Below are 72,089 nucleotides of genomic sequence, written 5' to 3' on the forward strand. Positions count from 1 at the left end.
CTTCCTCATTTTTCCATGAGAATTTTATATTTCCTTTAAGAGGGTTCTGTCCGCTTTCTTAAAATTCTTACCCGTCCGTCAATCGTGATCAACTTTTCATCTCCTTTGCTGTCATAGAGTAAAACGTTCGAACTTAAGTCAGCCTCGTTAAACAATCTAACTAACCTACGGGCGTTTCGCGCAGGTCAAGGCCAGGATGAGAAAACCATACCTGAATGTGTGGCCACATCATGAGCAGTTTATTCTCTTAAAGTGATCTCAAGGAATTAAATGTAAGAAATTTATACATAAAAAAAAACGTCTAGATGCGGGCATGGAAATTTTATTTCACTTTAGCGGAAGAAAATTGACTAAGAGTCTGAGAACAAAGTGCTGAAGAGAATATTTGAGCCCAAGGAACGGGAGGTAATGCGAAGGTGCAGACGGTTGCATAACTCGGATCTCTGCAGTTTGTACGGCTCGCGGAAGATAATATTATTGTCATGACTAAAAAAAGTTGTATGGGCTGAATGTGCAGAACATGTCGGGAGATGAAAATGTGTACAAAATGTTGGTTGCAGAAGCTGAAAGGAAAAAAGACTCTTCTAGAGACACGAGCTAGGAGGACAATGGTTGAAATGACTCTGAGACTAATTGTGCCTCGTGGACTTTGTTGAAGTGATTTGGGATCAGGCATAATGACGGGCTCTGTGGAAAACGCAGTGTAATTTTGGGTGTCATAAAAGCAATGGATGTCTCGGAGATGTACTTTTCAATGAAGATCCCGCGCCATGGTGTTAGTTAAGTCATTCTGGTTTACCTGACAAGTGTGCTACTGGGTTCCTCATCCCAGCTTCAACGGAAATACGAAAGAATGGAAAATGTAGTACATTTAGTTCTTTTGTGGTTCGTGATATGTATAGTGTAATGCTCCGTGACGCGTACTGATAATACAGGACGCTTCTAAATTATTGTAGGGGTTTTAGTTTAGAGGTCACGGAAATCCCGACAGTAATTTAGAATCACACTTTATTTTGCAGCGTGTAGAGCCTTTACTACTTAAAGACCGCGAGATAAACAAATACACCAGAGCCGTTTCTAGCCAACGGATCAGTAAACAAGTTCCCGCGGCAACGGATACGCATGCAATAACAGAGGAACTGTTGGACACGGTGTTTTCTATTCTGTCCGTCTACTGAAGACAGAGAAGTCTTTATGTGTGCTGCAGTTACAGTGATGTTTAGAGCGTGTGGTTCAGTGAGACTCTCAGAATTACTGTGTGAAGATCAGTTACGAGGAAACGTCTACTGAAGACAGAGAAGTCTTTATGTGTGCTGCAGTTACAGTGATGTTTAGAGCGTGTGGTTCAGTGAGACTCTCAGAATTACTGTGTGAAGATCAGTTACGAGGAAACGTCTACTGAAGACAGAGAAGTCTTTATGTGTGCTGCAGTTACAGTGATGTTTAGAGCGTGTGGTTCAGTGAGACTCTCAGAATTACTGTGTGAAGATCAGTTACGAGGAAACGTCTACTGAAGACAGAGAAGTCTTTATGTGTGCTGCAGTTACAGTGATGTTTAGAGCGTGTGGTTCAGTGAGACTCTCAGAATTACTGTGTGAAGATCAGTTACGAGGAAACGTCTACTGAAGACAGAGAAGTCTTTATGTGTGCTGCAGTTACAGTGATATTTAGAGCGTGTGTTTCAGGGAAATTGTTATAGCTCCTTGTGGTGGCCATCAGTAAGTGGTCCAAAAATCCGATATTCAATTCGAAACCCCATCTAGAGACAATCTAACACATGGCAGTATTTTAAATACCTCTGCATGTGGGAAACATTTAAAGAAATGTTTCTGAGTTATTAGTGCGACATTTGCAAAATGATTTACAACAAAAATCTTGTTAAGATTATCTTCAGTAAATTAACATCAAGGACAAAGATGTGAGGAAACAAAAAGGCACATTTGGTAAACCGGTATACTTCAATGGAGTACATATATAATGTCTTCAAAATTCTGCTATGTTCATTGTGATCACACACGAAAAGTGATTCACAAGTAATAATGTCACATACAGGGCATATAGCTTAAGGAAATAATGGATATTACTAACCCCGTGTGGAGGCGCGGTTTAATACCTCCACCGTAACGTTGCGAATCGTAGGAGGCGACAAAAAGGGAAGCCTCGAATCTGAAATAGTAAAATATGGTCGTGAGTCCTACGGGACTCGGACCAAGAATGACTGCGCTGGCGAGGAGCAGCAGCAATTGTAAACGACAGACCCGTCCTCTAGTCAGAGAGAGTGCCCCACATCAAGAAGCCCACAACTCTCTGACAGTAATAGAACTCTGGTCGTAAGCCCTAGATGGGTGTTTTATTCCAAGACAGTCTGGCCAACTAACTGACCGTCGGTCGTAACATAAGATTCGACTTGACCAGTTCATGCCTGCGCGTCAACGAATAAGAACGCAAAAAGTGGAGGCACTGCCGGGGGCGGTGTTTTGAATTTTTTTCCGCCTCGAATTTATGCGTCAAGCCATAGCAGACTGGCTCTCCAGGACGTGGAGGCGGTTTCGAATTCCCTCAACTGTAGCCCTGCAATCGCAAAAGGTGTATAACTGGGCTACCTTGTTCCTGGAGAATATAAATACGGGGACCTGGTCTCCAGTTTGGGGTGGTCTCGAATCTGAGAGAGTAAAATGTGGCCCTGAGTCCTGCGAGATTCGGACATGAGATTAATTGCGCTGGTGAGGGCCAGCAAAAATTGTAAACGACAGAGGATGTGCACATAAGGACTATGACCGCAGGTGTTCGATTGAAAAATAATCTGGCCGTGAGTCTCAAAGGTGTTGGCGCCAAGACGAATTGATTGGCGATAAACCGCGAGTCGTAAAATTGCTCTGACTCTGAAGACGTAAGTAATGGCCAAAGGGGTGAGGAAACTGAGCGTAATGGTAGAAGGGATTGTCATGCGCATGCGTGATTTTTTGCTGACTCGCAACACTGCCGTGTGCGACTGTGGCTGCCAGATAGCGAAGTGGTGTAACACGTGTTCGTCGCTTTCTCGTTTCGCCCAAAATGACAGAACGCTTGGAGCAGCGATACTGCATTAAGTCTCGTCAGAAACATGGGGATACCCAAGCGGAAAGAGTCCGCAAAATTCTATAGGCAATTGGAAGGAAGCCGCAATTCAGATGGCACTAACAAGTCCGGAAGTAGGGAAATAGCTATTGTTATAAGCCGTTACCAGTTAACTCCTAGTGAAGACATTGCGGGGTGGAAAAGACAGCTTGTTTTTGCAAAGTGTGGAAATAGCGGTAGTGTTGTAGTTATTTGTAGTTACGACTTGTAAGTGGTCAGCAAATCCAAAATCCAATTCAAAACTCCGTCGAGAGTCGCTCTGACACGTGACAATACGAACATAATGCAGCTCTAAGTTTTGTTTCCACTCCATGAAGAATATGAACATCCGCTGGAGAAAATCTGTCACAGGCATGTATTTTGCTGATTAGAATGTCACATTCTAACGACACCTTAAAATTATTATGTCCGTCTTAAGTAAGAACATCATTATAATTATGAAATGAATGAACGTTTTCTAAGTATTGTTGAAAACAAAGGAACGTGTTGACAAGTTTTAATCACATGACGTCGCAAGAAAGGAAAATGTGGAGCGAAGTGGAATTCTGTGATAAGCCTCTTCTGGTAACGAGAAAACAAATGAAACTTCAAAAGATACAGTTGTGGACTGCAGCTCCTTGCATGGCTCTTCCTTTTGCTGCTGCGGCCGACAGTTGCTGTCTTTATCAGCTACGGCCTCCTTACAAATGTAAGACCAGGTTTACCCTTAACATTTATTTTGTTTTCACGAGAGGGAGAATGAAGAAGTGAACATCTAGACCTAGGAGAGAACTTAAGAAAATTATGTAATTTACAATCTTCCTTTAATATTTTCGTGCCTATCAAGCGCGTCCGCTGTACCAGCCGCGAATGTACTCGTTTCTAGTTGGTTTTATCTTTTCTTCACACTTACGTTAAACATACCCGTGCTACACGTCTCTCAACTCTTGTGTTTCCGCGTCTGCTAAAAGAATATAAGTGGAAACGGTAGTAACAATTTACAGAAATTTCTAGAGAAGAGAAAGGGAAGTAGTAAAAACTGAATTGCTGATAAGAATATATAATGTGAAAGGTATGTAAATTCTCGAAATATATGGCAGAAGAAGGTATTTTTTTATTGCAGTGGGGTGGGACTAAGTCCCTTCTACTGCGGCCACTCCTGGCCTATTGTACCAGCCCCAGATGATAGGTGAGGGTGAGTGTGGAGCAATTGGTGGAATGAAGATTGGCAGGGGAAACCGAAGTACTCGGAGAAAACCTGCCCCAGCGCCACTCTGTCCACCACAAATCCCACTTGACCAGACCCGGGATCGAACCCGGGCTACCGCGGTGTGAAGCCAGCGACTAACCGCTTGAGCTATGGCACGGCCCAAGAAGAAGGTAACTGTTAGAGGAGTTAAGTATTTTATTTATTCCAATAATATATCTTGTTTAGAAAATAATTATTATTTGTTGAAGATACACTGTATTCAATATTTGACTGCAAAGAGACCTCTGCAGCCATATTCATCGCCATTAGTTGAAACAGTGAAATGAAACTCATCACGGAAAGAGTTTATTCGAGGAGGAGGATGAGGTCCTTGTACTACTCAAGAGGGGACATATTCTCGTTGGCCACCAATAAGCTTACGGACGCAAGCTGAACTTAAATTGAATCCTCGGTGCAAGAGAATATGTGTATTTGAGTTTTATGTAACTTTCTTGTGAGATAAGATACGTCATGTGAGATTTGAGATATTCACAGCGGTGATTATGAAGAATACCGTCTTCTGGCTTGTGGTCCCTTGTAGTTCTTGTGTGAACTGATGGTTCGGAGGAATTCATCGCCTCCAACTTCAGGGTAGAGAAATCCGCGAAAGAGGAACCATCATTAGAAGGCGGCTGCAGACAAAACAACCAGTCAAAAACACAGTCACCTGCTGAAGCCGGTTCATCGCTCGCGGAACTTTCTACCCTGAAGATTGAGGCGATACCTTCCTCCGCAAAATCGGTTTACACAAGATCTACACGGCGCCACACCCCAGAAGACGGCATTCTTCAAGACACGTCATCTTGATATAGGAATATAGACTGATGGTACTACAGAACTAAATGCTGAGATGTTGCTGGTCCCAGGAGAGTTTATAAAGACAGAGGCCAAGGATATTTATATTGCTATTGTTAAAATAATGTATATATATATATATATACTTAATTACACTATCTGCTAGTAATCGGTGATGAAATACGGGAAAAAGTCATGGATATGAGATGGGAGATAAAACAAAAAACCGTAAATATGGGCTGTATATAATATAATTTAAATGAATAAACACTGACACTTTAGATGTAGTCGAAAATGTTGCTAGGTCTAGGAATGAGAATTGCAAATATTAAATAGATTGAATAAACGAAGTAAGGTGGCCGAGGATAGAATGGATTCATAAAAATGTAATGTGGATTATCCAGTTATCGTTAAGAAGCAACTCTCTTTATAATTCCGAATATTTTCTTATCAAGTTTTACAAGGGATTTCTTCTGTAGTAGATTCCCTCGTGTGCTATTAGCTCTGATTTGATATAAAGAGACGTCGGAAGACACGCAAGTGTAATTCAGCTCACTCTATCACCCTGAGTATTATTTATGGCCCTTCTGCGTGGCATGATGGTAGATGAACAGTACCCTTTGCGTGTGTGAGAAAGGTACAAGCAGCAGTAAATTCTTGAGGTGCAAGTTATAGTTGCACGATTCAAGAGAGGAGAACACTGTTGAAGCGCTTAACAAATGTAAGCAGCTTTGTCTAATCACAATGCTACGTGTATAGGGAACGTTAATTAACGCTGGCTTTTCTTTCTATGCATTGTTTGCACAGACTGCTTGAAGTGAACAGATAATGAAGACCGAGCCCTTCATCTCTAAGACTGTTTAATGGCATTATGTGATGCGTGTTGACTCCCTGATATAGTTTTTATTTATGTTTTATGTAAACTTGCTTCGCACGAAGATCTAATTCAAATTATTCTTTTAATTAAAAGGACTTATCTAAAAACCGCATCTGGAATAAAACTTTCAAAGTAAAAGATAAAGTTGTCCCTGTGCGTAAATATTTGCCAAAAACCGCATCTGGAATAAAACTTTCAAAGTAAAAGATAAAGTTGTCCCTGTGCGTAAATATTTAAGCACTATGCCATGAAGGCATATGGGGGAGTGGATATATAAATCCACATTTTTTGACCTCGGCACTAGTTGGAGGTGATTGATCAGCTTCACGCCCCGCCTCTGTACCCCCGGAGAAACAGCCTCCGGCCCCCATTGGATAGAAGGTTGGGTGGATCCCAGAACCGGTTTGGAGGACTTGGAGAAAAGAAAATTCTTGACCCTCCCGGGACTTGAATTCCGACCCCTCGGTCGTCCAGCCCATACTGACTACGCTATAAACACTTTAAGTTTTATTTTAAATAATTTTAATTACGATTTTATTTTGAATTATTGTAAAGAAAATTTAAGCCTGTGATTTATATTGAAATTTGATACAGTGGACATGTATTTGGAATAAATAAAAATAAAGTAAAAAACAATTACAAGGCAGCAGAACACTCCCGTTTTCTTATTTTTAATAGTCTACTCTGCTTTCGTCATCTTTCATGAAGAGAAAGATTTGGAACGTATGTAACCAACGAAGTTTATGACGCACTGACAATTCAGGCTGATGATAATTGTATGAACATGTGGACCATTTCAGAAGATGCGAGAGAGGGTTCTGATGGCATTATCCGTAACTGGTGTCGAAATCCTCAAACAGATAAGTACGTACGTTACTGTAGCCAGAAGACTGGAAAAAACTAGTGAAATTTCGTCTGATTGAGTACTGGAGCTACTCGTATTATTATTATTATTATTATTGGAGGGGGTGGGTTCCCCCATGCACCGCGACCAGTGGTCTATTGTACGTTCCCCTGTGATATTCTACCAGTCTCAGCCAGCGAGTTCGGCCTCTACTGGCTCAGCGCTATCTAGATGCTTCCCCCATCTACCAGAGGCGTTAGAGACTACTGTTGGGCGGGAAATGTCCTGAATTTGGCTCAGAGATCCCCTTGGGACATGAGGTTCTTTTACGTGCCGTAAAGCTACGACACGGGACCCAATGCTTAAAGTCCCTCCCGGATGACTTGTTCCCTGAATTTTTCCGCCCTTAAAAATTCCACGACCTCCGCCGGGTTTGAACTCGCGTACCTTGAGTCATGTGGTGGGAACGTTACCCTTAGACTACGGAGGCCGCTGAAGCAACTCACAGATACAGGGGATTCAAGAATATTTTAATGTGTAATGGAAATATTTTTATTGTGAAGAAGTAAGGAGATGTGGGTGTTGTTGGATCAGATGCATTGGACAGCAGGATCGTCCCACTGAACAATATGCCAACCTAGTGAGTTTCTGTTTTGTCAAAACTTCTAAGAAAACATCCGTTAGTTTCTTACTCATTTTCATGCCCACGTACATATTTCTCTGATGAGGAAATGTAGAGACAAGGTACACCTAATTGATTATAAACGTTACGCAATATATCGTTTTCTTGATATAATTAATACAACTATTTTGCAGGGAAATATCCTTCAGTTTAGTATGGCATTTCTTCCTCTATTGATATAGATATTATGAAGGATGGAGTGTATATTTACAGCAAACAAATTGTAAAGTTTTGTTCTAATCGTAACGAGCGAGGTGTAGGCTGCATCAGGCTTAATGTCAGTAGTTCGACTTTACGTTTACATTGAATTAGCGTAAGCGAATCCAAGGAATCAACAAAAATAACGGCGTAGGGATATAAAGACCTTAAAGTATGAAAACGAAAGTAAGGTGCTGATTATTCTCGAACTCATTTTCGAAATTTGGATTTTTCTAATCTCTTTTCCAGGCGTCCAAGAAGGGTGTCAAATCTGGACAAGTTCATATTCATTCCAAAATTACCTTCGGAAAATCTTTAGAACGTTGAAATGTATGGGAAGCTAATTTGGAATGGTTAGTAGAAGAAATGTAGAAAAAAAGGAGGCTGTGGTCTATTTTGAGGTATTGCCTCAGTTTTCGCATTGAGGAGCCGAAGAAAGAAACGGAAAATATGAGTCGGACTAGTGAGTAGCCCATTATTGATTCGAACCTAGTACCTTCCATAAAAATGCATACTGCGTTACCTCATGGGTCTAGCAGCTCATTGACACGACATGTGTGTCACCGTGTCGAAAATCATTTATAATTCCGAGAGTTCTTCTCGAACATTCTTACACATTTTCTCATTTTCTTGAAAGGTTTGGCTCAGACAAATAATGTTCATTGAAATTTCTGTGATATGCGTAAAATATTGTTAGATGGATTTAACTCAGTTGAAATATCAGCTCTAATTTACTGAATCCTAAAATCTGCTTCCGAGCTAGGAGTTTACTATCCCATGGGAAACACTTATTCTATTATCACCATGCGAAAAAACAATGTGAAAATATACTTCAATTGAAGACACGTACGTTTGAATAAACTCAGGTCTCCGACACAAATCTTCTTCTCTCCTTGCTTCCTGTCATCATATTACGATCCATTGACTTAACTGTTTCAGTTGTCAGGAGCAAGTTTCTGTCGATATTCTGATAACACTGATTAAAGTCGATAGAGATTCATGTTCATCGTTATAATGGAGCACATTGTTTTGTGGCAGTGTTACTTTAAACGACAAATTAAAGTTGGAATAATTTTTTGTCATCATTCTTGTTAGTGACTCAGAAGTTTAGAGTTTTGACATGTCTGAACTATTCAGGAACTTGATGGAAACTGCGAGTATTTTGAATGTCTGCGCAGGACATCCTAATTTGAATATCTCCTTTTACAGAATACAACTTCTGAATTAAAGATCCGCCTTTTCTTATATACCCACCTAACCGATCTGATGGAAGTTCTGTGAAGTCGTCTGCCTGTATTTTGTGGCGGGGCACGAGACATTTCTGAGTTTCTGTTAATCACTTAGTGAGCGCATTCGGAGCGTCGCAAAAATTAAACTGTACTCAGGTTACGCACGATGAGTACAGTCATGAAGGCATGTAGTAGTTCGAAGACGAATTGCGTTCTGAAGTTATATTAATTATTTCAAGAAACTAGAATAATGCCAATAATTTGTCTTTAGAGTTTTACGGCTTTTCTTCGGCAATTCTCTTCTTAGAGCACTCTCTAGTAAGCCATGTACACATGGTAATTAATGGTTCTCTCTGAACAGCATATATTGTCACGTTTTTGAGTGGCTGTAGACAGGGTTTGGATTGGTAATTGGATTTATTGAACTCTTACAAATTCGTGAGAAGTAATTATAACTGTTTCACTAATTCACACACTTCACTGTTCACTGAGCACACAATTAAATCTTGTCAGCCTGCTGTATTCACCAGCCATTGCCTAGTAGCGGCCTTCAACTGCGGATTATCCCCCTTCTCTGTGTTCCCGAATTGTCACCGGTCTCAGCTATCAGCTTCTGACAGCAACAGCTCACAAAACAACCCCAGTGGTTATCTAACTAACTGAGGCACTCACCAACCGACTCCACTCCACTCCACTGTCTGACTGACTCTTCATTGACTGTCCTGCTTAAATATCTCAGCATGGACCGCGTAAATAACACCGTTACTCTGTTGCAGTCCGATTGTTGCTTACCGGTGGCATGACGTATTCCATTGTTGCGTGCGCAACAGTCTGCACGGACTGCGCATAAAGAACACTATTCCTTTTTTTGTTGTTTACGGCCAGCTGTTGTGACTCCACAATTTTTGCTTGGAGCGGATATGGCACAATATATACATTACAGCTACAGTCAAGGTTTTCGGAGAATTATCCTTCTGAACAATATTAGAGAGCTGAAATGGTCTACTTGTTCGCCTCTCTCTCTCTCTGTCTCTGGGCAGGTATCGATGTTATAAACTCTAACGGGAATGAATTTCATGACATCCTCTATGACTATTATGGTATTGGAAACCGCCCCACTTTAATATTTCAATTCCCTATCATTAATGCCAGCGTGGTCGTTGTGTGATATTTTGAGTTGCACACAAATTGGTGGAATTCATACAAGGCTTACAAATTCTTCATAGCGCTAACCCACTAAACTGTAGTCAGCTTTCTAGGGAAATATTTTAGAAAAAGTGGAACTTACGACATAGCAAGAGCGTGAAATATTTTGCTGTGTCGATTACAGTTGATAAATCATTGTACTTACATTGGCACTTCTCATGTATTTCGAGACGTTCTGCAGACATATTTGCTACTAGTACTAGCGTTTGTGAAACCCAGGTTCAGTCCCGCGGAATTGTAAAGTACACCACCTGAACTGCAAATGATATTAATAGCTGATACATAATTAAGAACTGATGTGTAGGAAGGTAAATACAAAGCAGTACAGATTTTACCAGAAATAAATACAAAATAAATTCTGAATTTTCAGTAACAACATTGCACTTTCATCTTACCCCACCTCTTTTCCGATAAAAGTTTTCCGCATGCCCTATTTATAGTTTACGTTGAGTCCCTACTCGGGATTCTGCTACGTACAGTACATCAGTGCAAAGCCTAACAGTGCCTCTGCTGAATTTGGAACAAGGGCGAGCAATTATTTTCGCTCGCGGACCAAATTATCCCTTTTGAAGTGAATAGGGTAAATGTAATTGGCAAAGGATTATTTCCAGTGGCGATCATAGGTATTAGCCGTTGTACTACCAGAAAGTTAGTAGCAAGAAATCTGGAGAAACCCCCCCTCCCTATCGGTCTGTCAAAGTTAGCTGAAACAGAAGTGCTTGGGTATGTTCGTTAACAATTCACAGCGCAAGATGGTGGCGCATCACGTCCTGGCTGCGTCTGATGGGAATCGTGACCTAAGGCAGACAGAGGATCCTTATTGCCTTATTTGCATTTTAGGGATAAACTAATTTGTCTCTGATCCAGTTTATTTTCAACTACTTTCTTCTGAGTGAATGTTGCAATTGAGTGGTTAGAATTCCCTCTTAGAAATCGAGAGTCCTTTAGTTCGATTCTCTATCCGGAGGGTGGGTATCGTGACTGAATATTTTCACAACTTTTCTCAGCCACTCAATGAAAACTGTGGGCTAATACTTTATAACAGGAAATGTTCTCTTTCTTCCGCAGTTCGCATATTATTCGGTATTATCTGTCATGCTCATTAAATAGACGTAATGGAGAAAATACATGTATTGTTACGAGCATTAATCGCAAAGGAATTCAAAATTGGTTGGATAATTTGGGACAAATTTTAGAAATTGAAAGAAAATTGCCATAAAAATGCTTGGATTAGTGTACGGTATATTGTTGAGCAAGAGCTGATAACAACTGGAAACGAAGAATACGCTTCCGAAGCAATGAAATTCATTACTCTTAGTCCAGATTGACTCATGTACTCTAAGGCACAAAAAATAACTCCGTAGCCTGTAGTCCGCAAGCGAATTATACCTCTTGTTGGCGAAGTTAGTGCCGACTTTAGCGGATAGAGAGTGTTGCATGGGCAACGCAACGAATCTCCACGGCCGTTAATTTTTGTTTTCTAGACCGGAGCCGCTATTTCCTTGAAATACCGCCTTAGTTATCCTCACAAGGTTGAGTGGACCCCGTTCCAGACCCACCACTTCTCAGAAAAATTGGTAGCGCCTGGAATCGAACCCGGACCTCTGGATCTGTAGCCAGGAGCTCTGACCACTAGATCACAGAGGCGGTTACTATAAGGCACCCAGGTTTTGAAGAATCTGGATTTCTGAACTTTGCCTCAGATAAACTAAGAAAGAATGAATGTCTCTGACCTTGTTTATATTTGTCGGTAGGTGTAGGTAAAACATTTCATTCACTTCCCGATTCAGCCAGGTACATTTCATTTTACTTCTATCCTTCTGCTTATACTGTTTACAGCACCGTGTATAACTGGTGGAGCGAGCTTAGATTTCATAATTTTACATTGAGTTTTACATAAAGCGTGGTTTAAAATATTAGAGAAACATTGTACACGTTTATGCGTTACTGAATTGCAGTTTTAATAACGCTATTATCAGAACGTGTTTTATCTTCAAGCCACATGTCATTTCATGTTCAAATTACTGTATATCTGCAATAGAGTCGCTGTGTACTGACTGCAGGATAAAAAATTTACAGTTTTGGGGGGGAAGGGGGGAAGAGATAAAATTGAGGACAAGAGAATTCGATCTCCTGGGATGTTACGCTATGTAGTTTTGTAGATTGGTACCACGTTTTCGGAGGAACTTGTTACCTTCATCTTCAGAGTTGACTGTATCTGAATGAATGGACGTTGCGCAGCACCTCACATTCAGGCTCAAGAGCTGGATGGTCTTCCCGTTAAGTCTGGTCCACCCAAAACACTAATGTTCACTTCATGCAAGCGCTATCTTTATAACGTGCTGTATATAACAGTGTTTAGTATTCACAGTAGGATTCTCCGAAATGTTACTACTTATCTACCAAACCGCACGGCGTCACATTCCAGAAAACATAAATCTTAATACCTATTTATCACTGCGAAAACCTCAGTCTGAAGGTTGAGCACGTATTGTGGCTTCCATATATACACTTCCCTAGATATAAGATATGTGATGTGAACATTGAATAATCAGAATTTTGCCGGCGTTGCATGTGTCTGTATAAATGATGAGTACATAAAATAAACCCTTCGTCTGTTGGAATATTATCATTCATTCATCCATCAATGGCTCTATAGCCCTTTGTTGGGCCCTGGCCTCTTCTTCAGTTTCGTAATCTTACTTACACAGACGGTAGGACTCCTTGGACGGGGGATCAGCCCGTCGAAAGGCCGCTACCTACATACGGGACAATAAAAACACAAAATGATGCCACAACCAGGCATCCATGCCTTGAGTGGGATTCGAACCCACGATCCAGCGTTCGAGCGAGGGAAAATAGTTCACGTCTCAGAACGCGCGGCCACTGTGATCGGGGGAGTATTATCTTGATGCCGTAAACTAATGTCGATAGGCCAGAAATTGCTCTCATTTATGAGAAACCGTTGGGTAGGTTGGCTTCAGTTGTCTTGCCAAACGCCAAGTACATTCACAGCGAAAGGACCAACAAAAGAAGCATTGCGGAAATAGTATTGCAAAAGTTAAATGTTATTGAACTCAGTGCATTCATTATTTGTCTTACAAAGACACTAATAAGAAATACAGCGTTAAGGAACTGAAGGGTTGGAAGATTCAGTCAAATTAGTATGTCGTCAGATCAGTCATTCAAGGTGAAGGAGTTCCCGGCGACAGAAACATACTCAGGCTTAGATAATACTAAAGCATTATACAAAATGATAAGACTATCGATGGTATGAAGGAAAATTTTATAAATGAATCAACCCTTATATTTCTAATTATTTCTAAAATATGTCACTGGCATGACTGCGGAAGTTAAGCTTACAGCCTAACAGGACTCCATGACCTTTAATGAACTGTGAGTGGGTTAGTAGTTCATTAAATAATTTTTAATTACTTGTAATATCAGTGTCGTTTTAGACGTAAGGGAATTACCAAGCCACCCTTCTGAATATTGTCTATATCACACTGCAGAAGCTAGAGTCCTCAACATTGCTGATATCACGATACATGTTAAGATCAGTCAGAAGGAAGAGGTAGCGAATGGTTGCGAAAATATTATCAATAAAACCATTACACATCAAAAGTCCTGATTTGGTTCCTTGCGGGACACCAGATCTGAAAGAAGAAGAAGAGAGGATGAAACAGAAAGCAACATAGGTGTGTTTATTGGTAGAGTAGTTATGCAACAAACTAACATAATTAGTGGAAAGTCCAGAACTGATGAATTTGCACTGTAGAGAAGAATGTGGAAGTAAGTCAGAAGACTGGCCGCGCCATAGCTCAAGCGGTTAGTCGCTGGCTGCCCACCGCGGCGGCCCGGGTTCGATCCCTGCTCTGGTCAAGTGAGATTTGTTGTGGACAAAGTGGCGATGGGGCAGGTTTTCTCCGAGTATTTCGGTTTCCCTTGCCAATCTTCATTACACCAATTGCTCCACAGTCACCCTCACCTATCATCTGGGGCTGGTACAATAGGCCAGAAGTGGCCGTAGTACAAGGGACTTAGTCCCACCCCACTAGCATTAAAAAAAGTCAGAAGCCTTACTTAAATGAAAATAAACTGAATCAGTTTGACCTTGATACTGAGTGTAAAAAGGATTTTAACTTAGGTGACCGAATTGTTCGAAGTGAACAACATTTACGGAAACAACGCTGAAAATATTAAACATATGCTCGAGGAAATAAGGTAGCCGATCAGGAATGATAAATTAAAAAATTTTGGAAAGATTTTTGAGTACAGAGGTCGACCCGTAGTTTGTAATCACAGTGCTGTTATCTTTCTAGAAAACTGGAACAACAACAATCTACTTCCACAAGATTTACTAATGTGTGACTAGTTCCTCTGAGAACAAAAATGTAAGTTAGCCATCGAATAAAAACATGAGAGCGTCCCCTAATTATAAAAATGGAATTCTGTCAGCGTCAGCACAACTGGGAGGCTTCAAACGCTTTATAGCCTGTGCAGCAACTGGGGTGGATAATCACTCAAGCGGTAGAATGAGAAGAAATGATAGTAAAAGAATTTATGGAATTAAAGCGATCGGCAAAAGGATACATATTGCTTTCGGAGCAGAAAACAACAAGATCGCCGACTTTAAATTGACTAACTCTATAATAATAATAATAATAATAATAATAATAATAATAATAATAATAATAATAATAAATTACGTTATTTTAAAATAACGACGATATTAAGGCTTATTTTATGTCGCTGTCATTATCTGAACTCTATAATGTAGGGTGGTTGACGAATGATGGATGTGGATGGAAATAGCCGTAGCTATTGAGGCACTACCCATTATTTTATTTAATGGGCTGAGGGAAATCAAGAAAAAATAATCACGGTAGCCAGTGTCCCGGTCGATATTCGAACCGAGCGCCTTCAGTATACAATTAAAATTTTCACCGTTACACCAAGGTAATAATAATAATAATGACGATGCTGATGATAATGATGATATCATTATTACTACTGCTATTACTACTACTACTACTACTACTACTACTACTACTAATAATAATAATAATAATACATGTTTTTGAACGCCCAACAAAGACACTAAATATCGGCGAGCCTCCGCAAGAGAGACGACCCCCAGTACTTCACTTCTGAACAAGATGGAAGGATATTAAAGAAGCACTGACGAGAGAGAAAATAGGAACCAGGAAATAGTGTAAGAAAGTTTGAGAAAGTCAGGCGATGTGTGAACGGAAAGATAAGAGTTCAGATGATGACAATAGTTATAACAATTTTATAAGCCGGCGCTGCCACGCCTCTCGGAGAATGCCTCAACCTCACTCATAGATATATGTGCAGCAGGAGATACCTGAGTCGCACCCCATTTAATGCATTAATTGTGGTTCATTGTTATCTTGCGCAGGCTGCTTCACAAACAATGAAAAGGGAAAGACCTGTAACATATTTCTGTATGCTGTAAGTGTTAAGCTATAGATTATGAACACCGGGAATTTCCCAACAGCTCACCTCAATTTTCTATCTTTCAAAACACCGAAGATGACACTGATGTTGGTAGCACATAATACTTACAGTGCTACGCAACGTCATGATATATCCTTTTCAAGAGATTTTCTCTGCTCTCCTTGCTGCCTTCTTCACGTTGGTTACTTGCATAGTTTATTCTTCCACCCAGAAGATGGGGTCGACTTTTCCTCCGAAACATCGGCTGACCTTTAACGAAGCACACAGCGTTATAGGCCAGAATATAGAACACCTCATAACCAACCACAAATCGCACATAGATGTTAAAGAGGTCTTTGAAATTCTGTTCATTTTGTTTGCGTAGCCATTCAGTGAAAACCTATATTTTTCGCATCCCGCCAATTTCTGTATCAGCAAGCAGGATGTAGTTGGATGTGAATTTAGCGTTCCTTGTTTATAAAGGAAGAGCTCATCATAGTGAAACGTACAGATTAACATGTTGTTTGCAAATCCTTCTTCTTTAAGCGCATGTTAATTGTACACTTATAGTTTCACAAACTTGTTTACAGATCTAGAGAAATTGTTTACAATTCTCTGCGTGTTTTTTAAATAACAATTCCCTACAACTCAAAGAAGAATATTGTACCATTGAAATTTCAGCCCAGCGGCTGCTTCCGCTTGCATTATTATGAAATATTTGATCTAGAGTCCGGATGAACCAGATATTTCAGAAACTTCAGCGTAGACACGATAGAGAAAGCGCCTCTACCTTGTGAAGCAACCTTTCTATATCAGATATACAGTAGACTGTTTTATAAACATAACGTTAAAATGGAATATCAATTATGAACCATATTGAATTTTTGAACGCCCAACTCGATATCTGTACAATCCAAAATAACAGCTTTATATCTAATTTTGCAACAAGCACTCAAAATAATTACTATGACAGATATTATTAGATTCCCCATCACCTACATTGCTTTTCAATAAAGTGACTGCATTATTGATTGGAGTAAATGGATTCTCGGTTTCACTGCCATTATTTGTATTGTGCATACCTTGGTACAAACTGATGCAACACGTGTAATATATTATGTGGCTTTAAAAATACAACGTGATTCTAAATTATTGTCGGGGTTTCCGTGGCCTATAACTGTCGAAGTGAAAATATTAAAACTGCTTGTGTGATTTGAAAGTGTAACTCAAAATGTTTTGTTTGGCAAAGCTGTATCCTCGGGATTGGTATCTTGGAGGAAATATGATGTCATATCAGAAAATGAAGACTTTTGAAGAGAAAGCAATGTGTGTTAAGGAATTGTTCGCAAGAACCATGTGACCTCCCTCAACGAACTGAAGCTCCGAATAGTTGCTGCGATCGAAACAGTTAACACCGCAAATGCTGGAGAACATTTGGAAGGAAACTGAATAAGATTTTAACATCTTACATGTCACGAAAGCTAGCATGTTGGAGTTGTTTAATAATCTGCAGTATTTATTCTACAAAAGATAAAACTTTAAAGTTACATTTTCGTATTCCTTAAATAGTTTTATTTTATTTTATAGACCACGGAAATCCCGACAGTAATTTAGAATCACTCTTTATTATTCATTTTTGTTTGGCTGATATTTTGACTAAGTCAACTGAAGGAGTTGTAAACAATTTCTTGTAATTTACAAAAAAAATTTGTTGTAAATAATCTGTAAATAAATATTAGCATGGTAGCAACAAAATTAACAAAACCGACTGGTGCACTTGAGCAGAAAAATAAGGAATAATTGAATACTGAATATCAGAAAAGCGGAACACATTTATCCCAGAAGATATTCTTGTGCCTAACTAAGGGCCACGCCATGAATACATATGAAACAGTGGATATACAATTCCAGGCATTCTTATACTAAGTAATAGATGCAGATGAGTGGCCAGCATCACTCCCTCTCTATCTATCGCCAATCTCAAATCCCCAGAGGCGGTATGGATACGCTAGTGGAGAGAAAATCCTCTGCCTCCTTCGGGTATCAAACCTAGATTCTCCGGTCATCCAGTTCGTAGCCTGTTTACTGGACTATACTGGTTGAACCATATCGGCTGTTGAAGGTAAATTTGTCTCTGTGCTTAGCTAAACACTGCACCAAGAGAACGTACGGGACAGTGGAATTATTATTCGAGTGAATCAGTCGGTTTATAGGCTCATAAATATCTGCGGCTACAAGCGGCTGGTAGCATCTCAGAATATCTTATACGTTCGTATGTACCATATTCATTCGAATTTAAGACGCATCCTGTTTTTGAATGTGGGGGTCAAGAAAAAAATTAGAAAGTTACACATTCATGAAATTTAAGACGCACCACAATTTTTCAATAGGGCGAAAAAATGTGTAAAATGTGCATCTTATATTCGAAGTACTACGGTACTATTTAGAGCGAGGTCTATTAATTTATTACCCAACTCTTCCAGAATGATAACAAAAATTGTCACATTATAATGTCGCGGAAATAGACTGACTTACCCGTTTTGAAAGAAGGACTGTTGGCAGCTGAATAACCACGCATTGTTTTAAGAATTTGTCTAGAGTCAATATTTCAATAAATCATTTGTTTACTTTGTCCTCAAAATAAATGCAACGCCGCGTTGTTCTTCGCTCATGTTGTTAAAAGTGTTTCATTCCTTTTTTTGTTGATAAGACAGTTCAAAGAAATCTTGTTAATGTACCACAAACACTGTTGTTGACTGTTGTTTCGCCCCCTCAGTTAAAGTATGACTTATTCATGGACTGCAGTCTGCAAGACAATTAAAGTAACAAATCCTCTGAGGGTGAGTTCAGGCGTGCCGTAGACTATAACTTATAATAATTGCGTTCTGAGCATCGAGTGTTGATCTAATTATCACACGGAGCCCATATACACTAGGTAAGTTTGTCTAGAAAATGGTGCACTGAATTTATGAAGCGGTAAGAAATGTAAATAAATTAATAAATTAATTGCGGTCTGTTGATGGATGGGGTACATGTATCGCCCCACAGGTATTCCGCAAGGGGGTTAAAGGCTGCTGCTGCACCGCGTGACGTCATCGCTGCGGAAGCTTTTTATTATGAGGCAGTGCGTGTAGCTAACGCGGTTGGGAAAGAATATTCTGCTCGCTACCTCATGTCTTTAACACCGATGTTGAGACTACTTAGGTATCGGTTGCATGCAGGGCCACATTTGCGTCCTACTTGATCACAAGTTCTACAACTTTGTATATTTTATTTGCTCATATATCATTCATTTAGTGACGTTGTCAAGCACTCGGGGCGCACACACTGTCAGATTGCGGCGTGGTTCATGAATTGATGAATCTGAGAGGGTGTGGAAGGAAGCAGTTGTGGCATATTGAAAAGTAATATCATCTCAATCCTCCGAAGGGACTGTGCAAAACCACGACAAATCGAAGGATAACCGGTGTCCTGGTGGGCATTCGAATAGGACCTCTCCCCCAAAATACAGGCCAGAATCGTTACCACCTGACCAGTTTGGTCCTCTGGGTGTAAACATTTTTAACATTCTGTTAACTTATGAAACATTTTTTGTACTCTTGGCTGAGGAAATTATAGAGTTATATTAACGCTTATCAGGGTTTTCAACACAAAGGTAGAAATTCACAATCTTAGTAATTCCTACAGGAGCTAAACATAGGTGGGAAATGTTAGAATAGAAGTTAAACAAATGCCGATCACATGGCTGTGGGGCCTAATAGGCACGTAGCAGTTTGACAAATCGATCACTGAAAACGTGGGTATAAAACAAACTTGAGGTATTCATATATTTTTACGTTTATATGTAGGGAGAGAGCCGGTCACTGTAGCCGCGCGGTCTGAGGTAAGAACTGTCTTCGCTCGCTCGAACGCTGAGATCATGGGTTCGAATCCCACTAAAGGCATAGATGTCTGGGTGTGGGTGCATTTTGTATTTATATTTGCTCTGTGTTTAGGTAGCGGCCTTGCGACGGGCTGATCCGCCGTTCAAGGAGTCCTACCATCTGTTAAATATGATTACGGAACTGAATAAGAGGCCAGGACCCTGAATGGGCTGGAAGAGCCATTGAAAAAAGAAATTTGGAGAGAGATTCTCTGACGAAACGATAGTCTGGATGCCCTGACTAGTGTTTAACTGGCTCGTTGTTTCGGCATTAATTTTGAAAAGATATATATAGGCCAGTTTTTGTGAAATCACCTTGAAATTTTTAAAATGAGTATATGGTACCACGACTTTTCTGACTCGATGAAAAGTAAGTATGTCCCTACTTGAAGAGTATATTTTGGGAAGGGGTCTCCATCCCCTACCGAGGATGTTCCCGAATCCGCGGAGGGCTGTAGTGTCTATTGTTGCATGACGGTGCGAGAATTGTCTTGCCTGCGTTCATGTAACGCTGTAATTCAGGCACATAGACTATAACACATCAGTCGTCACTCATTCATGTCCATTATGAGACTTGTGTCTTGAAAGCATTTCTGACCAGTATTTATACTCTATGGACACCTTTATCTCTCCGATGAATGATGGTATAAATTTCAGCACCACGTAGATTCGCATGCAAAACTGACCCCTCTAATGCAAATACAGTAGAACTTGGTTATAACGTCATCAAAGGGACCTAAAAATAGTGTCGTTATAAACGAATGTCGTTGTAACCGAAATGGGCACTTCCACAGTAGCCTTATGTTAGTCACGTAAAAATCTACCAAAAACCGAGTTAAAATGTTGCATTTTTTAGTGAAATACGTAGTTAAGTACAGACTAACGTAACATTAACGTGGAATTGCCCAAATGTGTAATATCAAAGACATATTACAGCGCTTTTCACTGACAATACACACCGCACTAATACTGTATATTAAAGGTAGGCCTACTCACCAAATTACAGTAGATTACATCAATTGTTGTGCCTTACTGTACCTAGATACGAGTACATTAATCAGTTATCTTCATCTGTTTCCTGTTACTTGCCCAATACACACTTTCTAAATTACGTTCAATGTCCATATCAGAGAAATTTAGGAATGAAAATGACGTTACATACGAGGTTGATGTATTTGTGCATGTCGTACTAAGCAAGGTATAAAAACAGTTGCTTTATGAGGAATTAGTTGTACCATTGAATATTTGACGCAATAGACAAGGTGTCGCAGAAACCGATGTTGCAATAACCAAGTTTTACTGTATATGCTTTCCTGATTCGTGGACAACACACGTGGCACTCAGTTTAACGAGGTATTCTTACATTACCTGGATCCAGTACATTACTGCGACGTCAGGAAGGGAAGTTGCGACTGTGAAGACGTGAATTGTCTTCACCGGACTCTGGATAGGGTCCTTCATAGGTTTCATGATTATGGTTTAGGGTCTTTGTGTTCAGTAACATTATGACATCATTAGTGATGAATGAAGTCGGTGTTAAGTGGTTAGTTAATAAAGCGTTATGACAACTTGTAAATCAATTTTGTTTAAATACCAACCTCATAATATTTCAGCATTCGAAGTAATCATTCGGACTGATGTTATCTGATGTTTTATGTGGATAATAGATATCTTTCTACATAGATTAGCTTGTGGTAACGTTGTCTCATGTATACGCTACTTGTGTATATCTGTCTATGGCTCTACAGTCCTTTTGTTGGACCTTGGTCGCTTTTTCAGTTTCTTCATCCCGTACAGAGGCGGCAAGCCACTACCTACAAACAGAAGAACAGAAACACAGAACAAAGGCACACAGACATCCATGCCTCGAGTGAAATTCCAGCCCACGGTCCCAACGTTCGAGCAGCCTAACCGCGCGGTCACTGTGATCTGCTTACTTAAGCGTATACAGAAACAATATTTATTCGGCTCAATTGATTTGTTACACAGAGATATATTTAAAATTTTTAATATTAAAAGTGCGGATTTTATTTATAATTCAAAACACATATCTTAATCGGAATTGTTGTTAAATTTTTACCTCGTTTTCTTCGATTAGGATCTGAAACCTTCTTTTCCTTTAATCCATAGTTGATTGGAAGTTATCTTGAGATAAGAGAGGCCACATGTTTAAAGCTCTTATTATACGTAGTAATCAGATGAGCTGAAACGGATGTGTCTGGCTTTTGTGCACTGGCTCTTCGTTCTAAGCGACTTGCATCTCGAGAATCTGATGCACTTTCTGACTGACTGACAAACTGACTACAGCGTCATCCGGCACTTCCGAACAGCGGGTAATATGACTGTATCAGTGTTTAATCTTAACATTGAATTGGGGACTATTCACATTTACGCATAGGTCTAATGAGGCACGCGGTAGCGTAGTTGGCTCAGGCATTATGCTACAAATCGGAATGTCGCGGCTTCGATTCCCGATGAGGTCATTGGGCTCTTCAATTGACCTAGCTCTTCCAGCAGCACGATGGCCCTGGGAACGACTCAACCTCTAACAGAAATGAATACCAGGAATCTTCCTGGGGGATAAAGCGCGGCCAGCGCGTAAGTCTGACAATTTCACCGCCATTTGTGAGCTGACTGTCTAGAAAATGTGGGAACCTCGACCTCTCACAATCCTATGTGCCTCCACTGTCTATTACAAGGATAGTTTTACCACTTTTATTAAGGGTAAAAAAAAAGAGATAAATCTGTTCCTGTAACAGGCCGTGAAGGCCCATAGGGTTGTGAGAGGTCGAGGCTCCCACATTTCCTAGACAGTCGGCTTACAGTTGCTGGTGAGATTGTCAGCCTTACGCGCTGGCCGCGCTTTACCCCCATGACCATTCCTGGTACAAATATCTGTTAGAGGCTGAGTGGACCCCAGAGCCATAGTGCGGCTGGAAGACCCTTTATGTTATGTCTAATAATTCAACTGAAACGAATAAATCATTTTTTACACAATGTCCTGTTAAAGTATGTTCTAGAGAAATGAGTTCCTTTCAAAATCGGAGAGCTGCTAATTTTTACTGTTTTGTAAGAGACGTCATTTCTTTGCTCCACCCAGTACATTCGCTAATACATTTGTCAGACTAATACGTAGCAATCTCCTGCTGACCCATAGAACAGGCATCGAAAATAATCGCCTTTGGAACTGCATATTTTAGGATCGGAAAATATTGTAAATGGTAGTTTTTAACGTTCTGATAAAACGGGTTTGTAACTTTGCAGTATATGAATTTAACACGTCAGGTTACAATTGTTTAATCCGTTAGCGTCTGCAGTTGAGATTATTTTCCGTATGTAGAACAATATTTTAAATGTAACTTGAAAAGCAACAGACGTTCCCAGATTTATGAACTGTAGAACCTAAGGCCTTGCCGTGACGTTCTTGATTTAATCACCCTAATAATATTAGAAGAATCCAACGTATGAAAACGTTCCTGTGGTGTTTCTTCCTTTTCAGTGCGGAATAATTATTTATTCGCAGGCCAATTCTAAATTAAGCTTCAACAGTAGAACACATATTTCTCAGCCATAAAGGAAAACTCATTTTAGAGCTCCGAAATGTCGGAAAGACTTTGTCAAGCCATTAAGGTTGTTTTATTGTCAATACATACTTAAAATCTTAAGCTTTGTGCACTATATCAACACGGCTTATTAATGGAATATTTGACATTTAAATGTCGAAAACTTGGGCAGCGTTGACTGTGTGTACCAGACTTTAGGATGGTATGGATGTGGGTTGAGGTGGCGTATTGTTGCCTGTCGTTGGCAGACTGCACCCCAGGTTTGTGGTCGACATGCACCCCCAATGCTGAAGCATGTTTTCTCGTCACCTGCCTACCTGCACCCTGTGGTTCCCTGACCTCATACAGGTTAACTGCTCGCAAAGGGCACCAAATTTGTTGACATACTAACTGCATGATGCTGAAACATCAAAAGCAAAACGTATTAAGGACAGATTACATTTAAGCTAGTAACTGCAACAAAATATGATAGAATACATTTATGATGTTCAGTTTAAAACTAAATACTAAAAGTGGAAATGTTGGCGAAATTTGAACAGTCATCAAACTGGAGGGTAAAGAAAAACTTCTGGATAAAAGCAACTATTTAAGAAGCTGTTAATAATACCTAAAGAGGACCGGCTGTGACACAAGGGAAAAACTGCAGATACTCCTACATGAGCTGAACACAAACATTAAAGGATTCCTATATAATTGAAGAAAATACTGTTTCCTACAAGGAGAAACATTAACACAGAACTACAGGGTGTCCGGATGAAAAGTATCCAGATTATTTAGTATACACCGTCACAGAGGGAAAGTTTCAGTTTTTTTCTTGAGTATATAAATTTCTCAGTAAATTTCAGTGTGGGCCCCCTTGATGTTATGACATCTCCAGCCTATATTCTGCTCGTTCCACGTTGCTTGAAGTATGTTTGGTGTTACCGTAGCCACAGCGCCCCCTACGTGGGCTTTAAGGTGATGAAGTAGCATGAATTGATTTGCGCTGACTTTGCTGGAATGCCTCTCTAATGCGATTGACATCTTCAGTGGTCCAGGAGATTTTACACGCAACAGACTATCTGTAGTCATCAGTCTGTTGTCCCAGAACGGAATGCTTTTCCGTGTAGGAGGCTGACTTCCATATTGCATTCTATAGAACGACGCTGAACAGCGGTAAGAGATTGCAACTGCTAGCCACAACAGGCATTGTACCTGTTCCTGTAGTGTTGACACCGTTACTCAGCTCGCCCTAAGTCACCAGTTGGCGCATGCGCGTAAGCCAGGCATGAAAAAAAGAAACTTCCAGAGTTTTCCTTTCCGATGACATAAACCGGATATGTTTATGTCAGTTAGTTTCCGAAATAAATTTTTTATTTTGGATACCTTTCATCCAGACATTCTGTATATGTACTTTACAGATATACGGGATTTGAGATGCTGACGGCGGTGAGTGTTAAGATCACGGTCTTCTGGGATGTGACGCCGTGTAATATTTTAGATGTGTGCTAACATTTTGGAAGAACCTGCTGTATCCATCTTCGGGTTGGAAGACATGATCTGGAGATGACGTCAGCATATCCCTCCGAAACGTCGGTACCCATCTGCAGGTGTACAATGCGTCAATACCAGAACATAACAATCTTAGGAGAGAGATTTAATAAAATATAAAAAAGTAATAAAAAAAGTAAAGATATCCCTGTAACAGGCCGTGAAGGTTCATAGGGTTGTGAAACGTTGAGAGTCCCACATTATCTAGACAATCGGCTCAAAGATGGCGGTAAGGTTGTCAGCCCTACGCGCCGGCCGCGCTTTACTCCCCACGAAAATTATTTCATTAATTCCTGGTACTCATTTCTGTTAGGGGCTGAGTCAACCCCAGGGCCATAGTGCGCCTGGTAGGATTGGGTCAATTGAAAAAATCCAATTACTTCATCATGACTTGAACCCGCGTCTTTCCGGCTTGTAGCACAAAAAGAATTAAATAATTGAACTAACTAGCGAGCTTATTCACTAACTACCTAACGAACTAACTAGCTAATACGTACATGGTATGTGCATGCGGAAAATGAGATATTCGTTTAAAAATCTGGTTGTATAACCTAAAGAGGGAAGTCATTTTGAAGGCCTGGGCGTAAGTGGCAAGATACGATCAGAACTTTCTTTGAGAATGTAGAATGTAGAATGTAATATCGTGGATTATCTTGCACTGAGCGGTGACCGGATCGAATGTTGTGCTGCTCTGAACACGGCGATGAATATTGTGGTCTCATAAAAACAAATAGTTTCTTGACCACCTGGAAAGGAGTTTTCAAGATGGATTCTCTACCATAGATTTTAATAATTCAGTTACAGACACAGCACACTGTAGGTAATTACAGTGTAGTAATTACATTATGGACAAATACAGCATAAAGTCAAAGTCTTAATTACAGGCAAACACTGAAGGAAAAACACATTAATACAGAAAGTAAACAGACAAACAAACAAATGAAGACAAGAAGTGGTAACAAAAACATGATAACTAAGAACTACATAACACAGAACATAAGGAGTATGAACAAATATTATTAACAGTTTTAGGTCAATGAGTGTAAATGTGACTGAAAGACTAATAATAATGATAATGTCGATGATGAAGATAATAATAATAATAATAATAATAATAATAATAATAATAATACACTGAAACCGCAGTAAATCGGACATGACTAATTCGGAATTCGCAATAACCCGGATTTTTTTTTCGCAGTACAAGCTTGACGATCACATTGTTGCGATCAGCGGTCGCAAACTTCCGCGTGTAGCGCCAGCATAGGTGCCGGTAGATACACTTAGGCCTCTCGTCAAACATTCAGGCCATTTTATAAGGGATTTAAAGCACGTAGGCTACCTAGAATGTTCTTATGACTTATGTCAAAACTTAACATTTTTACATTTTAAGACAAATACATTAATTTCGCTCCCAATTAGTCAAAATTAGTGAGGTCTTACTGTAAATCAGTTCAGTTCGTACATATTTGCGTGCAAACTTAACAGCCCAAGGGCCAATTACAAAGAGACGACGAGTAAATAAATGGGAATGAAACACACACAAACGAAATTCAAAACAAAATTAATTTACTTACTTACTTATGGAGCTGAGCCCTTCTAGAAGAGCCTCCAATTCTACATCTACTCAAGAATTTCCCAGCATTTTATGGAACCCGAAGGTTCATCACCGTGTTCACAAGAGCCCTCCACTGGTCCCCATCCTGAGCCAGATCTATCCAATCCATACCATCCCATCATATCTCTCTAAGACCCATTTTAATGTTGTCCACCCACATACGCCTTGTTCTTCCCAGTGGTCTCTTACCATCTGGCTTTCCCAACAATAACATATATGCATTCCTCTTCCCCATTCATGCTACATGTCCTGCCAACCTCATCCTCCTTGACTCGATCATTCTAATTTTGCTTGGAAAAGAGTACAAGTTATGAAGCTTCTCATTATGCAGTTTTCTTCAACCTATCACTTCAACTCTCTTTGGTCAAAATATTCACCTCAACACCCTGTTCTCAAACTCCCTTAGTCTGTGTTCCTCCCTTAATGTCAGAGACCAAGTTTCACTGTCATACAGAACCATGGCCAAAATTATACTTTTGTATATTCTAATTTTTACGTTTTTGGACAGCAGACGAGAAGACAAAAGCTTCTGGACTGAATGGTAGCAAGCATTACCCGAGTTCAGTCGCCTCTTAATTTCCTCCTGAATCAGGTTTCNAGGTAGATAAAAATTATTGTGCAGTTCATCTCGGGTGAGTTACTCTTCCTGTACTATTGCACTATGAAGGCTTCAGAATATTTAAAGCTCACGGTCTCTTCATGGGTTTCGAAGAATATTAAAATAAGTTACAAAGTCCGGGAATTGATGAAAATAGACACGATTTTCATACATATAACAGCTACTTTCGTATGACACGACCTCTCGCCCTCCTTTCGTCATATGTATATCCAGGGTACGTGACGTGCCTATAATCCATTATGTAGTACATCACGATGCCCGAGAGCTCTCAAAGTTCAGACGAGTTACAAAGAGGAGCGTGAGAGAAGAGGGAAAGACGGATGGACAAAGAGAGGAAAATTTCCGGCACACTTCACAAGATAAGTATACAGGCATAGGCTCTCAGTGGGGTGGTAACCATGGTTGATTAGTGCTTAACTTAGGATACAAATATTTTATTGAAGAAAATAATATTGGGAGAAGTGTACATAAATTTATATCAGCNCATTCAGATTTTTTAAGAAAAATCTTCAAGAAACGATTGTTTCAAAGAATGAGGATGAAGGAAACGTATTAACAGTGTAAGTGTTGTGACATGACGCCTGAAAGCTGCTATGTGCCCCGCTGCTGGGATGGACTTCGCTGAGCACGTTCCCGCGGCAACACGGAAGGTGCCACTGTTGGACGACGAATCGTTGGAACACGTTTTCGAAGCAACGAGTACTGCTGAAGAAGCAGTGCATTGCATACAGAGTCACGTCGATTCCTAGCAAACGTATACAGGAACGTTTTCCGTTCACATGGAAAAGAAGCTCCAAACCAAAGTAACGGCTAGGAACGCGATAACTCTACTGTTGAAGGAGGAGATCTCCATACGATTCGACCAGAAGCTACCTCAGGGAGAGAACTGACCAGTAGAAGACAGAAGAAAACAGAACACAGAAGACGTCGGAGGAAAAAATCGGAAGTCTGAAGTTAAGCTTTCATTTTATATTGTGTTCACAGTAACCTTTGGAGTGTTATCTGTAACCGCACCACGCAGGAACCTCAGCTATATTGTTGATTTAAATTCTTAATTATAATGTACTACAAGTGAACAACTGTATTACCAATTAACAAAAGATGAAACACAATTGACCCCAGCACCAGCAGACGCCAAGGACGACATCTGGTCTTTCTGAGGGACAAGCAAGCTGCAGGTCACTGGAAAACCCAGAACGGAGCAAGAAGTATCCCGCAAGCGTTTTCTGGGAATTTCAATGCTTACCTTCGGCTGTACGAGTCTTTGAAAATTTGAGACTTGACACATAGGAGTTGCAGTAATTTTCGGAGGGGCGTACCGAGCGATCGTTAGCGTACCTTCATTTATTTGAGAGCTTTCAGAGGGACCGTCTTGTACTTAGGACCAAATTTACATGGATCTTGTTAGGGATTGGCTGAATGTAAATGAGAGTAATACCCAAATTTTAGGTTCAGCCAATCAGAAAAATTTCAGAGCAGAGTAAACCGGGAGTTCCCGGAACCATCAAGATTTCTGCCTCTCCGGAGGAGTGAGTCATCTTAGTGAGTAACAGGGGTCAGTCATCTAAAGGGAGTAACTGGAGTCAGTCGTCTTAGGGAGTAACAGGAGTAACCTCTTGGACGTTAAATCGGTGTCGGTCAAGTAAAGTTTCCCAAATGGGCAGGCGACGGACATCAGCGAAAATACTTTGCTGGGGTAAGGGAAAATTTGCGGGGCCGGTTTTATTATAATGCTGTGAATCAGAAAACACAATGCGAGAGTGAATGGGAGAATTTGGAAGGAAACGGTACCGGCCTTTCTGAGAGCACATCCTTTCATTCATTAGAGATTTTGATGAAACCTAAGAAAGCTCGCATATTTGTTAGAAATTTGTGTGCTTTTTGTTTTACTGTATGTAATTCAAGTACCGTACATCACATACCTTCTTATTTAATCACACTATAGTCACATAATGTGCACTTTCAAAATATAACTTTATTTACTTGTATATCTCTGCATGTTTTTAAATCTAATATTACTTTTGGAATATTGTTCTCAAACCCTTTCAGTCAGCATTATCTCCTTAGAATGCTAGGTGCATATAAAGCTACGCATAAAACTCAAGTTTTAGTTATTTTAGATTCACATTACAAGATAGGATGAAGTGAAGGACTGACAACCTCAACGCCATCTTTGAGCTGATTTTCTAGAAAAATCTGGGAGCCTCGACTTCTCACAGCATCATGGACCTCCATGGCCTCCTGGAGGCATAGTTTTTTTTTTTGTTTTACATTTCTACTCTCTTCTGCATCAGTTCTCTGCGTTAGGTCTTGGATTTGGTTTGATGGATTCATTTTCGACTTCCTTCTTTGTCTTAATTTGTCTTAATTTCCAGAGTATATAAATTATCTTATTATCTGCCTATAAAATATATATATGTATAGGTTCAAGTAACTGACTTAAGCTGGCCGGGGATTGAGATAGCTCTTTCCAATCGATTCAGAAAAATACATATGTAAGTATTTAAAAGCACGAATTTTGATTTCGATGTGTGAGTAATTACTGAGATTAATTCGTTAAGGGCGAGAAGATAAAGTGTATATTTAACTTAAAACAAAATTTGCTTTAGAAATTCTGCCATGAGAATAGCACTCATTTTACAGTTACTAGTAAAGCGTTATTAAAATAACAAGAGATTCATCTGAGGGCGAAAGCAGAAGTAGTTTATAAAACTTCTTTCAGAATACTAGAGATGGATAAAGTCCAAGAACACATTAATTCCAAATTCCATGAGGTATAAATACAGCAGTCAGTGATAGAGGAGATGCATGAATTGGGACCTCGTAATCTCGGTAATTACTAAGATTAATGCGTCAAGGACAAAAATAAGCATGCCTTTAATTCTTAAGGAAAGGTTTTGATTTAGGCTTTCCATTTTGAACAAGACACTTCTTTCAAATTAAACCTTTGCTGATGTGCCCTGTTCGTGCTGCTCAACTGTCTCAGCTTTTAACCACATCTATTTATAAGTACAGCACCTTCTTAAGCACGCAAGTAATGCTTGTAGTCTAAACAAATGTATGTTGAATTGCACAGATGAATGATTAGATTCGTCAAGGCTTGCATTTCATGCATCCTTCAATATGTTATGAACGTAATTATACTTTCTGCATTCAGATTAAATTACAAAACTTTGTATCGATAATTTCTTCGTCATTTTGTTTACACCAACTAACTTACGTCTGTTTGAATCTCTCTTGAGAGACATAATTGTTGCTAGAGTAACAAGACCATCAGTCTGCAATCTCCGTTCCTCATATTTCTAACCCGGTTTCCTATGCGTCGCACTTTGAAGAAATATTCGGTACATGAAACAAATTCTCTAGCAGTCTAGACCTCAGAGCAAGAGGTGATTGAGTGGTCAACGTGACACTTGGCTCCTTTAGCCTCGAGGAAGGAATCACCTGAACTTGCTAGCAGAACGTTGGGAAGAACCAATCGCTGTTGTGGACATGGAGAGAATTGCATTAAGGGAAGAGTCGCAAACAGTGGGGCGCAGGGCAAGTGTGCGTGTCATTCTGTATGTATGTAAGGAGGTTGTTCATGGATTTCTGTCAAATTTAATTTCAATCCTTTCAGAAATTTATTACATAATTTATATTTGCCTCAAACACACAGTGTAGTTCTTAGTTAGGATTTTTCTTGTTACAGCATGTGAAGTCCTCCTGAATGTGAGGCAACCAGACCAGCATTAATCTCTTAGGCTTGATGTGCCACCCAATATTACCATTTTTTCTATCATTTTATTATTTGACTATGAATGATTTCATTACATCGGCGATAACTACAGTACTCTTATCACGCAAGTGGGAGCCAGGATGATAAAAAGTGCATATTATATTGGATAAGTGTGATCATACTTTACTACGCATGTCTCAGTTGGAAGCAGATTAACCACTTGTATTTGAAGACAGAGCCTCTACATTTTATGGCAGAGGGAGGACAGTCATCTAGTTCTGCTAGGCCACTGAATCCTTCGCCTTCATACTTCCACGGATTAGGCACTCTGGTCTGTTCTCGTTCAGAATTTCCATCTGAAACTTAGATGCTGCTTGCAGAGATAATCAGTTCAAGGAGGTGGACTGCACGTGCGAGACAGCTAAATTTAAAGTTGTAAACTAAAAGATGAAGTACACATGCTAATTAGGCATCACGTTTTAAAGAAGTATGGGGAAGTGAAGGTATTCTTGGCTTCGGCTCTAGGTCGGGGTCAGTGGTAACATTCACGCCCCGGCCGGTTTTTCCCCATGGATAGAGCCTCCTGTATCCAACGGATGGGAGGCTGTGTGGGTCCCTAAGCCGATCTCTGTCGTCCAGCCCCTGTTAACTGAAATACTGGTTGAGGTAGTGGCCTGTGCACACATAATATAGGTGGAAGGATCCCCTGGAGAACTGACGCATGAAAGACCGAAGGAGAGATGGAAGAATAACTTTCAGATGGATACTCAGTTCGTAGATTGAGAGGACTGCGTGGATTTGTGTACGTGGCTGTCATATCTGATTACATTTCGTCTACTGATAAGTTGATTAATGAGTGATGAATCTGGAAAGGTTTGCATGGAATTGTACAAGGATTAGCCGCCTAGTTATCCCGGAATTTTCTTGGAGGGACTGAGGAACCACGAAAGGTCTCAGACAGGAAAGTCGGTGCCCCGGTCGAGATTCGAAGCGGACAGTTGCTAAATACGAATCTTGAGAATTGCCCCTACTCCAGTCCTCTCGGTCACTACCCGAATGGATCTCGAATCGGCGATTGTAGTTTTCAGGCTAGCCACTGTCTTAGCTCATGCAGTCGCCCTCAGCAGCAGCGTGGTTCCGAATTGTGCTTTCGTCTCAGTTATTGAAGTAGGGAGGGTAAGCGTCATAACATAGGAGGTTAAGTAGATAACGTAAGGACTCAATTGTTTATTCCATTGAGAATTGTGATTATAGCTCACAAATATGTGTTTATTTAATACATATTTGTCAATTATAACACTATACTTTTTACTTACTTAATCCGTTCTTCTTATACCTTACGGTGTCGATATTTTTTTTTTCATTTTGAGGCACTATTCTACAAGCCGGAAGGTCGCGGGATCGAATCCCGTTTACGTCATTGGATTTTTTTTTCAATTTACCTAATCCTTCCAGCCGCACTATGGCCATGGGGTCGACTCAGCCTCTAATAGAAATGAGTACCTGGAATATTCTTGGGAGTAAAAGGCGGCCGGCGCGTAGGGCTGACCACCCTACCGCCATCTATGAGTAGATTGTCCAGGAAATGTAGGAACCTCAACATCTCACAACCCTATGGGCCTACACGGCTTATTACAGGGATACCTTTACTCTTTTACTTACTCATTTTTAGTAGACGGTAGGACTTCTTGGACGAGTGACCAGTTCGTCGCAGACCTTTACCTAAACAAAGGACAAAACAAACACAGAATAAACACATACACATACCAAATATCCGTGCCTTGTCTGGGATTCGAACCCATGATCCCAGCTTCCATGCGAGCGAAGACAGGACGTGCCTTAGATCACTCGGCTACCGTGACCTGCTATAACACTATACAGCAGACACTATTGGTACTCCGTGAGATCTGAAATTCCCACTGCCCTGAATGTAGAGATTCTTGTCCTTCGAAATGTGACATCATACCGACGTTTCGAAGGAACATATTGCCTTTCTATTGAGTGTAGAAGAATGCTATCCTGAAGAGAACGTTCCTCCGAAACATCAGTAAAGATTTGTCAGACTTCGCGACGTCACATTTCAGAGGACAATACTCTGCACACTAACACTTCTGCAACAGAACTAGTCGGAACATCACCGCAGCTCGACACTGCACAGTTCAGTCCGGTTCATACCCTCACAATTCTTCCTTCTTCCTCCAATTCATGTAAACAGTCATTTTCGAAGAGGTTTCGCCTTTAAATTATTAATGCTCCTGGCTTACTCTGCCTAGTCAATCCCTGTTTAGTTTACGTAAATATGCGACATGTCCTGCATAAATTACGCCTTTCCTCTATATGAAAGGTAATTCACTTCCCGTATTCTCCGTCTCCCTTGGAGCGTTATTTCTGAAGAAGTTCCTCTTAAGGTAAGAGAGCAGTTTTAATCCATAAAAACTCAAGTGAAATTTTAGTACCGTTTAGTGTTTCAAAACGTAGACGTGTGTTACTAATTTCTAGACAGCGATGAAAGAACCCCCCGTATTTATCTTGCCTTATTATGTCTATGCTCATTAATATTTCCAGTTAATGTGGACATCATGACATTTTTGGTTACGCTTGATGCGGCTTCACTGAAGCTGACAGACTCTCAACTATGAAAACAAAGCTGTATTATAGGTGTACCTGTTTATGTTCCAACGTGTTTAAGGCCGGAAATGTGGCGAGATTTGCTAAGGAAGTGACGCTGAGCCAAGACAAAAGAACTGGGCAAAATGTCTTGCTTCTGGGTGCCCTTGCTGGACCAGAGAACTACTTTTGCGCATCCTGTTGAGTACAAACTGGCTTTAGAGCCAAGGAACACGAAGAAGTGAACGTGGTGATGGGACAGAAGGGAAGAAAATAAGAAGGGAAAAAGTTAAGAAAAGTCGAGCGAAACGCAAACTGTTTGGCCTTTGGGGCGCTGGAAGGGTTGAGTAGAGGGGCGGCTACGTCGGCGTGTCGCGGGTTGCATAGTAATGTGACGGCTGAGTGTAAGAAGGACGGGAAGAGCGTGCAGATCGATGAAGACACAGCCGTTGTCCAGACTTTCGGACAGCACTGCAGGCAGAGACACACAGACACTTGGCTGAATATCAGCAGTTTACTCATATTTCTGTAAGTAACACGATTTACGCAGAATCTGCAACACGGACAATTTCAACTGTACAACAAATGAGGTTTTCACGGCGGTGACTATGTAGAATGCCGTCTTCTGGGATGTGGCGCCGTGTAAACTCTGTGTGAACCGATGTTTCGGAGGAATATATCACCCACCTCTTCAGGGCAGAAAAATCTGCCTGAGCAGCCACCTGCAGTTTCTCACACTGTGTAAGAACATGTCACACAGCAAGATGTTGAGTAAGTTATTTGCACATAGCGAAGAAGTAACGAGAGATTGACGAAAATTACGTAATTGGGAGTTTCACAATTTGCATTCCTTGCCATTTATTATTAGGATGTCCAAGTCAAGAAGGATTGGATGGGTTCTTTTTTAAACTAGTTTTATTATTATTATTGCTAAAAGTTCGTGAATTAAAGATCAACTTTTGGTTACACTTTCACTTGTTTGTGAGGTCTCACTCTTCTACCGCGTTCTCTGATGCTGCTGGATCTGTTACGATCCTTGTCGTGATGGGAACTGATGTGTCTTGCTTGTTCGGTTGGTTCTTGTAGGGTATTAGTGGTGGGGGAGGGGCTGCGGGATACAAAGAACAAATTAGGGAAATAAAAACGAATGGGCAGAAATCAAAATTCGCCCAACATATACTGGACAGAACGCACAATTACCATACCATAGACAAAGCAATGGAAACACTACACTTAGAAAAGGAAAGAAAGATATTGAACACACTAGAAAGCTTCCACGTATAGGAATTAACTAAGCAAAATCTACAAATGAACGAAGCTTTAACTGATAGCTATAACCCAATTTATGATATCCTAATAAAAACAAAATCAGACGCAAGAAATATAATATATCCCAGAATCACCTACCCACAGAACACCACCCCTACCCGCAGCCCCCCCCTCCCACCACTAATACCCTACAGTAACCAACCGAACAAGCAAGACACATCAGTACCCATCACGACAACGATCATAACAGATCCAGCAACATCAGAGAACGCGGAAGAACAGTGAGACCTCACAAACAAGTGGAAGTGTAACCAATAACATAAGTTGATCTTTAATTCACGAACTTTTTTCAATTCAATTCAATTCAATTCTTTATTATTAATGTGCCGAGTCAACAGCCGCAAGGCCAATTACAGACACAGCACAGTGCAGAAGAATGAATTACATTATACACAATCTTATTAAAAGTCAAATACAAATTACAGGTTAACACTTGGAAGAAATAATAATGAATAAAGTAAAAGTAAACAAACAAATAGCTGATAATTATGACAGTAATAATAATTTCATTATCATTAAACTAAGTGTTATTACGAATTCAGGAATGAAACATAAATATTTAATTAAGAAATGAATAATATAGAATTACAGAGGATAATAATAATATACGTAATTCATTTTGTTTTACTGGACATGCAAATAATAAAATATTAACAGTTATACTATATTTAAAATTTGTTTGGGTAGAANATTGTAGTGAACTTTAGGAAAGAAACGTTTAAAACAAAGGGCCGCAAACCTCTGCTGGATGCGTTCCAGCTTGTTGGCATCAGTTGACGTAATCGAATTCCAGACTACGGACGCATATTCAACTTTAGACTTAACTAACGTAGTGTACAAACTGAACATACAGTCTAGCGAAGAGAAATTGTAGGTAATGTTACGAACTAGACCCAATAGTTTCGCACATTGAGAGAAAATGTAATTGACCTGGTCATGGAAATATAGCTTAGCAATAATAATAATAAAACTAGTTTAAAAAGAACTAGATACAGTAGTGAGCGTAAGTAAAATGAGACTGGAAAACAAGTGAAAGTGTAACCAGTGACATGAATTGAACTTCGATTCACGAACTTTTAACTTATAACAATTAAATTAGAATAATAATTTTAACCTGTGTTTTATAAAAGAACTCGATATATTAGTGAGCGTAAACCTTGATAAGATACAGGGTCGAATGAGTGAAAAGTGAATGTGACCGCGTGTAATTATACAGCCGTGTTCATACACCTGAAGATGACCTCTTAAGGTCGAAACATGTAGTGATAATAAAAACGTGTTGTGTAGTCGGTAAATTCACTCTACTATTAGTTTAGTTAAGTTGAAGAGTATTTGTAAAGATAGCAACCTGTAAATTCTCGTTTACCGAGCGTTGCGTACTGGCGGATGGAGTGAGGGTATGTGACGTCACTGGAGGAAAGGCAGAGTTCACGTGACCCCCACTTCCCGTTGCGCCATCCACGTCACACTACTTTAGAAGGATAAATCTAAAGAAAACCTAGACTTAGATGGTTTAATTTAGAAGCTTCTGAACCTTCGATCAGGCTTCAAAGTACCCAATCCTGACTGAGGCAAAGGCAGACGAAGAAGAGATGTAATAGGCAGTATTAAGTTCCATCATCACATTTTTCACAACGGTAGTGGGGGGTGGAGTCCAACTGGGTCCAGTCGGCACGACGGCCACTGATTGGCCCATTGTAGCCTGCCCCGGGTGATTATGATGATGGAGAATTTGGTGGAATGAAGATTGGCAGGGGAAACCCAAGTTCTCGGAGAAAACCCGCCCCAGCGCCATTTTGTCCACCACAAATCCCACTTGACCAGACCCAGGATCGAACCAGGGACGCCGCGGTGGGAAGCCATCGACTAACCGCTTGATCTATGGCGCGGCCATTCACAGCAGTCAGTTGCATAAATTAAATTTTGTCTCATTATCAGACTTTTGATTCTAACTTCTATCGGATTCTGACTCAATAAACTCACTGGAGGCATGAAGTGTTTTTCTCTGTTCTTTCTTAAGTATAAACGGAGTATTGAATGAAGTTTAAAATAAAAGTGTAGATCTTAATGGAATCATGGGCTTTGTGTAATGAAAGAATGGAATACACATCCATCCTTCTCGAACTCGAGCACTTTGTGATGAAGCCATTTAGAAGTGCTTTTTCTAGAGGTGTAGTGTTTTTGACCTTTGTATGTATTGGAACTGGCTGGTCATGTGTTGCTTTCAACCTGCGAATACACACTAAATATCCGAATATATTTCTCTTACCTAAAAGTGGTCTGGATATTTTTTAAATATTCCAGTAACATGTACATTCAATTACGATCAAATTAAAAAATCCACAGCTGCTGGACATATTTTATTGATCCGTGTGGTCTCTTCGATCTGAAAACCATGCTCGTTCGAAATTGCCTTACGTTTTTGCTATGCGCTTCAGTCACTTGAGGGAACAGACACAGATTTAACAAAGTTTCTCTCTTATTGTATTTCTTGCGTTTCTGATTCGGACTGTAATTTATTACACAGAAAGAAAAGAAGACAATGTGTAAGACCATTCGTTCGGAACATGAATTCTGTCTTGTAACGAGGCACGTTGAAATAAGGGAGGTATAAAGCAGAATGGCAGAGGCAGAGGCAGAGGGAGCTGTTTTTATTCTGAAATAATAACATGTGGAGTTATTATGGCTGTCTCAAAATTTAGAAATGGGTTACTGACGGAAAACAACACTACCCACAATTCTGTTATCAAAACGCTTGGTTCGAACTCGAGAGATACTTACTAGATGACAAAGTAGACAACTAGTTCTGTGGAACAGAGTCCTTTAGAATCATACGGTTTTTTAACTAGTCTAGAAATTACCTGGTTTTTATGAAACTAAAAGATTCAGTACCACATTACAGTAGCCCACCACTAGATATTAAGTCAGATGAATCCAATCCTCACACTCACTCCATTTCTTAGGATCCACTTTAATAATATCCCCCAAAGTATGCTTAGGCCCCACAAAGTTTCCTCTATGTATTACAACTAAAATTTTATATCACATCTGAGTTACTGGTTATGCTAGCAGATTTTGGTGGTTTCTCTCAGTGTACCCATAGAAACGTCGGAATGTACCTTAGCGGGGGCTTTGTTTATCTCCTTGTAAATCGTTAGCTGTTTACTATGTTTCTCTTTTCTTCGGCCTAATAAGAGTCCTTCTGTTAAAACAGTTTCGTTAATAACCGAAGATTAAATCAACGCATTTGCCTAGGATGTCTGTTTTGACCAGAGAATTCGCGGTTTTCGTCTGTCACATCAGGCAGATGCTGGTAAGGTAGGACGCAACCATTTCCTTCCGTTTTCCAAATACAGACGTTCAAGATTAGACCTGACATTCAGCATTGGGGTCTGCATTGAACAGTAACAAACAAACAAAGAAACAAACAAAAACAAACTGAGTGGTTTCAGTCCTCAAGCGAACTATACCGACCGAGCGACCGCCTCTTGTCGGCGAAGTTAGTGCCAACTTTTGCAGATAGAAGGTGTCACCTGGTCAGCCCAACGGATCCCCACGTCCGTTAATCTCGGGTTTCTAGACCGGAGCCGCAATTTCCTTGAAATATCTCCTCAATTATCCTCACGAGGCTGAGTGAACACAGTTTCAGACCCACTACTTCTCAGAAAATCTGGCAGCGCCGGAAATCGAACCCGGACCTCTGGATTTGTAGCCAGGAACTCTGACCACTAGACTACAGAAGCGGTCGAACAATAATAGAGGAGACAGATCTTTCTAAATACACCTTTGTAACAAGGTCATTAGTTCTAGTTACTTACTTACCTTTGGTTTCTCATGTTTTATTAACCACTTACAAGTGCATACTGCAAGTGGATTTTCTAAGTGCGAGTATTAATACTTCTAGGTTATATTGAGTTCTGGATAGAAAAGTACACTTTAGTGCACAAATAATTAAAGAGGGTGTGGAGCAGTCATGGCTGACTATCCAACTCTGCATGTGGACTCGATCCGACGAGACATTCCAGAGCTGTTTCCTCTAGCAGACAACAAACGCCTTGGGGCGCATGTAATAACATTTTCAACATAGCTGAGAAAGTTTAAAACACAACAAAGATAGTATAAGCGCTCTATAGGGGAAGTTCCTATGTGATTCATTTCAGTGAGTGCTGTAATATTGTTCTTAGGGATTCGATCATCTCTTTTTTTCTCAGATGTGACAGTTGACGTTCATATTCGAGAAGCGCTTTTGCAGAAAAAATGGGTAGAAATAGATATAGTAAGGAAGGAAGAAAGTTACTACCCATCTTCCTCTCGACCCATGGTGACTCAAGTGTTTCTCTTCCATTAACTGGGGCACTCTCTTCTCACGTATAATACGGGATATAACAAGGTGCAACGATAAGGCATGAGTCTAATATTGATATCCGTTACTTTGTGCCCCTAGCTGGCTCTGCTGCAGCAACAACAGACCAAGACTGTATCGATTTAGAATGATAATATTTCGCGGGCTTACAAGCCAATATAGTAATATCAATTCATATAACCGATACCCAGAATGCTGCAAGCAAGATGCTGTGCCATGTAGCAAGCCTCTGTTAATATTATTGCAAAGCTGACGAACGGCTTGCCTGAACATGTTATTCATTATATTGTATTGCCAAATTTCCTGCATAAAGCGACTGGTAGCTGATAAATTCGTCAGATGGGATTTAAAGAATTCGGAGCATTTTATATTTAAAGTGACATGAATCTTGAAATCAATTTTTGTACATTGTTCCCACGTTAAACATAACTACAGTCTCTTTCGTTTTTTAGTTTGGTGTTTCATACGGCCACAAATAGCCATTTAAACTGATGCACCTATAACAACTCCCTCCAACCACACAAAATAAATCTACAACATTACATGAATGCTAAGTGACATATGGATTTTTAATCACGAAACATTCTTTTTATTTCATATCAGTTTTATGCTTCAGTAGATGCATAGTTTTACTCATTCATGTTAATCAGTAATTCTCCTTTAAACTAATTTATGCACCTGACAATGACTTTCAGAAATCGAAACATATAGAACGCAATAAATATAATACAACAAGGACATTTTTGACAATATATATTATTATAAATGCAATTGACGGTAATACTGATTTAACTTGAATTATAAGTCCTTATCTCTTGATGTGTCTACACTACTAAATAACGTGAAAAATAGTGATTTGTACCGACACGCCTAGGCGTAATATTTTTAAGATGCTGAATTGAAAATATCTTTGATGGAGATGGTATATGGATAGGGTAGGAGAGACTAGTAATATATACAGAATTCTTACGGAAAGAAATTCTTGTAAAAATTGAACTTTGAGGGCCGAGAAATAGATGTGATAATATCATTGCGAAGGATGTTAAGGAAGTAAGTTCTGAGGATGTTAACTAGATCAGGATCGCATCCAGTGACAGATTTTTCTATTGGCGGCGTTGAACCTTCGAGTTGTGCCACTACGGTGTTATGTAGCGTTGAGTGGTTAGACGGATGCAAATGAAAAATACGGCGGGGTGTGAGGAGGATCAATTACGACTTATTGAAGCAACTGACCAAACCACCGGAACCTCCAGAATAAGAGTACAGTGCTGCCAGTGACACGACGCGAGAAGAAACGAGAACAGCACGAAGAAAGGTCGTGATGGTGATGTGAGGGTATTTCAGAGGAAGCTAATGATTTTTGCTTCTGCAGGGCCTCGCCAGTCGTTGCATTGACAACCGATACATTTGACAAGATAACGCTTCCTAATTTCCTCATCACCACAGTGTCCGTGACGTCAAGACTCGAAGGAGCGACTGGCTACCAATATTAGAGGGTACCAGAAAGTCAAGATAGGTTCCAGTACGGGAAGCATTACGCACGAAATGAAACATGAACACTCGAGTTAACTTCTTATTAGATCCTAGTCTGTCATTAATGCTCTCGTTGTTTTGAACTGTCACCATTTCACCTAACTGAACATGTCTTGAAATGTAGATGTAGACAGAATATAGATCTATTTAGGCTTGAAATTTCTGAAAGAATTTGTTAATATTGAGAGGCAAGTTATGTAGTGAAATTATGATAAAGAGCATCTGTAAAGATATGTTCCGAAAACTATAACTGGAGAACAAGTAATTTTGATTCTTGTATATGGGAAATCTAATGCCTGCTTTCCTGCAAGTTGTTCAGTTTACATGATGGGACTAGTTAAAGCTAGAATTACTAATTATATAATATGGCCGCTCCATAGCTAAAGAGGTTTATCGCTGGCTTCCCACCGCGGCGGCCCGGGTTCGATCCCGGGTCTGGTCGATTGGGATTTGTGGTGGACAAAGTGGCGCCGGGGCAGGTTTTCTCCGAGTACTTCGGTTTCCCCTGCCAATCTTGATTCCACCAATTGCTCCACAATCACCCTCACCTATCATCTGGGGCTGGTACAATAGGCCAGAAGTGGCCGCAGTACAAGGGACTTAGTCCCACCCTACTACCAATAAAAAAATTACATAATATACTGATCCACGTGTATAACATTATATATTCGCAACCAAGTCACATTAATAGTTATTAAATTATAAAATATTCCATACTGAATTTGTTGGTCTATTTATAATTTATCTCCAAACAAAAATTCGTATTTCTAGCTTAAATTAATTATTAGTTATTGCCATTACGTCAGAAGTTAAGTAGAGACCTCGCATAATATTCAGCGAAACTTGCTTTAACACAAGTTGCATATATTTCTAAGATTTTCGCTAAGCGAAAATTTGGCTCTTATATTAATGTCGTGAATCTCACTATCACCTCAGAAGTTTTCCTGACCGCCATGTACTCGTATGTATTATATATAATGCAAAATTATGTGTTATAGAGAAACTGGGCTCGAGATACATAAAGTTCGCTGTACATTTCATGACCCTAAATCAGTTTAAAAATTACTGATCAGAAAGACACACGGGCTGTGTCAGCTGCAACGACCATGAAGGTCTAATTGCGATATTATTCTTCCTTCATCCCTAAGAAAAACAACTCAGCCCTGGAGTGCTACTTCAGGTTCTTGAGCTCTTTGTGTTCCAGTCCAGGAACTTTTCGACACTTGAGAGACAGAAACAGGCAGCTTTATGGTTGTCAGAAAGTGCTTTTAGATTTCTCGTCGATATGTGAAATTCTCCAACAACACACTTATACAGTATACTGAACCGAAGAGCTACATACAGGTATATTCAGTCCATTCCAGTTCCTTACATTTCTGTCACTACTAAAAATACACATCACTGCCTTCATACTCATGAGGACTTCGAAAATTATGCCGAGTCCAACTCGTCAAACGGAAATTTCATGCACCATCACAAAGTGTTTGATTGCCAGAAAGTTTGCGGAAAGAATGGAATATATTGTTATTGACACTCATCAATCAAGACATAAACACCTATACACACTGTCCTTGGAAAGCCTGCAAAGTCACGTCTTCACAAAAGATAGTAAGAACAGAATGTCTAAATTTAAATAGCGTCAGTAACAGGTTTTTCTCTAAGTACACATGAAGCAATTGTACTGTACCTTCCCTCATATCATCTCTGCAATCGGTGTAAGAGAAAGTAATCCCAGAGGCACTGCCAACATGTAAATATGAATTTAAAGACAGAACATTCTATAATCTGTAAAGGAGTGTGTTTTTAATATAATTTACTCTTTTGGACATCAGCTTGCAAGCTCACAAAATGAATTCATCTCAAGCGAAATGGCGTATTTTTCAAACCCTCATCATAATCATATACCGTCATGAAGTTTGGACTCCATACATTCGTTTGTGAACTTGAAGAAGCACACACACAGCGATTTGCATAATAAAGTGCAGGACAGTTACTGATCATTTCATTTCCAAGAAGAATACAACTTCTTACAAGAGATTACTGAACCCAGAAATGTAAAACTAAGTACATGAGAATACTTGTGTGGTTTTCTTCGTACAATATTTCTGATCTTGCTCAAGATTGTACATTTTTATATTCCTTCATGAGTCTTTATATCTAGATGCTTTATCCTGTTCTGTGTCCGTTCGTCTATTTTGTTTAGTTTTGTAGCACTGTATTTTCAGTTTGTTTCGAATACATTCTTACTTAATATGGTCTAGTTTAGTAAAGTCGTTAAAAGCTATCCCTGTAACAGGCCGTGAAGGCCCATAGGGTTGTGAGACGTGGAGGCTCCAACATTTTCTATAGACAGTCGGCTCAGAGATGGCGGTAAGGTTGCCAGCCTTACGCGCATACCGCCCTTTATCCCCCGCCAGGAAGATTCGTGGTACTCGTTTCCTTTAGACGCTGTGTCGCCTCCAGGGCCGAAGTGCGGCTGGAAGGATTAGGCAAATTGAAAAATTCACCTCATTGGGACTCGAACCCGCGATCTTCCGGCTTGTAGCATAGTGCCCCAAGGTCCAGTTTAGTGCAACTTCTAACTGTTTTTCATCTGTATCTACTGGATGCTACGTGTATATATGTCTCTAGCTACAATGGTCACATATTCACATTCATACAGCAAAGTTCGTCTAATGTACACACTCTGCTACTTCCTGTAAGTGTTCTCTGTCGGGACACCGGCTGTTCTGATTGAGGGTGTTCTTAGACCATCCAGGCAAATTCCTTGAGAGTGCCAGGATAGCTCATTCGGTATAGTGACTGGCTACGGGCTGGACATCCAATAGGTCGGAGTTCGAGTCCCGGTAGGGTCCAGACCGGTTCTGGAGTCCACCCAACCTCCTGTCCAATGGGCACCGGGGGTAAAGCAGCCGGGACGTGAAGCTGACTACTCACCTCAAACTAATGTCGAGGTGAAGAAAATGTGGATATATACACCCATCCCCCATACGCCTTCATGGCTCTTCACCTCAAAGTAGCCATGACTACTTCCTTCTACACCAATTCCAATTCGTTATTCATTATCCAGGATTTATAATCTGCGTTATTCACATCATGTTGAATATTCCATGAATAAATAAATATGTACCCTCCGTCCATTATTGCGAGGACAATTCATTTAACTAGTATGAGATATGCAAGATATGCAGTGGGAAATGACATAGACAGACAAAAATTTGGGTGGAAAAACCCAATGGAAGAACTCACTTAGGAGAAGCGATTGTACATTGGAGGAGAATGTCATTATATAGTGACATAACTTTAAGTATTAAGGGAGTGAGGTTGGAGTGTAAAGTTCATTTAACTCAAAATAAGATCCTTTGTGAACAAGATGGCGAAACTTAATAGCCCCCAATTGCTAGAGATTTCTTGAGTAACTACAGGACGATTCATTCGAAGGAGGAATAGAGTCATTATAATCACGTAATAATTTACCGACGAAAACAAAACTTGGCAGGCACGTACGTACCTTGGTAGGTATGGAGACAGTATGGTTACAGAGGATATGGAGACCGGTTTCTTTCCTCTAGGAGACATACCGGTAGCCTTCTGCCATGCCGACTAAAATATCCTTCAAGTAAAAACGTCGAATTGCTCTGTTTCCAGGAGCAGGAAAACCAATTGTCTTCTCTACCAGTATTCTCCATATTAGCGAGGTATATATTCGTCAATTTTCGGTTTCATCTGTAAATTGCATGGTTTACGGCTGTTTGTTCGGCCCCTTCTCAAAGTGCAACATCGTGTACGGACTTCACAGACTTTAGTTTGATAAGTTATTACGATGCATGAAGAGTGTAGAATTCATCTTTCCAAATGCAATTTGCTATTTAAATCATTTAGTGACATAGCGATTCTTGAACACAGAACTATTAATAATGTGACATGACGGCTGAAGGCCGGAATAGCGGAAAGAGAAAAAACGTCTATTGCTAAGTAACGTGACTGTAAACACGTTTCCTTGGAAACGGATATGCAAAATGAAATAATAGAAGACATGTTAGAAGCAATATTTTCTGTGAGGTCCGCCCCGTGGCTGCATATCGGGACCTGAAAAGGAACTGCGCTCCGTTCATTAGAAACATCAGGGGTCTGCATATCAATTGGAAACACTGAAATGTTGCTTTGAGTTGTTTATAAATCCCTGAAAATACTGTGGCGTGACAGAGATATTAGGGAGCTCTTAGGTGTTAGAAATAAATCTATCCCGGCAGGTGAACTGAATGCAAAGCATCTTGTTTGTAATAGTCAAGTTTCCAATACCTCAGGCTTGGAACTCGTGGAATTGTTAGTTATAACTTCGAAATCTGAACTCCACAATGCTCTACTTATTACACAGGCGATGCAGAGGTGACGTTCTCTTCGCTGCGGCACATCAGAACATCCGACGAGCAGATATCATTGTCAATGACATCTTGGACTCAGAATAAATACCAAAATCTTTAGCATTCTGGACTTCGTCAGAACGAAGGAAACTTTGGATCCAGTTAAAAAACTGACAGACTGGGAGCTGTTTAAAGGCCTCGCACCTGAACTCACATCTCCAAATATCCAAATTCACTCTTCTAATGAAGCTGAGAAAGTATCACGTGACTTTGCAGTGACTTGAACTCCGTGACAGCGCGAATATGCGCATTCTGAAACTATGGTGCAACACACGTATCCCCTAAACAGAAAGACAGACCGGTCCCTCCTTTGTCGAAGAGGAGGCCCCATTACCAATCACGTACACATCTAGAGAGGACATAAATCTTGGTCATGGATCGCGAGGAGACTGAAGCCAGGAATGACTGTGCTGGCAAAGGACAGCAACAACCTAACCGACGGACCGACTGACTGTGCCCAATGGAGCGATTAGCAGTGGAGATTGTGAGTGACTCTGCAGGCAGTCAGTACTAACCATTGGCGGACAGACACGGCTAGGAGGCGGAAAATGGCCAAGGGTTGCGGCAGTGAATATTTAATGTGTGATGACGGCCACCAGCGAGGACTAAGGACGGAAGCTGAGAAATCTGTACCTTGGGAATCTTTGCCAGGCAACGTCTAGTGAAACCGTAGCAGACTAAAAATTTTAGTGTTTGCTGTAGTGAATTGTGAGGAGTGTGAATTAGCGAGAACGCCATCACTCCTAGTAGCTACGGTTTGTAAGATTCCAATAAATCCAATTAACAATCCAAACCCGAGTCTTGTCACTGAACACGTGACAATATTTTTACCTAATATGAAGTAAATTATTACTTTTGATACACTATTTCCCAAATTTTTACCATTGAATATTTTCTTTAAAGAATATATTAAAGCGAATATTAATCTGAAATTTTACTACTAACAAGAATATCTTCTTTCCTTATTGTCTTCTCTTCCATCTGCCACCACTTTGGCTCATTCCTGGAAGCACTGGTGTTGCTATAATTGCTTGTCTTCTCTCGTTACCGACATTGGATTTTGAAATGAACTTTTACAACTTATTTTGTCGATATAACAGAAGGGAAATTGAACGACTGCCGGAACCGATGTCGGTGATACTGGTTGTGACTCGTTTTCTGTTGATGCAGACTCGTCTGTATTTGTGTGAATGCAGCCAGCGTGATGAAAACACTTCCCTGTGCAGCATACGGTTCCTATGCAAGGGGAAAAATTCACTGAAACAACCAACATCTGTAAAATAAAAGGCCTCATATTGGTTTTTTGTTTGCTCCTGGGACTTACAGAGAGGAATGATGGGTAACTCATTGTCCATTGTTGTTTTACTGCGCTCTACCACCCTCTGGTATAGAGGAGAGAGAGAGAGAGAGAGAGCGAGAGAGAGCGAGAGAGAGCGAGAGAAGGAATGAGATTCGCTAACGAAATTAAAGCAATTTTCTCTCTGAAATAGACAGTCAATGGCCGTTGGAAATCAATTGTCGAAGCTAGCCGCTAGACTAGCTTTCTGATACAGCAAGGTGGCAAACAAGTGATCATCCCATTGACACGGCACAGGGCAGGAAAGCCCAGCTAACACAGGAAATCCTAGGAGGTTAGAACCTTCAACACGAAAACAAATTCATGAATATGTTCTTCTTTCAAAAGTTTATATATTATTCAGTTAATATACTGCCCACCTCTATAGAAAGCAAGTATTCATAACAGCTAGTAGGAAAGTTCCACTACGACAACAGTGTGTGTCAGTTGAATGCAGACTACGTCTCCTTATGATACTTTTCTAAAATACACCGTGTACGATACAAAATGATTGAAGAAACTGCACCAAGTGACGACCATAGGGCTTCATTTCCAGTCTCTTGCAACACCGTCCTCACAGTCATGTCGACATCCCGAACTCACGACTCACATGGGGCACAGATTACTTCGGACTGCGACGAAAGTACTGTCTCACTCGATCCACACTTTCTTCTGACACACGCGGACGTCCTGCACTTTTCCCCTTACAACGGCACACCGTTATCTGAAACTGATGATACCAACTTAAATTGTCGCCAGAAGGCCCGATGAATGGAAACTACTGATTCATGCTTCGCAAACTGCAACACGCAGAACGCTTTCTCCTCCGGAGTCGCCATTTTCTCTTTCTCACTGACCGAGAGGGAGATGGGGGAGGGGGGGGGTTGCGCATGCGATCAAAACTTGAATACCCGCTGTTTGGTTCTATGTGGGAAACATACTCCTGCGTGCATTTCCAAAGCCTTTATGGTCGCTTGAAACCGCTCCAATCATTTTGTACACACTGTATTGTATATGTTAACACTAGTCGTACCGTTCCACCTATGCACGTGTTTTACTTATAATCTCTTATCTTGATGTTTTATACAGCGATTTAGTAATCATTTCTCATCTATACCGTACATGTATAATGCAGCTACAAATTTCTCCTCCTGGCTTTTATCGCCTTAGTAATGTATGGTGAAGAACGCAAATTATGAAGCTCATTTTATGGAATCTTATAGAGGCTACTGTCACTTTCTCCTCATCGGTTCACGTAGTCTTCTTAGCACTTAAATTCTCAGTCCTTAATGTAAGAGACCAAGTGTTACACCCATACAAAGAAATCTGTAAAGTAAGATCTTTTCTTTTCACAATTTTGTCTTTACTTTGTTAAACAGACGGCGGGAAGATGACAGGTTCTGAACTGAGATACAGCAACGATTTCCTCAATTTAATTGTGAATACCACAGAAATCCATCTTATGGCGTTCTATGGGTGTTATGGAAGGTGCAATATGTAGTGACGGCACTGTCCTCATTTCTATGCTCATTATGCTCCGGTGTTACAGATATAAAATATTTTTTCCCTGAGGTTGAAATATTCTCTGAATGATCCGAGTTTGAGCTTTGCTGGTACTGACGTAAGAGCAACGCTCTCTCTGAAGCTAACTCCTCGAACTTCAGCATCTACTTCAAGGCAGAGGTCTTCAGGCTTGCCACCGCGACGGCTCTTGTTCGAGGCCTGGTCAGATCATGTGGGATTTGTGGTGCACAAAGTGGGACTGGGGCATGTATTCTCCTAGCAATTCGGTTTCCCTTGTCAATTCTCACTCCACCGACCGCTCCACACTCATCTTCTATCATCCGGGGTTGGTACAATAGACCAAACAGTGGACTCAGTCTCACCCCAAGAGAGAGTGAGAAAATACCTCATGAAATGGTCACTGTCCACTGAATACGCGGCGGAGTCATTCTAGGAAGCTTGAACATTTGTTGGGATATAACAGGTTGGACCCCCCTGCTTCCGATCAGCAGAAACAGGGCCCATTGGGTGCGATAGGGATTCTGTGTCTAGTAGGGATAACCCCACTACCCCCTGCTAAAAGAACAATCTCCTTTCATATCATTCCCTGCCATGTCTATAACCACTGTTTCAGGTTTATACATTGAAGAATGGGGACATGGAAAAGGAGGATCTGGCGAAGGACGGAAAATAATAATACACCCACAGGGAGAACGGAAATCGATGATGCTCGAATAGGTTCTGTGTGTTCTCCCTAATTTCGAGAGTGTTTCGGTTTTTATCTTTGTTTTGACTCTCTACACAGTACTATAGATTTTCACAATTTTACAAGGATAAAATTACTTTGCTGTTCTCGTTGATGGAATGCCTTAGGAAATTTTCTGTGCCTTTAAACCTTTATCTTCATTCCGGTTTCTTTGGCTTTTACCTATAACGTCATACAAATATCTTGTTAATGGACCATCAGTGGATGAAATTGTACCCCTTTAGTTATGTAGTCATCACACAAGCTGTATCCAAAGGAAAACAACGTGGCGGTTTGATAAGCTATGTGATAAAAACTGTAAAATTCAGTTAATGGCCAGCAAAGGAAACTGTACACGAAGTCTCTTAATGTTCGTGATATGATAGAATAATTTAATGGCTGGAAGTGGCTTCTATACTTTTCTTTTAATGTCATTTTGCTTATAGTAAAGTCACAATATGAGGGGGCTGATATTACGGAAATATGATCTTATTAGAATTTCAGTACTCTTCGGTAGAAGTTTATGCTATAATCGGTTTTTATTGGCTTACTTTCGTTATTTTGGTAAAATACAAGAAGTTCTTGGAAGAATTAATAACCTGCTTTCCTTTGATGGACACGGAAGACATAGAAAACGAAAAAAATAGTGAGAACACAGAGCGAAGTGATCTCGTGCGCCTCCTAAAAATTAAGGGAATTTGCATACAGAGTGACAGCAAAGTGATTTCATATGCCCAAAAATGAAGAAGACATGCAAACAGATGAACACACACAGACGGATACACCAAAAGCAGACAACAGTGTAATCTTATAAGCCTCATCTTCCTTCAGATAAGGAGATTAAGCTGTAAAAGCCTCTGAAGTCTCCGGGCTCTGTGTGTATCTGTCTGTGTCCTCCACTCTTGTTTTTTTGTTTTATATGCGATCAGCTGAAAGTATGAGATCAGTTTGTGTGACTGTAATTTCTCCAGTATAATCCTGAAGTTTGTCGCATTCATCTCAGCTTTGATTAATCGAGTACTAATATTCTAACATTCCGTATATTTACCCCAAACAAGTGGGCGAGCGTCCATCTGTATGTAGTCCTATAGGAATTTTCTGTCATCTCTATTTTGTTAGTGAACTGAGGCACCAAGGCAGATGAAACAACATTTGATAGAAAAGTTAACTTCACTTTAATGAAGGGAAATGTAAAATATCTGTGATAAAACACGAAATCTGGGAGATTACGTTACTTTGTATTAGCACAACAAAATTTTCGGCGCCTTAACATGTACTAACCTATTTTTCCCGCGTTATTAAAAAGCAAATAGTACTTCAAGAACGAACACCTTGCACTATGCTTTTTATAAGACGTTTATATTTGACTGAATGACTGACTCACAGGCTAGAAAAAATATTGTTTCCCCGTCTGTTATTGTTGATTAATTTGGATGTATATATTGACATATGCAGACAGTTAGTATAAACAAGGGAATGTGATTTAGATTACAAATGACTGACAAGTTCTTTTCCCAAGATATGTAGTCAATTCCATAAAAGTGTGTTCGAGAGATGCAAACTAAAACCAGCAATGAATTCTAGTTTCTGAGTTTGATATGCACAAATGAAGACTGCAACTTGTATATATAACTCCTTGTATTCAGACTCCATGAAGACTATTTGAGGATACATTTGATTGAAGGTTCCTCTAAACGTCTGTAACCACCCATAAAACTAAACGGTGTCACGGCCTCTTCCTTCCACATCCTCCTTCATTTGTCGGTAATATCCTTCTTTCGTTATTAGCGTAATCGGCATAGCCACTGACTACGGGTTGGACGACCGAGGAGTTGGAGTTCGAGTCCCGGTGGAGTCAAGAATTTTCTCCTCTCCACTTCGTCCAGATCGGTTCTGGGGTCCACCCAGTCTCCTATCAAATTCGGTACCGGGGGCGCTTTTCCTGGGGTAAACGGTCGGGGCGTTAAGCTGACCACTCACCTCCAACTAGTGCCCAGGTCAAGAAAATGTCAATCTATACAGCCGTTCTCCTGTACGCCTTCATTGCTTAATGTTTAATTAGTTAAGCAAGTGGCTAATTTGACTTTACACATTATTATTTTTGTTTATTTCATTTAACGACTCACTTTATACCTCAGACTATATAAGTTATTAAATGGGGTTACGAAGGAAGGGTGAGGGTGCTTGAGAACAGGGTGTTGAGGAGACAATTTTGGACCGAAGAGAGATGAAGTGACAGGAGGTTGGAGAAAACTGCATAATGAGGAGTTTCATAACTTATACTCTTCTCCAAGTATAATTAGTATGATAAAGTTAAGGAGGATGAGGTGGGAAGGGCATGTAGCACGAATGGGGAAGAAGAGGAATGCATATAGGATATCGGTGAGAAAGCCGGAAGGAAAGAGACCCATGGGAAGACCAAGACGTTGGTGGGTGGACAATATTAAAAAAGATCTTAGAGAGATAGAATGGGATGGTATGGACTGGATTAGTCTGGCTCACGATAGACACCGTTGGAGGTCTCTTGTGAACACGGTAATGAACCTTCGGGTTCCATAAAATGCTGGTAAATTCTTGAGTAAAAGTAAAGTAAAGCTATCCCTGTAACAGGACGTGAAGGCCCGTAGGGTTATGAGACGTTGAGGATCCCACATTATCTAGACAATCGGCTCAAAGATGGCGGTAAGGTTGTCAAAGGGCTCAGCTCCGTGAGTGAGTAAGTACGAAGGTGGGACCGTGGCCTGAATTATGTTACTATCCGAACAGTTGTTTGGAAGGTCTGAGGGAAGCCACAGTAAGCCTCAGGCAGGATAGCCTACTTACCGTCTGGGACTTAAACCCTGTACTTCCAGAATAAGTAGAAAGGGCGCTGACCACTCGACCGTGGCGCCTGGCTGCCTGTCGATGTGACGGCGTAAGACATATGTAGTTGAGAAGAATCCCACGAGACTGTGACACAATCAGCTACCTTTCATACTTGTCTTAAATCCAATATTTCTGCCCTACACTAGGTTATTCCAGTATTGTTAAGGTTGATTGTGGGCGAATGACTGAGGGTGAGAAGCTGGGTTGTAAGAGGTTGTGTTGTTCCTAAAATTAATTTCCTGCTGTTTCGTGCTGTGGTTGAGTGGGTGGTTTGAAGTCTGAAGTTACTGCACTGAACCCTCAAGTCGTAGCCCGAGCAACATCCCAGTTACTGGCTGTTTCTTGCGTGCCCCAGGGATAGGCCGCCATAAGGTCACGGCTCTCACACCGAACTTGCTGGTCAAATGCGGTAACAGCTGTGCTTCGTATACTGTAAATTAGGTCCAGGGTTCTATTCTAGACTCGGAGGCCTGTTATTCTATCGTTACATTATTTTCCTCGTTTTTTCCATATATCCGCTGTTTTCCCCACATTCCTTTCACTCATTCAAATTCATCTACAGTTCAGCAATATATATATATATATATATAACCTGTGCAGTACAATAAACATGACCAGATAAATATAGGCACAAGGAAACTCCTCTGGCTTGCATTCTAGATGTACCGTCTGATCTCACTGAGGCTCATCATGCTTGTGTATGTTCTTCCAGGCGAATCTGGGATAGGGCAAGAGAGTTTCTTCCCTCTCTTTGCAGTTCATGGACAGATAATTTGGAGAAAATAGTTTTTGAAATTGGTATGAATTTGTCAGATAACCGATGGCTCAAAAGCGGTAACAGTTCATAACATTACATTTCATCATGCTGTTTGCTCTTGTTAACGGTTTTATTTGCAGGAGCAGTCTTGAAGGTACATCTTCTTTGTTGTGCTCGTAGGCTGTTGGCGTCCTGCGTTGTCACTTTGATACTTTGAGATGTTTCTATCTTACTTGCACAAGGTCATCATCAGGTAGACAATTCTATGTGATTGCTGTACTCTACTGCTTTTTATAGGTTATTTTTATAAAATTTGTTTAAAACTAGTTCAAATTAATTGAACCCAGTTTAAACCAAGTTTTAGAACTATTTAAGATTTGAGGCTTTCACGGCGGTGACTATGAAGAAAGCAGTCTTCTGGGATTTGGCACCGTGTATATGTGATGTTAACCGACGTTTCGGACGAACGTATCGCCTCCATCTTCAGGGTAGAAGGAAAAATATAACACCAGTCTGCTTTTACCGATTCTCACGGTCTCTTCGCTTGCGGATTTCTTATATTTTTCCTTCTACCCTGAAGATGGAGGCAATACGTTCCTCCGAAACGTCGGTTAACACCACATATACACGGTGCCAAATCCCAGAAGACTGCTTTCTTCATAGTCACCGCCGTGAAAGCCTCAAATCTTACAAAAGTCTTATATATCTGCTTACACTAGTCGTTGTTAGGAAAGTGATCTCAACAATGGCTACGCCATTACAATATGTTCACTCTCCGTTTCCTGGCAACAGTCTCACTGAGTTACACACTCCAAATATTACACATAAAATCTTGTCTTCTCAGCCGCACTCTGGCAAGTAACTCTTTTCTTCACAGCCTCCCGTACAGAACTGCACTCTCAACTGGACTCTCCTTGACTGTCGCAGCTCCTTGTTCCAGTTCGCTCTATTCATATCAAAGTCAAAGTCACAATCCGACTGATGTTCAGCCAGTTCGTCGCTCTTGGTGCCAAGCCCCTTCTGTGACGAGAGGACGGGTCTCTCTTTTGTCAGCGTCATTGCCTGCAGTAGTAACTCGTTTGTCATAGTGTGAAGGATATTTACATTTTATATGTTAAACACGTTAATGAATATATATAAAACATATACAGGGCCTCTGTCAGTCCAAACTCAGTACAACAGATTTTGCCATTTTTCTAGTAGTTTCCGCTACAACGGTAACTTAGTCACTTGAACGGACGTATGCTTGACCATATCCAAGTTGAAGCCTCTTGTACTTTCTATGTCGGGCTTCGCCTTGTCCAATATTGCGAATATTTCCATTATCATGCTTTTGTATGACTTCTACTTGTTGCATACATAATTTTGTTGTATAATCACGTACGTAAATCGGTAATTATTTTGAATAGGCAATACAATCTAATCAATGTTCTGAAGGCCTTGTCTCCGATCATTTCTTTATGAAATCTCCATGTAACCCTCATGTTGAAGATTACACCGAGATATTTTACACCATTTACAAATGAAATGGTCTTGTTATAGTGGGGCGCCCTCTTTGACGGGAGGACGGGTTTGTCTTTTCTCAAAGTCATTGTCTGCAGTAGTAAATAATTTGTCACAATGTAAAGGATATTTACAGACAGGCGTCGTCTGTAAAGAGGGTAGACGAAAGCCATGTGTTTGGGGGGCATCATTTAAGTACATATTCTAATCCTATAGCTCACAGCTCTCGTTATATAGCCGCGGCTCGAACAGCATAGAAAACCTCTTTCATTCAACGTAGTTGAACAATGGATTCTTTATTTTTGTCATGTTCTTGAAGGGGAAGGTATTTAATGGCTGTCACATAGAAAAGGCAGTTCTTCTATTATTGTCTGTGTTCGTTGCCGCGAGAATGTTTAAGGACATCCCTCTGTTATAGCAAAGGCCCGTATGTCACAACATTACGGAGCTCTGTCTTCACACCCTTTTGCCCTATTTACGTACATGAAGCATAAGGTTTGCCTTTGAATATAGCTATGGTATTTAGATACGTGAAAACTCCAACAACCTCGTTTTCACTAATCAATGAGGAATCGCATTTTTCCTAGTATTGTACTTATAAACACCCGCCCTTCATAGGTAAATTCCCGAACCACTAATTTGCACGATACCTGCGGTTGGATGTTATAAGAGTGTTGGCCGACAGCACACGCAAGGGTTTTATTCTCTGGATCTGACGTTCATTTCTATCTCATTCTCTGGCTTAGATACTGGTTCGCGCATTCTCGCGTGTATCTGTTTATTTATAGGTTTAACGGACAAAATTCGGATCATACTAACAGTGTTACAGCTACTCATCAGAGCCGGGGCAGCGGAGTCGGTATAGCGACTGGCTACGGGCTGGACGAACGAGGGATGGGAGTTCGAATGCCGGTGGGGTCAAGAATTTTCTCTCCTCTATGGCGTCCAGATGATCTATGGGGTCCTCCCAACCTCCTACCCAATGGAAACCGGTGGCTCTTCCCTCGGGGCTAAAGTGGTTGGGGCGTGAAGCTGAAAACTCATATCCAACTAGTGCTGACGTCAAGGAAATGTGGCTCTATACATCCAGAAGCGCATATGCCTTCATAGCATAGTGCCTAGTTATGCACAGGGACAACTTTACCTTTTACATCTACTCACTTGTACTGCAGAGATATTCAAGTGGGATCATATATATATAGGCTTACCGAAGTTCACGATCATGTGGGTAACATTTTCACTTGAAGAAAGCAGTCTTCTGGGATTTGGCACCGTGTATATGTGGTGTTAACTGACGTTTCGGAGGAACGTATCGCCTCCATCTTCAGGGTTGAAGAAGTATAAGTAAATCTGCAAGCGACAACACCGTGAGACACGGTCAAGCAGACAGCAGTCTACGTTCCTCCGAAACGTCAGTTAACACCACATATACACGGTGCCAAATCCCAGAAGACTGCTTTCTTCATAGTCACCGCCGTGAAAGCCTCAAATCTAACATTTTCACTTCATATACTGTAGCTCTCGATTTAAAATAACTCTACTGATGGATTTCATGGTCTTCCTCAGTTTATCCAGGTAAATTCTGGGTTAAAACTCAAAACTAGACTACGAATTTGTTTCAAACTCCTGTGAAATTAATTATTGATCAATCTGAGCTACTGAAAACGCTGTTAAGCAAAGCGAATGTTTAGATTGGATAGGGCATTTGCATGGCACGGAAAGCATAGTTTGCGATTAAAACCATTGGAGGATTAACTGGAAATGTAATCAATAACGCAAGCTAATAGGTTATTGGTATTTGCTCTTTGAAGTGTACATGTTTGACTCTGCTCGGATTGTACCGCATTTCCTCAGAACGCCAGTTTCGGTGTGTCCGGCAAGCAGCCGAAACTATGCGAGAAGCTGCCTGGTTCTCTCGTCTCCCGCAGATATGGATGGAATTTCGTGTGGCCGCTGAACTTCTTTCCTGCAGATTCAGCTGCCTGCTACTAGTGACCTCAGGAGCAGACAAAGTCCCGCAGTATTGCCGGGAAATCCAATTGTTTCACTTGGAAAAGCGGCGAAAAAATGGGAGAATAATAATAAAATGTATCTTAATAAAGGAAGTGTTGTGGGTACTGATTTGATACAATTTTGACACTTGCATCAAACATAAAAATTATGCATATAATTATATATATAACATAATAATATATAATGCTGCATATGTCTAATTAATAATAGCCTAACATTTATCCTTGAAAAATATTAATTAGGAGTACTAATCACAGTACTCGAAGAATTCTTCAATAATTACATGCTAGAAACAATTTACATCGAATACGCGATTTCGGCTAAGCCTTACAGTCTAGGCATACTTACTTAATCCGTTCCTCTTGTGCCTTTACGTTGTCGAGGGTGTTTTTTTTTAGTTTTGATTATTTTACAGACGGTAGGACACCTTGGACGAGTGATCAGCTCGTCGCAAGGCCTCCACCTAATCACAGGAAAACACAAACACAGAATAAACACCCACATACTCGTACACACACATGCTTCTGAGCAAGCGAAAAGACTACATGCCTTACACCGCTCGGCTATCGTACCCGGCACCTGCGACAAAACTGAACAAATGGGTCAAACGCCTCAGAATGTTTACGCTGTTCCTGCAGTCCTAATTTAGTATTACGGATTTCTGGGCTCTGATGCCGTTTAGTTTAGGGAAATCGGCTGCCTCTGTCTTCAGGGTCGAAAAACGTTAGTACCTATGGACCAAAGTGCAGAACAACACAAGGCAGAAGACAGTAAGTTTAATCTAAAATCTCCTACACTACTTAACAGGAGCCGTGATAGGTCAGTCGGTGTAGCGTCAGGCTACGGGCTGGACGAAAGGGGTTCTAATCCCGGCAGGGGTAAAATTTTTCTCTTCTCCACGACATCCAGACCGGCTCTTGGGACCACACTTCCGCCTAACCAGTGGGTACTGTGAACGATTTCCCCTGGTTAAAGAGGCCGGGGCGTGAAGATGAGGCCAAGAATGATGGAACTATACCTCCACTCCCTTATGTATTCATGACACAGTGCTTAATTATATAAGCACAACAGGGCAAGTTTTCCTTACCTTGTAAGATCTGAGGTTTTCACGGCGGTGACTGTGAAGAATGCCGTCTTCTGGGATGTGGTCCTGTGTAGATATTGCGTAAACCGAAGTTTCGGAGCAACATATTGCCTTCATCTTCAAGGTAGATGGAGGCGATATGTTCCTCCGAAACTTCGGTTTACGCAATATCCAGAAAGCGCCACAACCCAGAGGACGGCATTTTTTGCCTTACTTTACCTTACATTCCTTAACATGTTTCGTGCAACGTATATTCGAAAAAAGATTTTACTTCGATAAATATTTAGAGACTTCGAAGTTGCGAACTGAAAAGCACATAGGCCTCATTGCTACGCGGTTTTAACCCAAATTGCAGTATACCACTGGCTTTTGGTAAAACACCTCATTATCAAATATAATGGAAACCCGTTTAACGATTTTGGAGTTGTTCGGTATCACTTGGCGTATGAGCCCCAGCACGATTCCTGTGTGCGTTATACCGTGTTACATTGTACCATCATGAGCAGTGATGTAGATCCATGCCATCAGCAGAAAGTCACTACAGTCTGTTCTCTACACATGATGAAAATGCAAATCGCAATAGTTCAGATCTCGCTGAACACGCAGGACTTCTGTTCATCACCGGGACGATTTTAGACGCTGACTTATGCTTAGCGTGCTCTTCTTTCTTACGGTAATGCAATAGGTTTATGAAATCACCGTGTTCTCTGCGTGTTTTTCTGTCTGTTTGTGTGTCTAAATGTGTTTACAATCTTCCTGTTTCTGAAAGAGTTGGCTGATTTTCATGAAACTTAGAATTAATCTTATGCCATTAGAGACCATCTCAACATCGCCCGTTTTAATTTATAGCGATCAGTAATATCACTAAAGCGGAAGTGTGAATTTGCGGGGTGAAAGCAACACCAGGCAATGTAATATTGGAGCATGAAGTGATATATAACAATAGACATTTGGAATTTTTTTTTCTTTTGTAGACAGTAAAGAAACAACATGGCATCAGTGCGAAAAAAATTCTAAGTATAGGTTTGTTGGCATTGCTTAATGGCCCATTGAAGCTAGGAATGAGAAATTTGGTTTGTACACAGATTATAAAATTATCTACACCTTGAATAGGAAAATTTATAAATATGTTGACAGCGTAAAACTTTTGAATTAAATTCGGACAAATTTAACTCAGTCAAAATTTATATTTGAATAATAAGTTTTCAAAAATTGATATAAAAGAACTTATCTAAATAAAACATATGTATAAACATGTTTTAAAAACCATGCTTGGAGTTCTTCATTTACATATGGGTCCGACTTCTCCATCATGGTCTGAAAAATGTTTTACAAAGTTTTCCTCGATTCCCAATATATATTTAGGGACGATGTAGCTCTAATTTTCTGTCCTGGGTTTCACCTGCGGCTATGCGTTTACTTCTCCACGAATCTTCTTTTCCTTGTATGTACGTGAAATGTGGCTTATTTTATGTCGAGTCACTTGACTTATGGTTAGGTAATTTTTCTCTGCATTTTATTATGTTAGGTCGTTTGATTAGGTTAGATTAGGCTTTTGGGGGTGAGTCAAAGTTCATGGAGTTATAAGAATGCTTACTGACTCTGAGTCTGCCCGCGCTAGGAGGGACCCCTCTCAAGTTGCTACTCTCTTCATTTCGGGAATAAAAGGACCATCTCAGGTCATAAGTCGAGGGGGCCATAGTCTCTCTATCGGGGTTCGCCAGCCTCCACTTAATCCTCCACCTTCCCCCTCTCAACTCCAAAGCCTTAAGACCCTCTCTTCGGTTATAAATAAATTTGTAACCTATTCTGCCTCCTACCACTATATTTTATTGGAACGTAATCATATAAAGGGGAAATAGAGTAAATTTTACGATCATAGAAAACTAACGCTCTCCTCGACAGTTGGCTCATAAATTTTCTACGGTCCCTCGTAAGATCTTATGTACACACATCCATACATAGAACAGAAGTGGAAATGTGAAGGAACTGTGCGTGATGCGTTGGATATGTTCTGTAATGTGTCTCCTTTAAAGCCAGATATTTATATATCATGATTATAAATAAAATCCATACGAGTTGGGATCGCTCAGTCGGTATAGCGATGGGTTACGGACTAGAGAGTTGGGGTTCGATTCTTGGCAAAGTAAGAGATTTTTCTCTTATCCGCGTCGTCCAGACCTGTTCTGGGGCTCACCCAGCCTCCTGTCCAATGGCTACCGGTGACTATTTCGCCTGAAGCAAAGCGACAGGGCGTGCAGCCGACCTGTCACATACATTTTAATGCCGAAGTCAAGAATTGATGAACATTTTAAAATACTTTTTAAAATTTTACAATGATATAATGGCAAGCAATGAAATAGATTAACGTAAATGGAGCACCTGATGATGGCACTGTAGTGCCCAAACCTGTTGTGAAATAACAAGTGAAATTGAGTGCACTAAAAGACGGACACTGCATACATATCATGGACGAAAATCAATGCAACAGGACGCTAAAATACAACATTATGAAGTCAAGAATGGCCGAACTATAGCTTCGTTCTCCTGTAGTTTGCATAATTATCTAACCACAAGGACAACTTCTAAAGACGGACTAGAGAGTCCACAAAATGTCTTCTACAGTCGTTGAATTTCCTATATGGACGAATGTCATACAGTGAAACTTGAATCTGTGTTATTATGTTGGTGTCGACCTTTTCTACTCGTAAAAGACGCTGCTGGTCGGCTGTAAAGAGCCACCGATGATTGAATTGGTAGGGTTGTTAGGTTGTGATCACTGGAACGTGACTCTAGCAACCATTACTGTGTTGACTGTATATGTTTGTGTTAAGACTCCACTTCTGTCATAAATATATCTGCTGCTTTATGCTTGACCTGCCTGCTTAAGCTTCTCGGCTTCTCTTACAATCTGATGGAATGAACTCAAATAAGGAATATTCCTGTCGAACAAATCGCCTTAGTGTGCCGTTTATGGACTGCGACCCAATGCTGTGGAAATAATAAATTTTATTAGATTCACTTTTCATTTTCAGTAAGGGAGTGCAGTAACATAAATCCGAACAAGGCAGTTTAACAGAGGTGCCGACCGATTGGCTGACAGACTGGCTGTCTGTCTGTCTGACTGCCTTCCAGAGAGAACGATTCTATCTCTGAATGCAACCTTGGATATGTGATTGACAGATTAATTGCCTGAGTGTCTGCCTGCATGACCGACTGAGCAATGAGCCACTCATTCTCTGAATGCATGGCCATCTGAGTACCTGTATATCTGATTTACATCCAGTCTGTGTGACTGCAAGGCTAGATGCTTGACTGAGTGCCTGGTTGGCTAAATGCCTGAATGTCTGATTAACAGCCAGACTACCTAACTCACTATTAGTTTCCAACTTAAACTGCCTGACTGAACACCTAATTAACCAACTGCATCGCTTAGGGTATTCATGATTTCTTGCTGTTACTCAGCTCGCCAAAACTACTTCTTATGTTATGGAGATGTAAAGAGCATTGATATTTTCATCAAGTCCAGCCATTGGATACTATACTAATCCAGTTGAATCCAGCCCACATCGTCAAACTCATTTTATTTAAGATCTGTTTTAATAATATTCCCCGTCTGCGTCTGTGTTACAAAGTGCTGTTTTCATTTTACCAAAGTTGTGTACGCACTTCCATTTTCTGATGTCATGACTGAGTTCTTTTCCGGGGTTGTTTTCAGTATCTTCAGGAACATTCCTACCAAGTTCTCGTAACATAAAATGGGGCACTGTTGTTTCTTCGCAGATGTCTAATCGGCTCCAGGTAGGGTCTCTTGTCTATATTTCACTCGAAGGATACCTAAAATCTACTAAAATATTCGTATTTCCATCACTTAACAAGACTGGTATTAAATTAAATTTCCCAAGTATACGTGGATACAGATGAAAAGTGTCCCTGTACGTACGCTTAAAGCGCTGAAGTTTTTAGGGGTGCTTGTGTAGCCCATCGCACTGGAGCTTCATACTAGACGGAGGTGGTTGGTCACCGTCAAAACTCTGGTTGCCTGAGCCGCGAGGAGGCAGTGTTTAGGATATTGTTGAGGAGAAGATGTGTTTCACATGACAAGGATTTATGTTCCTGTTGCGAATCGGATAAAATATTTAATTGTACTAGAATTCAGGGTTACGGATTAGGGTCAGCAGCCTATCACGTCTTCATTAGAGTTTTCTGTGATCAATCAGTCTTTTCCTAGGTAGTCCAATTGTTTCTCCTCTTATTTAATAATTTAAAAGTCTTTTCGACGTGTCTCCAATTATTTCTGTAGTGAGAAATATTATAGCCTTATTCAGTATGTTAGTCTGCAATAAGTCTCTCAAAACCTTTAACCTTACGTACTTCGATCTCGGAGCATTACTTCCTCCTGCTGACCTCATCAAACGTGTTTCAGTAGATCTAGTCCTTATGTTATCTGATCGGTTTATAAGAGTATTTTTTATTGCTAGTGGGGTAGGGCCAAGTCCCTTGTACTGCGGCCACTTCTGGGCTATTGTACCAGCCCCAGATGATAGGTGAGGGTGGCTGTGGAGCAATTGGTGGAATGAAGATTGGCAAGGGAAACCGAAGTACTCGGAGAAAACCCGCCCCAGCGCCACTTTGTCCACCACAAATTCCCCTTGACCAGACCCGGGATCGAACCCGGGCCGCCGTGGTGGGAAGCCAGCGACTAACCGCTTGAGCTATGGCGCTGCCGTATAAGAGAGTAAGTAATACTTACACACATTTCATATTTCTGTGGGTATCTTTTAAATAATTTCTATTATGCTATTTATTTCTCTCAGTTTATTTATTTACTTATTGTTTATTTTAATGACACTGAGCTACAGACCAAAGCATCGAATGTGAAGGTGACGGACGAACGAAGAACTGGAACGCATGTGGAAGAAAGGGGTGTTGTCCTGTTTCAAGTTATTGCTCCGTTAATCGATTTGAGAGACCAAAGAAAACCATGAAATACTTCAGGATCTGCGTTCCACCTGAGGTTCGAAGCTGGTACTTCCGAGAAACAATATCTTTTCATCCCATTTGCTCGGTCCGGATTTTTTAAAAACTGATTCTGCATGTCGTGTTAATATTAATAATATTTCAGTGCATTTTATAATACTCGTATATATACGAGTATGTTACATGTGATATAGGTATATAATTTCGGACACAGCAGATGATGGAGTCTGTCGCACGCAGAACGCAGCAGGAATGTCCTGATCTTTGTGAATTAACCGAATTTCGCATGTGGCACCGTATATACAGAGGTCCAGCAGACCGCCATATGTCTCCGTGAAGTGTAATGGGTCTGCATGAGAGGGCATAAGTTGAGGTATACATGAGGGGGAGGATCTTCCCCACATAAACTCTAGAGTTTATCAACCGTAGCAAAACCGTCTAGTTTTACAGAAGGCTTGAAATGTACATTAAACCCTCGTGACAGAAAGCTGCAAGTGAAAAACAAACATTAATCAAGACATCTATTTTTTTTACTATCGACTAAATCCCATGTTTCAGGTGGAGATGGGCGTGAACCGGCTTGCTGTGGCTCTTCGGGAAGAGCTTTTGTTTACGGAAACTAAGGTAAGAACATGAATAATTTCTGGCCATTAAACAGTAATTTTATTAGATTTTGAAATCCGAAAAATGAGGAGATACACAATCTGTAGTTCTTGCCTGATACTGTTATTGCTATTAAAGCATGAGGAACGAGATCGACGGGACAGGTGACACGTACAGAGAAAATGAGAAATGCATACAGAAGTTTGGCCAGAAAATCTGAAAGGATGACGTCACTTGATTTTCATTTAATAAGATGAAAAATTTTTAGGTTCAAAATGAAGGATTTTATTCAACAACTGAGTGAATAATTTTGAAATGACACACGGCACTATTGAGATAATTTATTAAAAATTGCAAACTGTGTTGAAGATGCATGAAAAGTAGAAATTATGAGGGGAACTAAACTGACGTTCAAATCATGCTTGCGTATTTCTTGAAATTCTGGTCAAAAGTTGGGCGTCTGTGGGACAAATGGCCGGGTTTCAATTCCCAGCAGAAACAAGGGGTTTTGTCCTCCTACCGCATCACGGACAGAAACGGAATAGCTCAGTCAGGATAGTGGCTGGCTTGGCGGCCTAGGAACCGGGTTTCGATTCATGGTAGGCGCAAGAGATTTCCTCCGACATTGGGGCCTTCTATCCAGTGGGTCTCTTTAATTTAGATTTTCTTACCAGAACCTTCTATGCATCCCTCTTCTCATGCGCGCTACATGCCCTGCCAATCTCATACTCCTGGACTTTAGCATTCTAGTTGCATTTAGTGATGAGTACCAGTTATGAAGCTCCTAACTGTGAAACTTTCTCCAATCTCATGTTATATAACGCAACGGACGAACGCAGAACTCAGTGGTTAAGCGAAATCTCAGTAGTTTACTGAAAGCATGTATAGCTGTAACAAAATATTTGTTGCTTACTGTGACAATTATTTGGCATCAACAGAAGAGGGAATTGGTTGCTCAGGCACTTGGTGTGTTCAGAGTTATTTTGTGATTTTCCTCAGTTCCCGCAGGCGGATGGTTACATTGCTTCCTTTCAATCACACTTTATATTCACACTGTTATTAAACACTCTATAATCTGTTCAGTTGATAAAACGTCTTTAATTAAGCTTGAAAGAAAGAAACAAATGACCGACGAAATTGTCTCCCTACTTTGCTTTCACTTTCAAATTTCCCCCGTCAAGACAACAACGAAAACTCTTGATGTTGCGGTGGAGCAGAAGAGGAGAGTCAGCCGCAGGCGACATCAAAGGGGACGGACCTCCAAATCTACCAATTTGCTTTATTTATCTGGCTTAAACAGAGACCTTTGTCATTGTCTTTGCGAGGGGCGGACTGCTGTTGCACGGAGAGAGCTACATATTGATGAGGGGAGATGAGGATTGGAGACGGCCCTGTCCTGTTCTGAATTGCAAGTTGTGACCACTGTAAAAACTCGGCGAAGGAAGAGAAGGCCATAGAACTCGTGGTTTCTGGAGTAGCTCGTTTTGTGCGCTCGCTAGCAGCGAGTTATGTTGTGTGAGATTGGGCACCAGAACTCGACGTTTGATAGGAGTCGTCGTATTTGACAGTTCTGTCACTGCATCTCTTGCAAGGTCGCACATTAAGTGCCTCTGATTTTGTTGTTAATTTCGTAAAAATTCGTTATTAATCGAATCTCATTATTTAAAGGCGCTGTCGCAACTATATTGTTAAAGGCTTCAAATGAAATTGATTATGAAGGACAAAGTCGATAAAGACACTTGACTGGAGGGAATCTTGGCATATTCGGAGATCTACCTCCTTCCCTACTTACCTACCTACATCCTTACCTACTGATTTCTGTTGCTTCCACTTCGAGCATAAGACATCCATGAAACACTCGTTTCACTTTAGTTTCTTAATCTTACTTAGTCGATATGCCTCCTTAGACGGGGGATCAGCCCTTCGCAAGGCAACTATCTATACACAGAAAAACAGAAACACAGAATAAATGTAGACAAGCATCCATGTCTTGAGTGGGATTCGAACCCACGATCCCAGTGTTCGAGCGGGCGAAGACGGCTAATCCTTTAGACCGCGCAGCCACTGTGATCGGCAGTATTTCGATATAGTAGAACTTCGTGAGGGCAGATTAAGGGAAATCACATAAACCCGCAGTGAAGGTAGTAACTCCGTCGAGGTTTTATCTCTGTAAGTCCAAAATGTAAGGAAGACTGGTTGAGCAAGACACATAGATGTACAGTGACATTGTCTCGCTAGGAAACATAAATACAACTTCTTAATTTCTGTATGGTTCCTATGAAAATTGAAATGGGCGAAGCTTACGTCTGTCAAAGCAGAACCATCACACCCCTCAACGAAGCTGACTACTCGTGACGTCTAGACGCGACCGCCAAACAGGCCTTTGACTGTGTGAAGAGTGATTGCGTGTGCCTCAAACATATACTCAGCTGAACAGCGTGTGTTTATTGTTCTTGAATACTGGCGAACGGGTTAATTTGAGCGATGTCGAAGAACATTTCGGAAGAAGTATGGTGACGGAAGTGTGCCAACAAAATCCTGTATTCACTAATTGATGAAAAAATTAGAGACAAACGGAAGTGTTTTGACTCAACACGCAGGAGACCGGAAGACGTGTAATCGCGCGGTGCAGGATATGAGTACACGTCAATTTTCATAAGGAACCATATATCAATTAAAAAGTTCCTAGCGAGAGAATCACCCTTCACTACGCCCGTATGCATTGCGAAAATTAGGAAAACAGAATGTTTGTGCAAAATGAAGTATATGTCGCCACTTAAGACACAGTCATTAAGAGACATCTGACGGAAGTAATACGAAATGATATACTTCAGTGTCGTGTACTATCTCCAGGCAATGCACTTCACTTTCATTCGCCACAAGCATACATACAAATATTATTATTATTGTTGCTGCAGTTTGGGTAAGTGTTTATTTTGCTTGATCCTTTGTTAGTGCTTGCTTTATAAACTAGAACAAAATTAATTCCAATTCGACCAATACTATTATAACAATCCAATGGAGTAGCCATCGGTGCCTCTCCATTAACAATAACAGCTGCCACTTAATTACAACATTACGGAATACACAAAAATATACCCTGTACTAATAAAACACTAAATCACAGGATACTTCAAATATACCGACGACATCCTTATCACCAAAACAGGCCAAAGCTAGAACAAACCCTAAACGAAACCAACGAATTGAATCTATCCATAAAATATACTAGACCGAAAGGAACGCAACACATAATCCAATTTCTTACCCTTACATTGCACAGAAAAAAACTGACCTTTTTTAATATATTGTCACGTGTTGGGTATATGTCACGCGACAAGTAACTTCACGCCATATTTTATATAGCCGATTTATTCCACTCGCTCTTACACTCACACAATTTGCAACCTCACAATTACTGCCATCGGCAGTAATTGTGAGGTTCCACTTCCACTGTTTCCATTCACTCCGGCGAATGTTAGACTTGCAACTGGCTTCGGCGGCTGCTATATTTCAGCTAACTGGTTAGTCCAAGTCCAGTCTGTCTGTCTTGGTGTCGAGCCCCGACTGGGGCTCATGACCAGATATTTTTTCTTATATGAAAGTTACTGTCCTGTTCATTTGGGGCGCCCTCTCTGATGAGAGGTCGGGTCTGTCATTTGTCAGTCATAGTCTGTGTTAGTAAGTCCATTGTCAGTATTTACATATATTTACAAATTTAATCTTAATTCCTATTTATATGTACGATATGTACAAGGCCTCTGTCAATCCAGGCTCAGTACAGCAGATTTTGTCCTATTTCTACCAGTATTCGCTACCACGGCAGTCTAGTCACTTGAACGGTAACTGACCGGTTAGTCAAAGTCAGGCAGTGCAGTTCTGTTATTAACCCTCAGCCAGACAACGGGAAAACGCCTCACTTCCTTGTTGCGTAGTCGCCGTGTTTACAGGTGTTGCTGGCAACGCTACCGAGAGTTGTTTATTGCTGTATAGCAAGTGCGGTATCCCTTGTTACGTCACCGCGGGGGAGGGGGTGTTTACCGAACGTTGCTTACTGGTGAAAGAAGTGGAGGTATGTGACGTCACTCGCGAAATCACAGAGTTCACGTGACCCCTACTTCCCGTTGCGCCCTACACGTCAAAATATAGTACCCTTTTCCCCCAAAACCGGATATTATAATCCATGAGGATTGCTACTACCAATTTTAAAAACGAAGCAGCAAGTGTCAGCAGTCCAATAAGTCACCCCATAACAAATGCAGAACAACTATCAGAAATAAACACTGTTGAAATTAAATTATTTAACTATGACTAAAATTATATTCAGATTACACCCCACCAAATCCTGAAGAAAAAAAAAAATGGAATGGACAGCATCCACATACAGTGTATAAGAAGTAAGATATATTATAAACCTACCCAAGTATATCAACTTAGAAATAACGTTTCGCACATATAATGCAACAGAGAACACACTAAAATCAAAATCACACAAAGACAAATACAAAAAATTACCATCTAGGAAACGAAATGTTTACGAGTAGTTTTCGACCTTTTATACGTTGGACAAACAGGAAGAATTTTCAATAGCAGATGTAAAGAACACATTTTCCTGTACGAAACAATGCGCTAATCACTTACTCAATACAGGGCACACATACGGAGCCGTGAGATACAGTGAGGACATCACAAAAGCAGGAAAAGCAAACGTTTAAATTCTGTGAAGAATACCCTACTCGTCCAATTAGTAAAAGCTGTGCTGCGCTTTAAGCATATTAATAACGTGGAAGGCTGCCACAGTGTTTCTTCTTCAAATTTTCATGGGGGTTTGAAGTCATTTTTAGCAGGACGTGAAATACCATTTTATTGCCATGCGAAATTCAAATTTAACCTCCAGTCTGACAGCAGTAACTAGGAAACCATTGCAGCCAGGAATGTAAAAACAAATATGGAATTTACAAATGCACCAACAAATATATTGTATCTATTATGCATGAATATTACGATTACGAACCTTTTGTTATAGTACAATTTTGATGGCATACCTAACAGCTTGCGTGTGAAACTAGCCGTCAGTACATATTCAGAGAGCCAGTGTGAGTCAACATTTCGTAAAAATTGTTTCAGGGTCTCCTTTTTTACTGATGATAAATGAAGTCTCCTTATATGATGATCTCACTGCTCACGAAACCCAGCAAACAGGCCTCTACAGTCGATAATACCACAGAACTGTATTCAAGAGAGGACCAATTCTAATCACCGCTTTCATACTGGAGATTATGTCCCACATAGGCTACAGCCGCCTACATCCAAACGTCTGTTGAAAGTTACCGAGCTGCTCGCTTTCGTAACCCAAGAGAGAGACCCTTCTTAGTAACTCCTGTGGTGACGTCAAGCCCAGCATCATCATCTACATTTGCAACAATGTGTTCTGGTAACCTAGGTCGCAGTCTATGGTTTATAGCTCGCTTTCATCTATATAACAGCTACGTTGGTAACAGAGAAACACAGCTCCTGCAGGCCATTGTGTTGTCTACTGGACACCGCGCACTGCTCACCGTATGTTCAATTTCCTTCGCCGATCAATAGCTTGTTGACCATTTCCAGCCTAAAGTTCTTTCCACTTTACACAATGTCGAGACTCCGCCTATCTTTATTTTCAAATATGCTCCCTTGCAATCAATTTTCCCTTTACTCTTTACACTCGTGCAGGTGGCGGGCGAGGTAGCAGATTTATTTCAACAATTTGCTTTACCAAAGGTGAGTATTCTATAAACTTTAATGGATATTTTGAGGGAAATATTGTGCGCTAGCTGTCTGTCTGACTGTCGCTGCGGTTTTGGTACCTGGTTCTGCAAGAAGCACTGCGTGCGTGACACGGCTGTTTGTTCCCATCGATTCGCCCCAGTCGCCTTGTTTCGGTTATGGATTGGATGTGCTGGACCATAGATTATATCTAGTGTGTTACAGTCGAGGCCGCTCTTTACCTATGAAATTAATAGCGACCCTTCCCAGATCTGTTGATTTATGGTCAGACTTGTAATTTTGAGGCTAGTCAACAGACATGGCGCTAGTGGGAATGACCAAAAGCTTTGACACTGATTGGATATTACGATTGATACCGACTGCGTATGCCATTTTCTCTTGAGCTCTGGTACGAACTGGTGCTGAAGATTTCTGTATATCAGTTGTTCTAGTTCCCCTGCATCAGTACTAAAGCAAGAGTGGAGAGGAGTACTGCAGTTCTGAGTACACTAGTTTACAAGGCGGCCGCTCCATAGCTCAAGCGGTTAGTAGCTGGATTTCCACCGCGGCGGCCAGGGTTCGATCCCGGTTCTCGTCAAGTGGGATTTATGGTGGACAAAGTGGCGCTGGGGCGGGTTTTCTCGAAGTACTTCGGTTTCCCCTGCCAATATTCATTCCACCAGATTCTCCATCATCATAATCACGCGGGGCAGGTACAATAGGCCAATCAGTGGCCGCCGTGCCGAGTGGACCCAGCTGGACTCCAGTGTAATTTGGCTTTGAAATTCGTTAATCACATGTATCATTCTATTTTACGACACTAATCACACTGAATAGACTCATAAATAATTTTTCATATTTTTTTGTAAAGACCACATTAAATTAATGTCTTATATAAATGTTAAATTCATATATATATTTATGTTACGTATATTTTTAAGACCGATCACAGTATCCGCGCGGTCTAAGGCATAAACCGTCTTCGCCTGCGGAAATATTGGGATCGTGGGTTCGAATACCATTCGAGGCATGGATATTTGTTTGCGTTGTTTCTGTGTTTGTGTTGTTTTGTGTGTAAATTTTTTATTTACGAAATGTATTACCTTTGTTGCCGGTCACGGTAGCAGAGCGGTCTAAGGCATACACTGTCTTCGCTCGCTTGGAAGCCAGGATCGTGGGTTCGATTCCCACTCAGGGCATGGATGTTTAGTGTTTGTGTGTGTGTGTGTGTGTGTGTGCGCGTGCGTTTTTATGTGTTCGTTTACAGGCAGAGGCCTTGTGACGGGCTGATCACCCGCCCAAGGAGTCCTACCGATAGTCTTAAGATCTACTAAACCGAAGTGAAACGAAGATTTTCATGGACGTAGGCCGAGTTCCAAATTGGGGCTGTAGCACCGAAGGAAAACAAATTACCTCTGTTAGCTCACTTTCAATAGCAATGGGAAACTGTCAGTCACTGGATTATTTGGGTGTATATTATTGCACTTATTTGAAAATGGCTATTGTTTTCTTCGAGAAAGGAGAAAGTATCTGGTACTCAGTGAGAAATACGTAAATGGGATGCCAAAATACTGCCCTGAACTTCTGAGTCAAATTGACGTTAGTACAAGGCAAGCTGTTGTCAGTGCCCTGTTGTGGTTACTCTTCTGGTACGAATATTCACACGGATCTGTAGTGTGTGGGAAGTTACACAAGCCATTGGGCCACCCAGTCTCATACAGTGGCTTATGTTTCAATTATTTCCTGGTGTTACCTGGATATCTACACGTCAGAAATCCAATCAAGGATCGTTACATAGCACTCGGTTTACGCTGGCCTAATTGTCCTCAGTCCGCTCCTTGTGTTGTTGGAACGTGAGTGTTACTGCTTGCTGAGGAGGACTGCCGGTTAGCATCACCACCCAAGGAAATGAGCATTATTTCATGTACTACAAACTTCACTTCACCTTATAGACAACGAGGTAAATATTCTTAAGCTAACTCGACTCTTACAACAAAAATGCTGTTTTATTTTCAAAGAATTCTTTTCCTTTTCTTCATCTCATCACAGCTTATCCTAGATTATCAGATATCGCCCAATCGATTCATGGCCAAGAAAATTTTCTCTTCTCCACAGCATCCCAACTGTTTCTGGGCCCTACCCTGCCTCATACTCAGGGGTATCGGGGATATATCCTTTAGATCAAAGCGACCGGGGCGTTACGCTAAACATTTATATCCATCTAGTGAAGAAATGCAAGAAAGACTGGCGCTGCACCTCCACAATGATCTGCAATGCCAAAATTTTGACACTTCGTTGCATGTTCTGTTTATGTGTGTTTTTTTTTGTGGCAGTGACTTTAATCTTCTTCATAACAAGCGGCTACCTGAATGCAATTCAATTAATGAACTGGAGCAGGAAAACTTCTTTACTTTAATTTTCTTCCGTGCACAAGCATATGTGTCAAGGAAGAGGTGCGTTGTTTTCCTTCCTGTAACAATTTCCGCTTGTGACGGGTATGCATGAACATTTGTCTACATATCGTGGAATTGGTAGATACCTCAGTTCTCTGACTTTTTTAACCCATTGACTTGTAAACCGACGGATAGATGTCAGTACTCTCTCCTCTCACGTTATGTTTAATTTTACGTTATAGAGCGTTAAGTGGAGGAATTGTTTTGGAAGAGACTTTGGACCTGTTGTCTTGACAGATTACTGATGATGATGATGAGAGCGTTGCTAGTAGGTATATTTTCGCAGCCATAGTGCTTCTAATATAACAATTTCCTGACTAGTATTACGTTCCATTTTGCATGGTTTTATTAAATTTTTCTGTGCCCTGAGAGAAGTAGGCGTATACATGGATTAGTGGTGTTACATGTCAGTTTAAACAATTCATCCATGTGCGCACGGATACTAACTCGAATATCGGGAACAATTTGGACAGCTTGATGCTGGGAGGTTATTCAGTGTGTAAGCCAGACACACTCACATGCAGGGATCCAGGTAGTCTCTAAATTATGTGGTGGACAGAACGTGTGGGGTAGAGCTCAACTAAAAGGTGGTTCAGGAAAAAATTCAGAGTGCGTCTGGTTGTTTCCAGTAAGGGATTAAAGGAGATGTGTTTTAAAAAATATCATAAATCTCATCTACTTTGCAGTCGCTCCTATCTACTTTGTGACTATGAAATCTAAAGCTGCTTCTTCTAGCTTCAGTACAGTCAGGTTAGTCCCAATGCATTAGATTGAATTAGAATCATAACTGAGTTCATGCAACCATATTTTAATTTTGATGTTTATTTCTTCGCTTCTGTGTCGTTATAAAAATATTCCTTATTTATTTTTAACTTTTTTCAACTATAACGAATGGTCCTTATAGGGCCAAGTGAGATGAGAAGTTGATTATGATTATGAAACATTAGCATTTTTTGTATTTTCCAAATGACACATATTGCGTTGTTTTGTGTTTTGGCTTTGTGTATATTGTCACATGCCCGGGTTTCCGTGGCTAGTAATAAGTTCTGGATTGGCTGATTGGATTTATTGTCACCTTCTGTTTCAAGCATTCTTAGTTGTAGTCAATTACAACAACTCACACTCAGTGTCTAAGACCAGCTCCATTCCTTAGTGGACTACGAGTGTCTTCTCTTCTGCCATGACAGACTGTTCTGATTTACGAATCGGTCACGTCTTCTACGAATGACTTACGAATCACGAATGACGAATGATGACTCCCGAATGGACTGTTGAATCAAGTCAAAGTCAAGTTACGCCTGACGGTCAGTCGGCCAGTCTGTTTTGGAATAAAGCGCCCTTGTGGGGCTTGCTATCAGATTTCTATTGCTATATGACAGTTATCGGTTTGTTGAAGTGGGGCGCCCGTCTCTGACGAGAGGACAGGTCTGCCGTTCACAACTGCTGCTGGTTATCGCCAACGCAGTCATTCTTGGGTCCGATCCCGAGGGACTCATGACCATATTTTACTGTCTCAGATTAGAGACTCCCCCAACCTAGAGGGCCAGGTCCCCGTATTTATATCGCCCAGGAACAGGGAGGCCCAGTTATAACCCCAAGCACTGGGTTCCATTTCCGTCACCTCCTGCGACTCGCAAGGC

The sequence above is a fragment of the Cryptotermes secundus genome, unplaced genomic scaffold (assembly GCF_002891405.2).
Source record: "Cryptotermes secundus unplaced genomic scaffold, Csec_1.0 scaffold318, whole genome shotgun sequence".
Lineage (NCBI taxonomy): Eukaryota > Metazoa > Arthropoda > Insecta > Blattodea > Kalotermitidae > Cryptotermes > Cryptotermes secundus.